The sequence below is a fragment of the Pteronotus mesoamericanus genome, unplaced genomic scaffold, assembly GCF_021234165.1.
Source record: "Pteronotus mesoamericanus isolate MK-2021 breed Mesoamerican mustached bat unplaced genomic scaffold, CSHL_Meso_final contig_25, whole genome shotgun sequence".
In the NCBI taxonomy this organism is placed as follows: Eukaryota; Metazoa; Chordata; class Mammalia; order Chiroptera; family Mormoopidae; genus Pteronotus; species Pteronotus mesoamericanus.
Window position 1 is genome coordinate 23850892 of NW_026555105.1, and position 51991 is coordinate 23902882.

A 51991-nucleotide genomic window follows, 5' to 3' on the forward strand; every position below is an offset into this window, starting at 1 on the left:
AGGTCCCCAGGTGCCTCACAGACATTCTGAGAAGCCCTGCTTTAGTGGACCTGTCAGGAGCCCCATCTTGATGGGGTGTCCACAGCAGGCGCTGGCCTCCTTCAGTGGGGACCTGACGGCCACAGGTGCTGGGGTCTCCACCAGAGCCTGCTGTAGTATCTCCCACTCCTGGGTGTATGAATCTGGGGCCTTGCCAACAGTAATGGAACTTGTATCTTTTGTTTGGGTCTGCTAGTGTCTTTTCATCAATACCTCTTTGTTCCATCAGGACAGTGATATCATAACCAAGGATGTTGGCTGAAGATCAGGGAGTCCTGTCTTGGTGGAGAAACCTAAGGACACCAGTCAGGATATGTGGAGAGGACAAGAGAAGTATACAGTGCAGCCTTGACTTTAGATTTGATCTTTATTTACTGCATGGCCATGCAGGCTTGATTTTGAGCCATGTATTCTCTTGTTTTCTAATTCTTTTTCCAATCAGATGGACTTGACATAACTTATGAAAAATCTGGGTGAGCAAAGATACTCTTCATTTGTGTTTCTCTATCAGTCAAATAGAGAAATTACATCCTCCAGCCAGGAAAAACACTCCCTTGGGCATATATGACCTATCCCTTCTAGAACTACATAAACTCCGTAATGGCAGAGACTGCTGTCTGTTATTCCCAAATCATTTCCTCACCCTTCCCAGGCTCACAGCTAGAAAGCTTCCCTTGTAGTAAGGTGTGACTATGCGACTGGTTTTAGCCAATGGTGTGTGAGTAGAAGTAAGGCCATTTTTCAAGGCTTTCAGCTTTGTTGTGGCTAATGATTGCTGGAGGCACAGGTTGGAATGAGCCTAGACTGCTGAATGTAGAGGAAAGCCATCGTGAAATGGGAACACCTCTTTATCGTGTAGGTAAGATGTGAATATATACTGTGTTTGAACCACTGTATTCTTGGGTCTCTTTGTTACAGCAGCCAGTACTACTGTAACTAACACTTCTTCTTTTTTAAGATTTTATTTATTTTCAGAGGAAGGGAAGGAGAAAGAGAGGGAGTGAAACATCAGTGTGTGGTTGCTTCTCACGTGCCCCCAAGTGGGGATGTGGCCCACAACTCAGGCATGTGCCCTGACTAGGAATCGAACTGGCAATTCTCTCGTTTGCAGGCAGGTGCTCAATCCACTGAGCCACACCAACCAGGGCCTAACACTTCTTAAAGCCATTCTTTGTAGCCCAGGGCCACCTGCTCCCTGTGATGGGGGTGTGGAAGTGCTTCCTAAACCATGAAGTGCTCTACACTGACTGTGATCAGTGCTTTACTAATGTTTCAACACAAACAGGGTCTAAGTCAGCTGTATCAATGTAGCAGAGACTGATGCTAATAGTTATGGATACCCGGAGGGGGCCTGATGGCTTAGACATTGCTTTTCACACCCTTATTCCTTTTAATCCTTACCATAATCCTGAGAGACAGGCTTTTATCTTTATGCTCATTTTAAGGATCACAGAAGGGAACACACTGAACTTGTTCAAGGCCTCACAGCTGATCAGGTGCCTGAGCCTGACCTTTTCCCCCTTGTGGTTCTGGGAGAAAACAATGAAGAACTGTTTTAGCTCTAATCCATTCTGTACCAGTTAGGCTCCTAAGGCCACCTTGAAGCAATAAGAAAACAGGTTATACCCAAGGCTGCAGATTTGGGTGATTTTAAGAGGTGTTTAAATTCCAGGCCCTGGGTGAAACTGCCTATCCCAGAAATCTGTTCTTAAAAATAAGAGAGAGGTATTATTTTTGGGTTTCTGCTCTGTGGTACATCATCTGCAAAGGTGACTACCAAGGAGTCCTTCCATTCCTGTATATGCATTTTTTTAATGGATTGAGTCATGTTCCACCCTCGTAGATAGGTTGAATGTGCTGGAGATAAGTTGGAGCGCTAACGTCCAGTACCTCATAATGTGACCTTATCTGAAGATTACTTTTACAAAGGTAATCAAGTTAACATGAAGTCTTTGGGGTGGGCCCTAATCCACAGGTGTCCACAGGTGTCCCTATCTCTGTATCTCTCTCTTTAGAGAGCTAGGGACAGGCACACAGGTATAAGTCAGGTGAAGGTGAAGGGATGAAGGCAGAGATCAGAGTGCTGCATCTACAAGCCAGTGAACCTAAAAGATTGCCAGGAAACCACTAGAGCTGGGAGAGAGGAGCGGAACAGATTCTTCCTCACAGAAGGAACTACCCTGGCTGACAGCTTGACCCTGGATTTCTAGCCTCTAGAAGTGTGAGTCAGTAAAGTTTTGTTGATTAAGCCATTCAGTGTGGGACTTTGTTGTAGCAGCCCTTGCAAACTAATGCAACATTCCATTCTTCCTAGCAAGAGGTGGAGTTAGTTTACTGTCTCCTTGAATCTGTGCTGGCTTTTTGACTTTCTGTTGCCAATAGAATGTCGCAGGAATCATGAATTGGCAGTTTTGGGCCTAGGTCTTAAGATGCTCAGCCGTTTTCATTTTTACCCTCTGAGAAGCCAGGCTGTCATGTTGTAAGAAAGTCTAGGCTATCCTGCTGGAGAGGTCATATGGAGAGAGAAGCCATTTACATTGTTCTAAGCCCAGCCAAGCTTCCAGCTGATGTCCCTAGTGACCTCACATGCAGCAGAAGAACTGTCTAGCTGAGCCCAGTCAACAGAAAGAGTTGTGAGAATTAAGAAATCATTGTTGTTTTAAGCCACTAACTTTTCAGGGTGGTTTGTTGGGTAGCAACGGACAACTGAAATGTATTTTGGCAAGCACTCCGGCACCTCAGCCACTGTTGTCCCTAAAGCCATCCTTGCTACCATGCTCCTCAATGGGTGACATCTTTCTCCTCACATTGCTTACTTCCACATAACAATCCTCAGTGGTGCGCCTGGCTTCAGGCCTGGGTGATGCCAGCACCCCATCTGCAATGGGGACTGGGAAAGAGAGTTTCTTGCTTTGTAGTAGGGGTTCAAGATTTGTGACATGGAAAGTTCTCTCAACATAGAAGGATGTTCAAAAGACACTATGCATTCTGGAAACATGATGAAGGCCTTCAACGATGGCATACATTTTTTGGGGGGAGGGGGAGGGGCTGTGAACTTACTGTGTACTTGACACACAGCTCTGGGTCAATTCACCTTCTAATTGTAAACAGTGCTGTGACATCACCCTTCCCAATTCTCCATCCCTGTGGTTTGGATGGGACTGATGCTGGGGTTGGGCATGTGATTCAGTCCCAAACAATGCTATGTGACCCAATAAGAGCTAAATTGATATAATTTTGAATTTTTGCTGGGACAGTGAAAGAAATGCAGACTTGAGCTGTGAGGACGGAGCCTAGAGCGGCTGGCAGCTATCTTGCTGCTGCAAGGAACAGAAATGAGAGATGAGGAGAGGAAGACTAAGTCCTGATAATATTTTTTAGTCTCTTGATACCTAGATAAGTCGCACCATTGACATCTCCTATTATGTAAGGATATAAATTTTCTATTTGCTTACATCAAGCCAATTTGAATAGATTTTTATTTTTTGTAATTTGTCAAGTCCATCTATATATTAATGTTCTTATTTAATATTCATAACAACTCTTGGGAATGAGTAGGTATTTTTTATTAACCCCATCTTACAAATGAGGAAACTGAAGCACAGAGAAGCCATATGGAGGCAGAATTCAAACCCAGGGAATCTAATCCTGAGAGCCCACTCATAAACATTCTGTTTTCCTTGGTGCTGGGAAAGGATTCACAGAAGAGTAAGTGACATTTAACACAACATGTAACTCCAAGGGGACATAAGGGTTTGTTAGGAGCAGGAAGAAAGGCTTCTCAGTGGAGGAACTAGCTTGGACAATGACAAGTTTTTTTGTTTTTTGTTTTTTTTGCTAAGAGGAAACCTCACCTGATATTCACCAGGCACATGCCCTGCAGCCTGTTGTGGAGGTTACAGTGTTCTGTAGTGAGACCACTGCCAGACCCGCCAGCCAGATCCCAGCCAGAACAGGGATCACTTCCGAAAATCCTCTCAAAGACTGTTGAATTCACCCCTCCCCAGTGCCCAAGGTGTGCTCGTTTATGTAACAGGCCCTTGTCCTAGCAAGCATGTAAGGTATTTTCCCACAATCTGGAGTGAGTCAAGAACCAGTACAGTTACCCATCCTGCTGGGTTCTATATAATTCTTTAGGGCCTGCTATGGACAGGAGGATATCCATGCCTTCTTGCTGCAGCCCAAGGTCAGCCTCGTAAGTTCCCTAACTCTTGTCTGGGAAAATTTCCCAACACCTCTACCCACTCAGGTTCTTCCTGCAGGGGAGCATGAAAATCCCTTGCTGCAGAAATACCTCTGTCCTGCTGGCCTCGGGACCCATGAGGGCCTTTGTTCTGCATTGGACCTGGTGGGCTCACGGTGGGGTCTGGGTTAGGAGGTGCACCCTCCTCGGTCGGAAAGGTAGTTCTGAGCAGGGGCCTGGGTTCCACCGAAGGCTTCCACCGCTTAGACCGGGTCTCCATCACCCGCGAAGGCCCTGAAGATGCTTACAGGGCTACATAGATTGAAATTCTCAGGGACCAAGGGCTCCTTTCCCCTCCTTAAACAAGAGCAAATGAAAAACTGTGCAAGGAACCAGAGTAGTGTTTGCAGAGTCTCAGAAAACAAATAAATAATTTCCAAATAATTCTGACTTTAAAAAAAAAAATAAGTGCCCCTCACATTTATATTAGCTTCAGTTTTTATTAAATCAAGATGAAGCAGTGGGTACCGGTATAGAATATTTTCTTAAAAAGGATACTTCCACTAACGGTCGTGGGCTGCGAACGGACAGGCTGTAGCGTTTTGAGTGCCCCACCATCCACTGCTGCTGCGAGTTGGAGACAGATTCTTGGAGGCTGGGGAAGGGGTGGAAGGTGCAGCAGCGATGTTGGGGAGAAAATGAGATGGAGGTTGGTCCTTGGGGACGAGCTGCCTGATCCCGGTGGAAGGTCTGCGGGAGTGAAGGTAGCTCCAGGAGGAAAGAGGGCTGCCTCTTCCTTTCGAAAGGGCGCTTCCGAACTCCGCGGGGATACTGAGGCCCGCGTCCTGGCTCTGCTGGTCGTCTGGCAGGCAGTCTCGGCCCCACGCTCTACCCAGCACAGGACCGGCAGGGCTGGCCTGGCTACTTTTCTTTCGGGAATGGGTGGGGGCGTTTGGCGCCTAGTTTGAGCGGGGGAGGAGGCGCGGGGTCCGGGTGGGGAGCGCGGGCCGGGGAGCTAAGGCAGAGGAACAGCGGTCCTAGTTCGCCGGCGAACGCCAGTTTCCCCGCCCCCCGCGGGGCGGGGCCGGGGAGGAGTTGGGCGCGTCCCCGCCCGCGGGCGGAGCGGGGGCCGGGCTGGAACCGACCGGGCGGGGTGGGCCGGGGACGCGAGGCGGAGCGGGGCCCCACACAGGCCGCGGCGGCTGGCTCGGGCCCCTACGGTCCCGGTGGCGGCTGGAGGAGGAAGCCAGGCGGCTGAAGAAGGAGGGGAGGCGGAGGAGGCCGAGGCTGGAGCGCCGTTCGCCGCAGACTCACTTCCCCGGCTCAGCAGGGAAAGGTATGGTGCGCTCGCTCTCCGGCCCCGGGCTCGCGGTCCTCGCTCCGGGGCTGGTAGGGGTTGCGGCCGCCGCGGGAGGGTGAGGGGCCCGGAGCAGCCCTGAAGCTCTGCCGGTCCGGGGCTCCAGCAGCCAGCGCGGCGCTTGAGCGCTCGGGCTGAGTGCGCGGCGTTCCCCGAGGATCGCGGAGAGCGGTGGGCGCCGCGCCCCCTTCGCCCGCGTTGGAGGAGGAGGTGGTCGGGCCCGGGGGTCTGGTCATTTCGAGAGGGGGCTGCGCCGGCCGGGCGAGAGCTCCGGGGAGGAGGGCCGGCCGGACCCCGCGGGCTGCGTGAAGCTGGGGAGCGCCCGGGGCTCCTGGCGGGCGCGCTCCGTGGGCGCAGACAAAGCCGGGCGCTGACGCCCCGCGAGGACTGAGGCCGCCCAGAGGGTGGTCGCTGGGGAGAGAAGGGAAAGCTCCCGGGCGACGGCCGGGACAAGGCGAGACGCTGGGCCGCCCTCCCTGCGGGCGTCCGGGTGGTCTCATCGAGGGACGCTGGACAGGGTGGGGAGCAGCTCTTTCCGATCGGCCGACTAGGAGCTCACCGGCTGCGCCGGGCTTGGCGAGAGCCAGGCTCCGAAAGGGGTAGAGTGTTGGAGGGTTCACTTTGGGGGAGGGGCTGAGGGAGGCCTCTGTCCTGGGGTGGGGGCTGGGGCTTCAGTGGCCTGTAAGGGGCCCGTGGACCCCCTCCGAGCTTGCACGGGGAAAGGACACGGCCTGATGAGGTAAGCCCTGTGGGTGACATGTATGGTAAGATGTCCACAGGTTGTTTGCAGAACCTGCTGGTGGTGGCACATCCCATGCCAGTCCACGGGAGTGCCGCTTGTCCAAGCAGCCAAACAGGGCAGGTGCCCCGTGGGTCATTGGAGTGGGCACGAATGGAGGGATGGGTAGGCGTGCCGTCTGAAAGTATGTGCAGTGAAGGTCCCCATTTGTATTCTGCGGCCTTCCCCCTCTTCCCTTCCCTTTCTGTCTTGCAAGGGGCATGAAGCATCCCAGTTCCTGCCACAGGCCTATGCCTCCACTTGGGCTCTAAGGTGCTCTGCTCCCTGACCCCCATTCTTCCATTACTTCCCTCTCTCCAATGTTAGAAGTGGCTTCTTTCCCCGATCATTCATACGGTGTTCATTCATGCTTTGGCACCTTCCTCCACCCCACCCCACATTTCACAGTTTCCCTTTTGCCTTCATCTCTCATTCTCCATCAGCAACAGACTCACTTCTTGCAGCAAAGCTTCTCCAGAGAGCTCTCTGTGCCTCCCTGCCCCTCTGGAGCACATTGCTTTGGTTCCTCAGCCCACCTGACCTGGCTGCTGTCCCACTACTTCACTAAAACTGCCCCTGTGCCCTTGCCCTCCCCCCTCCCCCAAATGTCTCCAGTGATTTCCACACCCCCACAAGTAGGTCTTCCTTGATGTCCCTTGGCCTCGTGGATCATTTTCTCCTTCTAGGACCAATTATCCCTCTTGGCTTCTCTTGGTTTTCTCCCCATTCCCTGGCTAGCCCTTCCTCAGTCATCTTTGGGGACAGCTTCACTCAGCTTTGAGTGTTGGAGGATCTTGGGGCTCTGTCCTCAGCCCCCTTTTCTCCCCTGACTCCCTTCTATTTATAAAACCCCCTTTCCCCAAAGCTCTTATTCTTTCTTAGGACTTTTAAAATCAAGCATTAACTTACAGACATGCGGATTTTAAATGTACATTGTTTTCATTCTCATGATTTTCAGTAGCACACTTTATCTCTAGGCGCCCATGTGATGAGTTACGGTGTCCTGGCTGTGTCAGAGCATGAAAAACTTCATATGGACGAGGCAGAACCCTGGCTGACTACAGTCCCCAAATCCTCCACAGACCTTGCCATCTAAACCCCCCCACCCCCCAAGCCTTAAAGACAGGAAGCCAGGTGGCATCAACTCCTCCCTTTGCTTCCCTCCCCACACCCAGTCCAACAGCAAATCCTTTTGGTTCTTTCTGCAAAATCTATCTCAGGATCTGCCTTCACCGCCACCACAGTAGCCTACTGCCCCAGGCCAAGCCATCTTTTCTATCTGGCCTGAGTGTTGCAGGAGTTGCTACCTGTTTCCCAAGTCCTCACTTGCTCTCCTCTAACATCTTTTAACAGAGAGTATTTAGAAACATATTGATCAGATAATCTCATTCTCCCATCCAAGTACTAACCCGGCCTGACCCTGCTTAGCTTCTGAGATCAGATGAGATCCCGGTGGGTGGGTTCAGGGTGGTTATGGCATTGGACAGATAATCTTGTTCTCTAAAACCCTCCAGAGTCCCCTGTTGCACTTGGAATAAAATTTCAAAGCTTCCCCCTTGGCTAACGAGACCCTTCCTGCTCTGGCCTCCTCTGACATTCCCCAGCCTTATCTTGTCCCTTTGTATTCTTTCTGTTAGCCACACCTGAATCACTTTGCCCTTGAACATCCCAAGGCTTTTTCTGCCCTAGAGTCTCTGCTTGTACAGTTCTCTCTGTCTGGAGTGTTCTTCCTGGGTTTTCTTCTGGGCTGGCTTGGCTCTTTCTTATTTTTTAGGTCTCGGTGTAAGTCTGCCTTTCTCAAATGCCTCCCCAGTCTTGGTTGAGGGCCCCTCCCCACGCCATAATTCATCATAGCTCCTGTTTCACTTTCCTCATTATATTTGTCACAGTCTGTAACCATTTGTTACAATTATCTTTTTACTTTGTCTGGCTGGAACCTTGACTGATACTGCTGTATCTGGGGCATCTCCACAGTGCCTGGCACACCATAGTTGCTGCTCAGGAAACCTTGAGCCAGATGGAAGGTCAGGGCTGGGCTAGGCAGAGAGAGGTGGGTTTTGCAGTTAGCACAGGAGCCCCCTTTAAACCTCAAGTAACTCCACAGATTTTGATTTTCTTTCCACAAAAGAAGCTGTGCAAATAAATGGCTGCAAGAATCTGAGGGGCCAGTGGGATGTGAAAAAGGGAAGTAGAGAAGGTACAAGTGTCTCGAAAGAAGGCCTATATGTTTATGGGGAGACTGGGGACTCTGAGGGATGTGGAGTCAGTGTGGGGCGCTGTAGGTTGGGGGTAAATTGACTTCCTTTGCCCTCTTTGTTGGAAATCCAGGCTGGGTTAGCAGAGGGGTGTGTGTGTTCTCTAACTCAGGAGACTGGAGTGGTCTGGGCGGCTGGGAATTTATTTCAGGCTACTGCCTTGGGTGATTGACGGGTGCCCATCCCTGGAGGGCAAGGAGTTGAAAGTATAGAACAAACTGGGGTTGCAGGGGTCTCTCTATTAGACCCTCTCCTTCCACCCACAGCTCTCCTCGTTGCACAGAGGAGCCAGTTGAGAATTGAGTTGTGTGACTGGTGCTCCCAGAATGGAGGGCCAAGAGCCAGAGGCCTCAGCCCCGGGAGGGAGGGGAGCTCGGGCCTGGACAGGCAGACTGGTGATGGGCCAAGGTGATACTGTGAGTGGGTGCTGGGCCCGGGGGCAGGGGTCCAGATCTAGAGTCGGGCTGGCATGCCTGAGAAAGGCCTTGCCTTGGGATGGGTGGGCAAGGAGGGCATCCTGGGTGGGAGATCAGGCAGAGGCCAAGAGGCTGGGCCAGGGCCCTGCTACCCTACCTATGTGTCAGGTAATGTTCTAACGACTTTGCAAATATTAACTCCTTTAGTCTTCTCAGCAGCTCTATAAGGTAGGTCTTATTCCATTTAACAGATGGGAAGGTTGAGGCACAGTCATATGACGCAATAGTGTCAGAATAAGGATTTGAACCCAGGCAACCTTGCTCCAGAATGTATGCTCTAAGCTACCCCCTCTGCTACTTCTCTCATGCATCTCAGGGAGTCACCAGCTGAAGGTCTTAGCAAACAAGTGGTTTTCCCAGACTTGCAGGTGACATGCAGGCTGCATGTCTTGGGGACTGGTGAGGTGGGAAAGAAATCATAACCGTGAAGGTAGAAGGGATCCTCGCTCAGTGAGGTTCTCTTCTCTGCTGCATGTCACGCCTTTTCTTCCAGGAGGAGCTCAGGCCCAGGCTGAATGGTTGGGCATCATACACACTGGGATTTTAGGGTGCTGGGGGTGTCAACTTTTTTTGGTGCAAAAACAGCTTCCTGCTTGCGATGCCACCATTAGACCGTCACCCCTCTGGGTTTAGCATTGCCCCAGTGCCCTCTTCATCCGTCTCTGGGGAGCCCGGGGAGGTCAGGTAGGGGCTCTGCGGTTAAATGCATCTGTTTTGGATTCCATCTAAAATGTTGTGAGGCAGAGCTTTGGACTTGGCCTTGGGAAACCGGGGTGGGGGTCTGAGTCGGGCTGGGTTGAACGCAGGCTCTGAGCTGCGTGAACAGAAATGGGAACAGAAAAGAGCTTAATGCACTTCATTGTTGGGCCTGACCTTAGCTCTTTTTGCCTGTCTGTAAAATGGGATTAGAGAGGCTTTTTTCCTTTCCTCCTCAGGGGTGGTAGAAGCTGGGAACTGCTTAAGGTTACAGGTTTGAGTGTCTTTGTGCAGAGCCGGTATGGAGGAGGACTTCCCACGGGACACCGGCCCTGAGGAACTGGGCCAGGAAGGAGGGAGCCGGCAGGAGGGTGTGGCAGCCCTGTCCTGTGTGGCTTTCCTGTTTGGTCATGAAAGGATGCCTCTGGGCAGGTGACTTGGCCTCCCAGGGGCTTGGCTGGCTGGCCGGCCAGGCAGGGATTTGCTGACCACCCAGGGATGGGGTCTCTTTGCTCCAGTGTCTGAGCCCCAGAGTTTAAGCTCTACCTCACAACAGTCTAGAGGCTCATCTATCTTGGCAGATTCTGCAAGGCCGCCAGGAAAAGAGGGAGGCGGGGTTGGTGACATTCTCTTCTGCATTTTGGGGCACTGAGGCACAGAGCAAGCACATTGCTGCTGCTTCGGGGGAGTGCCCTTTCTTTGGCAGGGAGTATGCGGGAGGCTTATCCATGCCGCCCAAGTCCATGTCTGCTAGATTGAGGTGAAAGTGGTGGTTAGAGCCAGAGGCTGGCAGGCAGGAGCTGAGGGCGGACTTCTTGACAACTGGATGTGGGGCTTTGTTACCTTCGGGCATCATTTGATGCCTCCCATGCCCGAGTCCAGTGCTTGCAGCCCGTGGGAACACAGGACGGCATTCCCACTCTCCAGGCAATGAGAGTGAGCCATGCCAGGTCTGATAAAGTGAGTTGCACTTCAGACCAGCTTCCTTGGGGATGCAATGTGTTTATAGGGTCCTGAAGTCCTGAGTGGCTTTGGCCAACAGAGAATGGATGGCATTTCTAATGTGGAAGGAGAGCCCAAGCCTGGAGAAGTGGGACGAAGGCAGGTTGAAGAAGGTCTTGAGCGCCAAGCTGCTGAGTCTGGACTTGTTCACTAGGCACCCTGGGGAGCCACTGAAGGTTATAGGTCCCGAGTGCAATGACTTGATTAGAACAGTGGTCTGTAAAAGCGCATCTGAAACTCCAACAGACAGTGGATCACCTGGGAAGTGTAGTAAAACGTAGGTTCTAATTCAGCAGGTCTACGGTGGGGCCTGAGATTCTGCCTTTCTAACAGTCCCCTGGGTGGTGTGATGCAGCAGGTCCATGGGCCATTGTTGTGTAGCTAGGGGTTGAGATTGAGGACTTGGGCCAGGCAGGTGGAGGGGTGGGTGCAGGTCAGGTGAGACTTGGAACAGGTAAAGGGGAAACGTCCAGGTTCCTGTGGACTGTGCTGGGAGGTGTGGGGACTGCCTGTGTGGGGGCTGAGGTGGAGGCAGGGCAGAGGGGAGAGTGCAAAGGTACGAGATGCAGGGCATCGACAGGTGGGGCTGGGTGAGGGGTCTTTAGGGTCTTGGGTGTCAGGCCAGGAAGCAGGCCTGATTGCCAGGGTGTCTGGCAGTGAGGAGCTCCCAAGACCACAAGAGGGTGTCTTAGGTGACGGCCCTAGGGCAGGGTGACGCGCAGGCAGCGTGTAGGCATCTTATCTTTACCCACAGACGAACCCTGTGGGTAGCCAATCTGGGGTGAACATTCTTCCTTCATCCAGAGTTGGCCCAAGGAGATTGGGGAAACAGATGACTTCAGCCGCAGACAACATCTTCTAAAGGCCCCCAGAATCTTCCCAGCTGCTGAGCCATCCCCCGCAGGAGGTGCAGCGTCCCTTACCCTGCCTGCGTGAGTCCTTGTAGGCACCACCGATGGTTACATGAGCCACTGCTATCCGAGGTCTTCTGTCACGGGGTCCCCTTCCGGGTGCACCTGGAAGTGGGGAGGCCTAGATGCTTCTCTCTGCTGTGCCCCTGGCTGGGCCACTACAGGCAAGTGTCTGCTCCCCTCTTGAGGCCTTAGTTTCCTGTAAATTGAGGGATTCTGTTCTCTCCCTGGGAGGCAGGGGAGAGGATCGCAGGGTTTGTTGGGTGGGGCACGGCTTCTTCCAAGAATGGCAGCTGAATACATTTTAATTTTGGTTTAATATTAAAACTTGCATGCTAATCATAGAGTAGAATGAGCAGTTTGCATAGCAGAACTGTCCAGTGTGCTTTGGGGGTCCCTCAAGGCCCTTTGTTTTCTGGACTCAGCGTGGCATGGGATGCGATATCTGAGGACGCTGGTCAGGTGAGGTTCTTCAGACCCTGGCAGGAGGGTAGTCAGTCACCTCACTCGAAGGAAGGGGGGAAGGTTCTGTGGCCCTGGGCAATGCCAAGAGTGGCTCTCAGGCTGAATTCTCCAAATGTCCCCACACCTCCTGAAAGGACTGTAGGGCCCAGTGCCTGCCTGTGTGCCCTCTGCTTTGCTAGGCTGTTCTGAGGGGGTGGCAGGGGGTGGCATTTCTCAAAGACTGTTCTGAGAAACTTCAGGAGTTCAGCGGACAAGTAAGGGTAGAAACTGGCAACTTTAGTCCACCACCATGTGGGAGGTTCAGAATGCTTTTTAAGGGAATTAAAGGTTCTGACAAGTCCTGCAGAAAAGAAATCGTTTGGTGTTTCCCAAAATAATTTGACCATGGAAATCTTTTTTTGGAGGACTTCCTAATAATACCCCGTTGACTGGGAAAACTGACCAGGTGGGAAGGGCTGATGTGGAAATGTGCTGCTGCTCATGAAAGACTACAGACGTGGGTAGTGCCCGAGTCCAGAAGTGCCGGAGAGGGATGGAAGGATGGAAGGGTAACTGCCTGGGGGAGGTGGACTCGGTGGGACGGGAGCCATTTGACAGTCAGTGGAAGAAACGGGGCACTGCGGAGGGAGGGTCGGCCTGGAGGGGACCGGGGCCCAGGGCCAGCTCTGGGTTCCCATGGCAACAGCTCTGCTTCCCTGGGCGGCAGACAAAGAGGCCTGGATGACCTGTCTGGTGCCTAGGACCCCATGATAGCCAGGCCTGGGTCTTTGGGGTTCTGGGAGTGCCTCCCACCCCACCTCCCCTGCTATCTCCTCGCTCTAGAAGTTTCCTTCCTGCGGTTCATCTCAGAGGTGGGGTTGGGACCTCTGGGCAAGTGGCTGAACCTCTTGGTGCCTCAGTTTTCTCATTTGTGCTGTGGGAATAACAAGATTTCCCTCATCGAGTTGTTGTGATAATTGAATACAAGTTTGCTGCTCTTAGTGCGATTGGCATGGCTGCAGTGAGCGTCTCCAGGAGGGACCCAGGGAAGGGGACAGCGGTCAGGGAAGTGAGAGGCACAAAGGGCAGCAGCGAGCATGGCGAGGCTTGGCCTGAGGTCCTGATTAGACCAGAGGAGCGATCGTCCGTAGCCTAGAAGAAAGAATGAGGGCGAGGGCAGCTGGGACTGACTTCCAAAAGGAGTGGCCAGCAGGATGGGTAGATTGGGGCAGGATGAGGAGATTTCACAGGCCACTTCGGTTTCTGGGAACTAGTCTGAGTGGGAGTCAGGATCGGTGGCTTGGCACAGGAGAGAGAGCTGAGGGCAGGGAGGAGGTGCCATACACGCGCCTTCATTCATTAGGCCATGGGGAGCTGTTGAAGGTTGTTGAGCCGGACAGTGGTTTGGTCAGAGCAGAGTTTTAGTGAGAAACGTGGCAGGGGTGTGATGGCAGGTTGAAAGGGCAGGACACTTCCCCCTCCCAACATTTGGCTTCTCCACTGAATAGCTATGCCCCTTCACAATGCAGAGCATGGGGAAGGGTCACGTTGCTTATAAGACCTTTATCGTCAGATTCTCAGAGCTCTGAGTCATTTTTCCCAAAAGTTTGAGAATCTCATCCTGTTGCCATCCTGGAAGGGGTGTTGCAAGTGCAGGAAGGGAGGATGGGGAGTTCCAGGGCCCTTGCTCCCTTCTCCTCCTCCCCGCCTGTGGTTAGTGGGGGTGGTCAGTGAGGCCTCTCTGCCTTGCCCCTTTGCCACAACTCATTTCCTCTGAACTGTGAGGAGTCTTTGTTCAGCAGCTCAGGTGGGGGTGATGGGGTGTGGCATTTCAAACAGTGACCCGGGAGGAGCTGCTTTAATGGTGCAAAGTTCGGCAGACAGGAGGGCCCTGGCAGAGGATGCTCGGTGAGCTTGCTTGCCCAGCCCAGCTACACCTCCTGTCCTGCTTTGCCCTTCTCTTTCTCCCTCAAACAGGCAGCCCCGGGGGCTTTTCCTGCTCTCGCTAAACATGCTGGGAGGAGAGGGGAGGAAGAAAAGCATTTGGGTTCAGCCAGAGCAGGGCGGCTTGCCGGGGGGAGCGCAGCACCGCCGACACCCCAGTCCAGGTCCCTTGATGCCCTAGCTACTTCTCGGAGCGGGCTGTGGAGGGGGGTGTGATTGAAGCCCAGGAAAAGGAGTACTTGGAAATGAGTGGTAATTTATTAGAAAACAGAACAAAGAACCTAGCCACCCTCTGCCAACTTTGTGCCAGGCCCTGGCACACCCACAGTGCCTGTCCTCCCCTCACGGCTTCATGAGACCGGAGCTCTTAGCCCATTGCACAGAGAGAGGGAGATGGAAACAGTCCCAGCAGATGATACGCCTGGGTCTCCAACCCAGGTTCTTGGACATCGGGTCTGCTGCCCGTTCTTCACCTCAGACCCCTCGGAGCCTGTCCCCAAAACTTCAGCCACGCCTCCCAACCACAACCAGACCCCCTCCCCCCACCCCAAGCCAGGCCACCTTCCTGAATTCCTGACCCCAGGGAGCAGCGCCTGATGGGTGCTTTTGGACTAGCAAAAAACTAGACCTAGAGTCAGCTAGATTTTAAGATGACTTAAGCAGAGACACTCAGGACCACTAGTGACAAACATTTTTTGAGAAAGATTTTTAAATGAGGCCTTCAAATGTTAAGCATACAGATCCCTTTTACTCTCTCTTTTTTATTGAAAACTAATTTAAAAAATCATACACAATTAACAGAAAACTTTTGGCTTAATTTGAAAAACTAACTCAAGACAATAAACTTGACTCATTCCTTGGTTTTAAAGAAGAGTAAAGCCCAAGCCTTAGTATTTTACTAGTGAATTTTGTTTGCTTTTCTTTCCCTCCCTCCCTCCCTCCTTCTTTCTTTCTTTCTTTCTTTCTTTCTTTCTTTCTTTCTTTCTTTCTTTCTTTCTTTCTTTCTTTCTAAAATTTATTGATTTGAGTGGAGGAGAGAGAGGAAGATTGGAGGGGAGAGACAGAGAGAAAGAGAAAGATTGATTTGTTGGTCCACTTATTTATGCATTCATTGGTTGAGTCTTGTATGTGCCCTGACCAGGGATTGAACCTGCTATCTTGGTGTATCAGGTCAACACTCTTGCCACCTGAGCTATCCAGCCAGGGCCTAAGTGAATTTTGGAGTGCCTTATGTCAGATGGCAGGTGTGGAGCCTCCCTGGACCTCAGTTTCCACCTCTGTAGAATGGGGATATTGACTTGAGACTTCACTGCTACATTCCACGTGACATGCTTAGCACTGCGCTCTGTACCTCAGACGTGCTCAGTGAAAAGTAGTGATAAGGATGATGTTAGGATTGTAAGAAAAAGCATTTCTTGATTTCAAAAGCTGGTGAATTATTAAGTCTCTCTTTGAACACAACAAAAGGACTTGAAGAATATCTTTATTGTCCAGGCTCACTGTCTTAAGTCCGTAGGTGTTTTATTGATTAAATCATGGGCTCAGGGCCCATGTGTGCATTTTGAAACAAAGATCATTGGCTTTTCAGACTGGTTTCAGTTCTTGCTGGGATCCTGCTTTGGGGTCAAACTTAGGGAGAGCCCTTTATTGGGCTCTTGTGGTCCTGTGTTAGGACTTGTTAGAAGAGCAGTTACACTACCCTCTAGCTACCAGGTAGCAAACATCTTGGGCCATTGAGAGAGGAGGTGACTGTCTATAAGAGAAGTATAAGTTAGTTGCTCTTCGAACTTTGTGGTTTCACACACACACACACATACACACACAGGCACATCTATTAGACCAGCATCCCTGTCCCTGTTTTTGGAGGATGAAAATTAGGACAAAGGGCTGTGGCCTGGCATAACGCGGTACCTGGCAAGCCTTGAGCCAGTCCCTCTGGGGCAGGGAGGCTCGAATGGCCCGAAGCCCACCCCACCATCGCCCTGGGCAGGAGGCAGGTGGCCTCCCCCTGGTAGTCCTAAGTGTTGGCACTGCAGCCAGGTTGAGCTGCCAGGCTCGGGGACGACTCCTGCCGGGCAGCCCCAAGGGCCTGGCACAACGTGTACAGTGTCAGTCTGTGGGGAGGGGTGAGACAGGAGAAGGGCCAGGCTGGGGGCTGTCCTCAGGCCTGCGACCTGGCGGGCGGTGCTGACGAGGGCCTGAGAACCGAGCAGGCAATGGGCAGAGGTGAGCTCAGTGTTGTCAAGCCCTGCTCTGCCCTCACTTTATCTGGGTGGCCTCCATCACATCTGCGAACCTCTCTGAGCCTGCTCCCCCATCTGAAAAACAGGCACCCAGGCGTTGGGGAGCATTAAATGATGCCGTGAATGGAGAGTGCCCTTCACGGGGCCTGGCCCACGAAGGATTCCATAAATAGGGGTTTGCTTGTGTGGTTCATCTGCTGGTTGGATTTTGGGGGGATGTTTTTCTTTCACTTTGTGATCATGCATGCCACCTTCATTGTGTGATTAACTGTGCTGAGTGGGGACCATAGGAAAGGGAGCTTTGTGGGAAAAGAGTTCACAGTGAAGGGGGACCCCCTCCCCACAAATGCTGCCTGGACCCAGCAAGCCTTGAACACTCTGTTCTGCCAATGGGGCTGCAGTGTCTCTTTGGAGGCAGAGAGCACAGGTCCCAGGCTGGGCAGAGTGGGGACCCTGTGGCTTTGGACAGAGGATGGGCTTGCTGGAGAACCCCTTTTTAGACCCCCCTCCTCCTGGGGGCTGGCGCTGAAGCACAGTCAGGCTTTGTGCAGAGTCACGAGGGGCCAGACAGGGGGAACTACGCCCGGGCTTGCGCTTGTCTCACAAGCCTCAGTTTTTGTCAGTGGTTTTGAAAGAGTCAGTGGAAAGTGCTGACTGGGCAGTCTTCCTTCACCCCAGAACCATGGGGCTGCAGCTCCTGGCAGGAGAAACCTGGCAGGGAAGCCACCTCTTCATCTGCCAGCTCACACCTCTCAGGCTTCAAGTGCCCCTGGTGCAGATTGGGTGGGTCTCTGTGTGGGGCCGCTAACCCAGGGGCTGGTCAGCGTGGTGCCTGCAGGGGGTGCCCGATGAAGCGGGGCTGGGAGAGGGGCTCGGGGCTGTGTGTTCGGGGATGAGGTGGGCCCTGCAGTGGGAGGTCGCGGCGGCCTGGACAAGCATTCTCAACGCTGGTGAGACCCTTGAGGAGAGAATTGGGTTCTGGAATTAAACCATACGGGCCTTCCTCCCACCTGTAGGTCTTGCAGCAAGTTATTTGGCCACAGTTTCTCATCTTTCTTACCCCACGGGCTTGTTGTCAAGCAGGGAGGGGGTAACCAGTGGACCCAGAACATGTCAGTGTTTGTCCCTGCAGAGTCATGACTGGTCACCCAAGTCATCCTGACCCAGCCCTTGCCCTCATCCCCACATCCTGTCATTCAGCAAGTTCCCAGGAGGTCACCATAGCACTTTTACCCTCTAATCCCGTCCTGCCTGTCACTTCCTTTGCTCCATTGTCCCCTCACCAGAGAGGCTCCCTGACCTCCCCACACAGAGCAGCTATCTCTCCCTTCACCTTGATTTTCCTTTCTTGTGGCACCTGTTACCCCTGTTCTGTTAGATCCTCGAAGGGGAGGCTTCTGGCTGTTGCTATATCCCAAGTGCCTGGCACAAAGTAGTGCTCGCTAAACTTGTTCTCGTTGTTTTTATTGTGGTAAAATATACGTAACATACAACTTACCATTTTAACTATTTTTAAGTGTGCAATAGTCCCCCCTTTTCCACAGGGATATGTTCCAAGACCCCCCCGGTGTTTGCCTGAAACTGTGGATAGTACCAAACCCTATATACACTGTTTTTTTGTACATATACATACTATGGTAGCGATTAATTTATAAATTAGGCAGAGTAAGCTTAACAATAACTTATAATAAAAGAGAATAATGATAACAATGCACTGTAATAGAAGTTACGTGAATGCGGTCTTTCTCCCTGTCAAGTATCTTATTGTACTGCATGTGGACCGGCCGGACAAAGGGATGATTCACACCCAGGCCGGGTGGGGTGGGATGGAGTGAGGTTTCCATCATGCTACTCAGAACGACACACACTTTAAAACCTAGGAATTGTTTATTTCTGGAAATTTTTGTTTAATATTTTTGGATCCTAGTGGACCGTGGGTAACTGAAACCTGGGAAAGGAAAAACTGTGGCTAAGGGGAGACCCCCAGGATGCGCGCACCCAGACTCCTCGCCAATGGCGCTGCAGTGCCTGTGCTGTCGCCGAGTGACTGTGTGACCATTCTGCCCACCTCCTCCCACTTTCCCTGGACGGTGGGGGCTGCAGGTGATGCCTGATAAGGTGGGGCTGGGGGAGGGGCTGCTCTCCATACTCTAGGGCCTGTGGGGTCTTGTGCCACCTGGGGAGCTGGGGCCACTCTGCCCTTTCTCTTGGGTGCCCCCACGGGGGTCAGCTTATGTGTGTCTGACTGACTTGGTGAGGCTCAGGGAAAGCCCCCCACGCCTGCATGTGGCTTGGGTGGGGGCTGCTGCAGCTGCAGAGGAAGGTCAGGCGAGTGGCCACCTGAAGAAAGTGCGGCTGGGGTTTGCACGGTGATCCCCGGACGGAGGGAGAAGCAGCGCTGAGAACGGATCTGACAAGCAGTGCGGTGCCCACCTCGGAGCCTCTGCACGGACAAGGCCCCTGCCTGGAGCGCCTTCTGTCTCGCCTAGAAATCTTCCCCGGGCTCTCTCCCTGCCGCTGTTGGGTTATTGGGTGCCTCTCCCACCTTCTTCGTTACAATCCTTATCAAATTCTTATCACTGCCTGCTGACCTGGTGAGTTAACTGTGTACCTGTTTGTTTAATCCATTGCCGTGTTCTCCCCAGGGCTGTGCCTTGGGAGAGACAAAGCACATAAATCTTTCTGAAGATGTCTAAGCAGGAGCCTAGGACCCCTTAGAGAGCAGAGCAAGTGTGGTGGTGATTCTCGCTTTTCGGTTGAAGGAACAGAATCTTCCCCCAGATCACTCAGAGCTAGACCCCATCCTGCACCATGGGTCCTCTTGAAGGGAGCAGTCCCCAGGAGCAGAGGTGGGCCCTGTCTAGCTTGAGGTGCATTATGGACTTGGAATAAACAGGGCTTAGGGAGCTGAGCAGCTGCAATGTGGAGTGGGAATACAGGGAGGCTGTCAGCTTAAGCTGGGGGCAGGGGGGTGGATCTTGGGCACTGCCTGGCTTGCTGTTCTTTCTGCCTCCTCCTGTTCTGCACAGGCAGACGTGGTGTCTCTGGGCTGGCCTGGAGGCTGCTGTAGAGCAGTGATTCTCAACCTTGGCTATGCGTTAGCATCATGTAGGCCCCTTAAAAATATATATATATGCTGGGACCCCAACCCCAAACAGTCTGATCTGGATGACCCAGCGTGGTGGCTGGGTATCAGTCTCTTATACAAATCTCTATATTAGTCCAATGCACTGGCTGGGAAGGAGCTCCTATCTCCTGGGCCTTCTAAGTGGTAGGGCCTAGGCCAGGCTCTCTGCTCACTCCACCCTAGCCCTGAATTTCAGAAAATAGGGAGCTGTGGCCCTGAGTGGAATGGGGAGTTTGCCTAGGGTCCCTACCCTGGGGGGTTCCCTGGGAGAAACAATGGATGACTCTGTCATTTACCTCTTGCTGTGTAACAAACCACCCCCAAATGTAGTAGCGTAAAACAGCAGTAAACATTGTCCTCCTACTTTCTGTGGGTAAGAAACTTGGGAGTGGTTTTGTTGGGTGTTGCTGGCTCAAGGCCTCTGAGAAGGCAGCGGTCATGACGTGCCTGGGGCTGCAGTCATCTGAAGGCTTGACTGGGGCTGGAGGCTTCGCTTCTACGGTGGTTTACCCACGTGCTTGGCAACATGGTTTGGCTGTTGGTAGGGGGACTCAGTTCCTGGACTCAGGGGCCTTTCCATACGGTTGCTTTCCTGGCCTCAGGACGTGGTGACTGGCTTCTTGAGGAAGCAGTCCAAGGAGCAAGGTGGAAGCCACAATGTGTTTTTATTTATTTATTTAATTTATTGACTGTATTGGGGTGACATTGGTTAATAAAATTAAACAGGTTTCAGGTGTACAATTCTATAATATTTTATCTGTATGTTGTATTGTATGTTTACCACCCCAAGTCAAGTCTTCTTCTTTCGTCACATCCTCTCTTAACCCTCTTTTCCCTCCCCCATCCCTCTCTCCCTGTGGTAGTCAGCATACTGTTGTCTGTGTCTGAGTTTTTTTCCCTTAATCCCTTCACTTTTCCACCCAGCCCTTTCAGCCCCACTTCCCTTTGACAGCTGTCTGTCACTTTGTATCTACGAGTCTTTTCCTGTTTTGTTTGTTAGTGCATTTTGTGCATTAGATTCCACATATAAGTGAAATCATATGGTACTTGCACGATGTGTTTATGACCTAGTTTCAGAAGCCACACTCTGTCATTTCTACAATATCCTGTTGGTCACACAGGTAAGTTTGGGAGGAGGCTAGATTAGGGCACAAGTACTAGGAGGCAAGGATCCTTGAGGGCCATCTTCGAGGCTGATGACATGACCACACAGATGGTTCTGTCATTACACGTGCAGCCTCACAGACCTTGCCTGGGAGGGCCAAATGTCCCCAGTAAGTTGGGGGTGGGGTGGGAGGGTGGTTCTCTTTTGATCCTCTGTGCTTCCCCTGTCATCAGATCATAGCAGCGCCAATGCAGGGTAGGGTGGTTTTCTCTGAGGCCTGGAGGTCATGGAACCATCACGCAGTAGGGCCTGTGACCTCTCTGTTGGCCGGACTTCGCCCTGCCCCCACCACATCTGGTGTCCTGGCCCAGGCCTGCCTGTGGCCGCCCCCTTGGTGTGCAGACTTGGCCCTGTGGGAATACGAATGTAAGAACCATTGGTGCTTCATGCCTGGCTGTGGGCTAAGCACTTTGCATTGTCAAGCTCAACCCTGTGAGGCAAGTACCCTTTTATCCCCACTCTCCTGATGAGGAGACTAAAGCTCAGGTCACTCGTCTGATACGTGTTGAGATGCGAACCACTGGTATTCAACAAGGGATCAGACCCCAGAGCTTGTATGAAAACCGTGGCTTGAGAAGGTGTCCCCAAAGGAGGGGACTATTTATTAAGTTGTGTCATCAAGTGAAACATAGCAAAGCATGTTTTCATGATTATGTTTGTGTATGTCTGAGATTCCTCAAGGGCCATGGTGACTTGGGTGCTTCAGAACATGGTGCCTTGGTTTTGAGGCTGGTTTTCTCTCTAGGTTCAGCTCTTTTAGAACTTCCTTCCAGGGAAGTGAGTGACTGAGCACCCTCTCCCATCTGCCCTTTCCTGCCCACGGCCTGGTATGCCGTGCCCAAGGGCAATTTTGCAATAACATAGGCAACTAAGATAGTGACCAGCTCTGTGGTCTCTTGCAATTCTGTGGTTGCTGACTTTCTGGAGAGGGATCTTGCGTTGGAGTGTCAGGTTCTGCTTACAGGGAGGGAAACCAGACTGCGGGGCCTCATCCTAAGCGTTGCTTAAGGGAGCCACGGTGAAACCTGTGCCTTTCGGACTGTTTTGTGGGACATAGGAGGCTGACTAATAGGGTCTGGGGTCAGTGCTGGCCTTGCTCAGGGTAGGATTACTCCCACTTTACAGATGGGGAAACCGAGGTTCAAACCAATGAACTCCCCAGAGGCCACAGTGGTTAGGAGCAGAAGTGATTGGGCAATTTCATTTCCTCTAGGCCTGCCCAGGGACGGCATAGTCATCATATAAGACCCTGACTTCTCTCTGGGCTAAGGGAGAATGGGGTTTGCCGGCGTCTCTTAAAATCTGGGATCTGAGTAGAAGACTGTGGGCCCTGCTGCCAGAAAGGTGACTCCCTACCTTGCCAGACACGACGTCTGCAGGTAGACACCCATGAAGGTGGGAAGCGAGGGCATAAGGTGTGAAGAGCTGGGGTTGGAGATGGAAGCTGAGCTACGGGGCTGGCCCAGATTTTGAGAGCTTCACAGATGTTCAGAAGCCTTCAAGGTCAGCACTTGATCTGATCTATTGTCAGAGCGTGATCCACTTGTTTTTGCTGGAGGTGGGATCTCTAGGACGGAGTTTGCGGTAAAGATGTTTGGGGATAGGTACGGGGATAGAAATTCAGTCCCAGGCTCCGTCCTGGCGCATCTCCGCCTGTTTTTCTTTCCGGCTGCGCAGTCTTCGAGGCTGCCGGCTGAGCGTTGTGCCTGTCAGAAACTCCCTACCCTTTCTTGGGCTTCTTTCTGTGTCCGCTTCCCCTGCATCCGCAACAAGGCTTCTAGCCAGAGACAGGTGGTCTTTAGGGTCTGTTCCTGCAGGCGGCTATAAGCTGGGGTCCCTTGAACAATCCACCTGAGTCTCTCTCGCCTTGCAGAACATCATGGGAGATAGAGGCTGACCTAGAGTGCTCACCTCTCCAAGAATGGCACCACCCCTGCCGCCAGTGCTTGTCCGGGCCATGACGTTGGCTCTGACCCCTTGAACACCCAGACTAGGGCTGCCTCTCTCCCTGTAGTGCCGGCTCCCCGCTTCTGAAAAGGCTTTCAAAGGCTTTTAAAGTTGTGCTTTTAGGGACTTTCACATCTGGTTGTGGGGAAGAGATCCTTGTGCTAGGAGAGAAGTTTAAGTGCCATGGAGGATGACGGGTGACCCCCCCAGAGCCCTTCCTCACCTCGGCCTGTGAGGGAGGGCTGCCGGTAGGAGGGCTCTGGGGAATGAGGCACCCACGCCTTCTCCCCTTTATGAGCTTGGAGTTGGCTAATGGTCCCTGTCTCTGATACCTGCCCCTACCCCCTGAGCTGGGTGGGTTGAGACAGTATTGGAGGTTGAGACAGTATTGAGACTGATTGAGGTCAGGCTCAAGGTCCAGTCTGGTCTTAGGGTCAGGGCCGAGGCTGAGGCAGGGTCCGAGCTCATGTGAAGGCTGGGGTTTCTCAACTGAAATGAAGCTCTGGGGCCAAGGAGAGGTGGCTCCCACCTCTGTATTAGTCTCTTTGGGACCTTCCCCCACCTCCTTCTCTCTCTAAGGTGGCCCTTGCAGTCCCACCAGGTAGCTGTACCTGTCCGCATTTTACAGACGGGAAAACATGAAGACTAAAGGAGGCAGTTAAACATCTGATGGGACTTAGACCAGTGTGTCCAGGAGGCGGGGTACAGATGTGCGGGATCCATGGGTGAGTTCAGATGTGTTGGCCAGGTGGGAACCAGAAAAGGGGTTACCTGGCCACGGAGAGACTGAGCTGGGACCTGAGCCTCTGGGCTTCCAGGCCAGTGTTTCCTCCCTTCCCTCGAGTCTCCTGGGCTCACAGGCTGTCCCTGTCCTGTATCTGACCCTCCCCCGGCCCTGCCATCAGTCACTGGCCAAGCCAGGCCCAGCTCTCCTGGCTGTTTCACTTCCTGGCTGGCCGGCCTGGGTGAGGAGGACCGGGGAGGGTCTGGCTGGGAGGAGTTCAGGCCCAGCCCCTTCCTGGGGCTGAGGGGTGGGAGGAGCCTTGCAGGCAGACACAGAGCCCCTTTGTCCGGGCCGCTGTGCAAAGCAGCTGGTCTGGGATTTCTGGGTGTTTTTACATCTGAAGAATAATTGCATTGTCTGGGGGGCCCCTTGAGAATCCAAATCCCTCCCAAGACCTGCCAGGCAGTCCAAAGAGATTTCCCTTGAAAGCCCCCTGCCCCTCCCCTACTGTTGGAAGCCTGGGTCCCTCCAGGGAAACTGAGGTAGGGCTGCTGCCCTTAAGCACTGGGAGTATTGGTTGGGAGGAGAGACTCGGAATTCCCCAAGGTTGGTTGGGGAGGGGTGCAGGTGGCCCCCAGAGCTCTGGGAGGGCCCACAGGAGCAATCACGGGGCTTAGAGGAGAGGAGGAGCCTGCTGGTTGGAAGGGCAAGGCTTGTTTTGGAGGGCTTCAGCTGGTGGAGGCTAGGCCCTAAGGGGCGAGCATGTGGGCCACCTGCCTTGGCCATGCTCTTTTCTGGGTCTTTCACTTGGGTGACCGTGAGGAAAGGACAGGAAGAAGACACATTTGGGAGGAGCCTGTGTCCAGAGGGGAGCCAAGGAAGTATAGACATCTTTTGTTTCTTGCGAGGGGGGAATTTGGAAGGGCACCTGGGAAACTGGCCCTTTGTTGTAGCGGCCACTGCTGGGGGAGGGAGAAGTGGACTCCAACACCGAGAAGGAAGGGGCACCCTGTGCTGAGCTGGGCTACTGACCCTCCTTGCAGTTGACTCCGAGGCTTGGGGAGGGGTCGTCAGGCTAGCCTGGGACCGTGGCCCTGCTCAGTGAGTGTGGGGCTGCAGTCTCACCCTGGAATCACGGGCAGCAGGATTTCCTGGGGAGGAGATGCCCATGCTTTGAGAATAGGCCGGGGCCAGGTGGTGGTGGTCGCAGTGCAGAACCTGTGTAAGAAACTCACATTTCCAGGATGTCTGTTGCTTTAGGAAACATCAGTGAACTAGGCCTTGCTGGTGGTTCAAGTAACAGACAACCATGCAGCCACACAGCTGCACAACCACAGCGCCCTGCCCAAGAGAGATGTGTGCATATGAGAGAACCGAGAGCCAGCTTCGCTGATGTGAGAGGCAGGGATGTTTCCCACAGGACTTCGGAAGCTGGACTGCACTGAGGATGCTCAAGGCTTTGGTGAAGGTGGGGTATGTGTATATGTTTGAGGGGTGTGAGTGAAAACTAAAGCCCAGAAAGGTCTGCTCGGACCAGAGGGTCAAGGGCTATGGCCTTCCTCACGCCTGGTACATTGTCGGTGCTCAATGAGTGGCTAGGTTTTGTTCCTCATCCATGAGAGGCCTGGCCATGCTTGTCTTTGAGGGGGTGGCTGAGCAATTCTGCAAGAATGTGGTTCAGGTGGAGGAGGCAGGCGGCTGCTGGGGAAGTTGAAGGTAGACGCAACAGTTATTTGGGCTGTGGGGTTGACATGGGTTGACCCGATGGATAGGGCAGGTCTTCCATGAAGGACGCCTTCAGTTTTGAGCCTGAGAGCGCTTGGTGCTCCAGTGGTTTTAACCGCCATGGGGAACGTGTAAGGAGATGTGCAGTGTCCCCAGCTCAGTTCTGGGCATTTCCAAAAGAGGACGGGTAGGGTCAGATGTGGGAGGCTAGGACTAAAACACGTCTCTAGTATTTGACAATTAGGAGGCAGTTCTTGGAGGGTAAATCTCAGGGAGACAAATGAAACTGGTGAGGATATTGAGAGAAGGGGGTGGCATGGGGAAGTGGACACATGCTTGGCGGCTAGTGCCTGTTCCTATCCATCCTTGTTTGGTGACCCTGCCATGGGACAGGGTTTTTCTTCCCTGTCTCCTCCTGCTGCCTTCTTTCCAGTTTGGCCTCTTGGGCAGGTCAGTCAGGGCACTGTTGGCTCTGGGTGGCAGGGGGCGTGGTGGCCCGCAGGCCAGAATGGGAAGAAGGACGGGGGGAGGGGGAGCACTGGGGCATCTTGAATGGCAGTGAGACTTTCGTGCAGAATCTGGCCTGATTTCTTGAAGCTTACCAGGCTTGGCCTGCCTGGGGACATGGGGTCCCCAGGCTCCCACCCTATTTTGCCGTGGAAGCAGGAACAAGAAGGCAAGTGCTGTTGCCCTGTGCCTCCTGCCTCTCTCCTCCCCACCACTCCTCCTCCTCCTCCTCCTCCTCCTCCTCCTCCTCCTCCCTGCCTGGCTGAGCCAGCACTTTTTTCCTCTCTCCTTTATCTGCTCGAAAAGTACAGGGTGTCCTGTTTCTCCTGTGCATACAGATCGTGGAGCGGATGCTATTTATTTATTTATTTATTTATTCCTCCAAGCCTGCAGAAGGGCAGGCAGGCACCGAGGAGGATTGAGTGGTTCGTCTTCCTCAATAAGGCATTTTCTCATAAAACTAAAACATAATTTGAAAGGGAAAGATGACAGAAGCCAGTGGAAAACAAGTTGCTTCCCCTACCCCCAATCAGATAACAGAGCACCTGCAGGTCCAGTTCAGCATTTAGCTGAAGGCCCAGCACACAGTAGGTGTCCACTGCACATGGTTTTCTCTCTCCCTTTCAGTTTGGACCCTGGGGTGTGTTGGCATCAAAGACCGATATGGGCAATGGGGCATTGACTCCCTATCTCTCTGCCCTCTGCGGGCTGTGTGAGTGGCCTCTCTGACTCCTTGGGGTCCCAGGGGTTGACAGGCCCATTGGGAATTAGCTGTGAGAGTCAGGGGTGCAGGGGACCTATATGGCACCACTTACCTGTTTCTACTGTGCACCCCATATATGATGCCTGTCAGAATTCAAGGTCTTTGATACTCGGGAACTCAGGATTCTTTCTGTGTTCATTTTAAACATTTATTTGTTTATGTATTTATTATCCTCACCCAAGGACATTTTTTTCATTGCTTTTGTTTTGGTTGGGGAGAAAAAGAGAACCATCGAAACTATCGATTGGCTGCTTCTGGTAGTCTGCCCTAATGGGGATCGAACCTGCAACCTAGGCATGCACCCTGACCGGGAATTGAACCCTCATTCTTTTGGTATACTGGATGACGGTCCAACAAACTGAGCCACGCCAGCCAGGGCTCTTTCTGTGTTCAGCTTAAAGGCCAGCTGCCTGCCTGCATTTCCCACAATCCATTCCCGAACCTGGTCCCAAAGACAGTGTGCTCATAATTTAGCTACAGAGCTTTACAAGTGATTTTCACACAGGAGAAAATCATGAAAATGATGTCCATCTTGTGACATCCACTAGGACCTTCTTTGGCAGTCACAACAATGTAGTGAGGACAAGCCTGGCACTTCAGAGGGAAGGAATTTCAGGTAACTGGCTGGAAAGGTGCTGCTGCCCCAAGCATTCTTTCCCTAGACCTGCGTCCCAAGGTAGCTACTCATTTAGACCTGGGATTTTAGGTGTAGTGCCCTAGGGAGTCTGAGGGGGGGGTCCTGTGATGAGACTTCGGGGGAGCAGGTCCCCCAGTTTTATCCCAACCACGCTCTGGACCCCATAGGAGCCTTTAGAGAAGAGGTTCCATCAATAAGATCTGAGAACCTCTGCATTGATCCCACCCCTTTATTGTATAAAAGAGGTTTTTTTTTTATCTTTTGTGGGGGGCGGGGTGGCCTAGGGCTGGAGCTGGGGACGGAGGCCCAGAAACAAGCAAGTAGGAAGAACCGTGCCCCCGCCCCCAGCCCTGGGGAGCTGGGATGTGGGAGCAGGGAAGGCAGCAGAGCCACATCCTATCTTGTCATCACTGGGTGCCCCACAGTGGTGGCATCAGCAGCAGCTGAGCACTCCCCCGCTGTGTGTTTACAGACCTGCCGGCTGTCCTGGAGGGGGTGCAGGCAGCCACACCCTCACCTCTAAGATTTACTTCCCTTCAGGAGAACCTGGGGGAGGGAAGAGGGAGTGGAGGAAAGGACTCCAGCCAGCCCTGACCCCCTCCTGGCTGGATGGAGGGAACATCAGGAGAGGGTGGCGGGAAGTAGGGGGTGGTGGAGGAATAGAAGGACTGAGGGAGGAGGGAGGGGGACTGGGAAAGCCGAGATACCGGCAGCCCTGGCGTGGGTGGGCGGTGGGGGGGTGGGGGGGAGCTGGCACGAGTCTGAGTTGCTGAGCCCCTCCTTGGAGCTCTGGGCCTTGGGCACCACCTTCTGGCCTTCTGGGGGATCATTTCTGCACTGAGTTGACCTGGGCCTGGGGCCTTTGGAGGGCATTTGGGGACAGCCCATGCCCAGGTGTGGCGTGGGCTGGTGGAGTGGATGGGGGAGGCGTAAGGAGCAGCTTCTCAGCCTGAGCATTTTGAGAAAAAGACCCCTTTACTAGACCTTGAGGTGTGTGGAGAAGGAAGTCCGTGTGCCAGCTTTTATTTTTTATAGGGAGCCAGGAATGAGTATCTGAATGGTTACTGAGATATATATATATACACACAATGCAGTGAATGGCATGAATGCTAAATGTCCAACTCTGTCGATCCTTATATGTACATTGTAACCACCATCCAGACCAAGATATATATTCTTCCACCCCAGAAAGTTCCCTCCTGATCCATTTCAGTCTCCCCCATCTGTCTTCTGTCATCACAGATTGATTTGACCTCTTCCTGAACTTCAAGTGAATGGAATCATAGAGTATGAACTCTTTTATCTCTCATTTATTTTGCTCAATGTAATGTTGACATTATTGCTGAGAATTATTCACATGCATGGATGTTATACATAGCACAATAAATTTCTCCATTGTCCTGTGGATTGACCTCTGGGCTGTTTCTGGGCTTTGGCTATTGTGAATAAACCTGCTACGAACATTCTTTAGCATCGCTCTTTGGTGGAATATGCCATATTATGTATGGGAGAGAGTGTTTCCGATACCCCCCCTCCTCCATCTGCCACCCAGCAAGCACCTTCAACCCATGTTTGCTCCCTGTTGTTAGGTCCTGGGTGCTGTTAGAACCTGCAGCTTCTGCTCCTGAAATCTCAGCCAAGGCAACTGGAATCAAGTTGCTTGGGTCAGGAAAGGAACAGGGACAGAATCAGAGCTGAGTGGCCTCCTGGGGAGACCCAGGGACACCTTCAGAGCTTTGTGGTCACTCTGAGAACAGAAGGGTGGCCTCTCCCAGCCCTTGGGCCAAATTCAGGGACCCCCTTGGCCTCCTTGCCATCAGCTCCCTAGCCTGGCGTCTCTGAGCAAGCTGGCTTAGTGTAACTGTCAATTTGATGTCTGGCCTCTGGTGCCACGGGTCCTCACGGTCCACTGTTTCCTGGGCTCTTTGCTGCTTTGCGGTGGCTAAGGGGCTGGATGGCTGGGGAAAACAACCAGAGGTCTACCCGGAATAGCAGAGGCTCATCCAATACTGGCCTTGTGGCATTTCTGGGGGGGAGGGCAATACTATGTCCTGCCCACCAAATTGCCACCTCATTGAGGCTGTGAAAGACCAACAGAAAGCCAGAGGAGAAGAGAAGGGGCAAGGAAGAGAGAGTGCCAGGGAAGAGCTACGCAAGGAAGGGAGAGTAGAGGGTCCAGTGCCGTGTGTGTAAGTATCTGGGGTTGATGTGAGCATCCGCGGGCTGGTGAGAGCTGAACCGCAGCAGCTGTGCTGGGCCCAGCCGGTCCAGGGTCAGCAGTGCCAGAGTCAGTTTTTCTTGACTTTGGCCTTCTTGGTCATCCCCTTCCTGGCTGGCTCTTGTCTCTCAGCCTTGGGGAAAGAGTAATGCCTGACAGGTTTTGGACGGGATTGATGGCTTTCAGGGGCTCAAACTGGGCCCCCAGCTCTGCGGCTTGCTGGTGGGGGCCCATAATGCATCCGTTTCTCCCTTTCTCCTTCTGTGTTTCTCCTCTTCCCTCCTCCATCCTTTGGAGATGGCTCTTATTTCCAGGGCCTCGAGGAGGACAGGGAGGGTTCAAGGTCTCCCCTTGAGGGCAGAGCCCATGCGTGCCCCTTAGGGCAGGAGGGGAGTGAAGGCATCAGAGATGAGCTGTGACACCCCCTCTCCCTGCAGGTTTCTAGGAGGCGAGTGCGGACGGTATGCAAAGTTGTGAATCCAGTGGCGACAGTGCGGATGACCCTCTCAGTCGTGGCCTACGGAGAAGGGGACAGCCTCGTGTGGTGGTGATCGGCGCCGGCTTGGCTGGCCTGGCTGCAGCCAAAGCACTTCTGGAACAGGGCTTCACGGATGTCACTGTGCTTGAGGCTTCTAGCCGCATCGGAGGCCGCGTGGAGAGCGTGAAACTCGGTGAGTGCCACCCCGTGTCCCCAGTGCCTCGACCCTGCATGAAACCTCATTACTTGAGCTTCTTCTCTGAAGTACGTTTTCCATCATGCATGTTCCCTGGATGCTTTCCATAAGCTTCCTTTGCCCCGCTCAGTAACCCTCTGAGGTAGGCAGGGTAGGGCTCTGGCCTCCATTTTTGGGACATGACCAGGGATTCACAGTGCTTAGGAGGGAGAGGATAGCCAGAATGAAGCTCTCTTGGTAGTGGATGAACCAGTATCTATTTCACAAGAAGGGGACTTCTCTAGGCTTCTATTAGTCATTATCTTTTGAGTGTGAATTAGTATATCATGACTGAAAGTTAACTGGGACAATAGAAGCTCAGGGCAGTAGAGGTGGGAGGGGATCCTCCCTGTGGGGGATGGGCAGGTCTTAGGATTGTCTGGGAAGAGGGTTTGTCCGGTTGCAGAGTAATGAAGACTCTGGAGAAAGGAGCCAGGATGAGACTTACTGCAAGAGTGGGAGACATGCCAGGGGTCCTAGAAGATGGGGAATTGCCTGAAATGCAGCTGGAGGCCAGGGTTTCCCAGCCAGGGGCTCTGACCATTGAGAGGTTGAGCAGGGAGGAACCATGCACTGTGGGCTGCATCGACCATAGGATTTTGTGTCTGTTCCCTCATGGGCAGCAAGGCCACCCAGATCCCGTGTGTCTATTTTTGATGGATGGGGCGAGAGAAATAGGTGGTCAGGCTTAGAATAAGCAGAAGTTGAAGATAGATGGGGGCCTTCTCTCTTCTTTCAGACACTGATCATGCTAGGAGTCTCCCCCTACAGCATTTACGGGATGGTGCACGTGAAGTTGTGCCCATCTTCGCCTGGCACGCATAACACACACAGGAGAGTGTCAGCAGTAAGGATGAAGGTGCCATCCAAGGGACTTGGAAACCTGGGGACAGCCAGCAGGGAATCATGGGATTCTTTGCTTTACACCTGATTGGCTGGCCTGGAATCTTAGAGAAGGAGCTGCTGCCTTTGCGGTTTTTGAGTTTTGAGAAGACATTTGGGTCTCACAGAGAAGCAGAACACGTGAGGACAAATAGCCCAGTTTCAGTGGTAGCTGACCACGGAGACGTGCTATTTAGTGAAATGATGGTATAGGTGTCGAGGAGGAAGAGGATGGACAATTCAGCAGGAAGCCTTACCCAGGGGAGGGAGGTGAGTGGGTCTCAAGGGATGGGGGAGTTGGGTAGTCGTGAGAAGGCTGAGGCAGTACTTGTGCAATGAGACATGTGAGGAACACTAAGGCAGACTTGCCAGGAGAGGGACGGACATGTCTAGGCAAGGTCATACATGCGTGTGTTGTGTACACAGACACCAGGGCTGAAAGCCCAGGCTGCAGTTGGACTTGTTGCAGTGTGAGATGGTAGCTGTGAATCTCAGCAGTAAGAGGAGGGGTCAAGAGTGAGAGGCCCTAAGGACACTGGGGGACGGCGTATGCAGATCTGGAGATAGTAACTAGTATCCTTTGGATGCAGGGTTGTAGCAAGGATGACACAGGCAGAGGAGCACGTGGGAGAGGGCAGGAAATATCCTCAGGTTGGGGCCTGCTCTGGGCTGCCCCACCTCCTGGCAGACCCTGGGGAGAGGTGTGGGACTCTCACTAACCTTGCTGTGCTCTCCTTGCTGCGCTCTCCTTGCTCCTGCTTTGCTGAGTGTTTGGAGCCAGGAAGGCTATCTCATGCCTGGACATCACTTCCCAGTGACTGTGTGACTTGGAGCTCCCTACTGTGCCCTGGGGTTTACTGGGGTCTCCAGCATGCTGGCCCTCTTCTGCTCCTGTTGGAAGCTCAAACCAGGGAAGATTCTTTGGAGAGCCCCAAGCCTGAGGCTCTAAAGAAGGATTAGTAATAAATGCCCCGAAAGCCCACCAGGAACCCACTAGAGACAGGGCACTGGGTTCTCAGCTTTTGGTGCCCTCTGGTTTGCCCACTTCTAATTATTCTGGTGCATTGACTCTGGGGCAAATCACCGAGTCATTCAGGGTGGAAGTTATCTCAGCTATAAAGTGTAATCCATTCACTAAAACTTTGGTTTGTTGCTAGAGGGGTACCTTAACCCTCGTCCTGCTCTATTGTGGGAATGGAATGTTCCTCCTGGAGGAAGGAGGCTGAGGCAGTGTTCTAGCCCTCTCTGAAGAAGTTTCTGCCCCCCTAAGAGCCTATTGTTGTCATCATCAGGACACACCACCTTTGAGCTGGGAGCCACCTGGATCCATGGCTCCCAGGGGAATCCCATCTATCATCTAGCAGAAGCCAATGGCCTTCTGGAAGAGACAACTGATGGGGAGCGCAGTGTGGGCCGCATCAGCCTCTACTCCAAGAATGGCGTGGCTTGCTACCTTACCAACCGTGGCCGCAGGATCCCCAAGGACGTGGTTGAGGAATTCAGCGATTTATACAACGAGGTGAGGTGTTAGCAGGGCAGCTAGGCATAGAGTATGGGCGCAGGGAGCACCTTGGCAGTGTGGAGGGAGTCAAGTGACCTGCTGGGGCCTTCTAAGATCTTGGTCATGTCCTTGCACACTCTCTGGGCCCTGCATTTGAAACATCAGGACAATTTGTGGATAGAATGATGATGAGTGGGGAACTACTAGATAAGAGATTATTGGTACACATGATTAAAAATTTCTCCAGAAAGACCATAAACATCTTTTATTAGATTTATTGCTAGATATTTAGGTGATGCTTGTTATTGCTGTGGGTACTTTTCTAAGTGGTAATTTAAAAAAACTTTTCTAGTTGTTCCTTGTATATAGAACTATAACTGATTTTTATATATTGGCTTTAGCCTCCTTGGTAAATTATTATTTTAAACCTAATAGTATATCTATTAATATGTTATATTAATTTATATTCTAATAATGTTTTGGAATGTTATGTGTATAATTCTATACAAAAAATGAGAATTTTGTTTTTTTTCCTTTCTAATCCTCAGACCAGCATTGTCTAATAGAACGTTCCACAATAACGGAGATGTTTTATACCTGTACTATCCAGTATTGTAGTCACTAGCCACATGTGGCTCTTGAAATGTAGCTAGTAAACTGAGTAAGTAAACATTTAATTTAATTTAATTTAATTTAAATTGCTGCAGGTGTCTAGTGGCTACGGTTTGGACAGCACAGCCTGACTATTTATTTTCCTTGCCTTATTGCATTGGCCAGTATTGCCAGTACAGTGTTGGATAGACGTGGCATATACCCTTGTTTTATTCAGATTTTAAAAAATATATTAATATTTTTAGTATCTTTCAGTGGTGCTATGAACTGCACTGGATGAGCAAGGTAACATGTAGGCCCTGCCCTCTAATACCTTGCCATTTACAGTATAAAGATCTTTTACTCCAGGTCTACAAGTTGTCCAGAAAACACCAGTTTTACATTTTCTATGTCTCTTGGGTGTAGGAATGGAGAAATGGCCCTGGTTTTGGGGTAAGCTCTGCTTACTGGGACTGGCTTAGTGTGTGTGCACCTGCAAGGTATGTTGTGTACAATCCCATGGAATTGTGTGTTTTCACCCATGTGCAAAGAGACTGAATTATTAACGAGTAGAGAAGGACTAGTATTCTTCAATATGGAACTTCTTCGTCTACTGGGAATCAATAATGCTTTGATTCTCAGGTTATTGTGAGTGTTTCGAGCTTGGATATCTCTTGAGAATGACCTTCAGGGTCCATGACTTACTTGTTCTTTTAAATGTAGATCATCGTAGACTTCTGCCTGTGGGTTTGATTTTTGAAATACAAGAGTGTGAGTTGTAGAAAGTAAGATGGATCAGTCTGGGTGGTGATGCCTTGGGTCTGAGGGAAAAGGTGTTAACCATTAAGTCCAGAGATAGATTTCCTTGTGTGACCGTTCACCAGTGCTGGAGGCCATTCTTAAGAAGTGTGCTCTAAGCATGTGAAGCCCTGCCCGAGGGTGGTTTCATAACAAATAGGCAGCCTTCCTCCAAAGGTGATGACTTTGAAGGGCTTCTCATTTGAATGCATTGTATTTGTGAACAAATAAATGAGCTGCAATACTATCATAGGGCTTACTCTCTGGAGCAAGACTACCTTGATTCAAATACCAGTTCTACCGTTTATTAGCTGTATAATCTTGGGCAAGTTACTTAGCCTCTCTGAGCCTTACTTTCCTCATCTGTAAAATGGACAGAGTTATAGTTACTACACAGTGTCATGAGGATTAAATGAGATTCTGATGAAAAGTGTGTAATAAGAATTGGGGTATTAGCTGTAAATAGGCTCTTCCCATTTCCTTTGGGTCATGTTGGGAAGATATTGTTTAACCCAGGTCTGGAGACTGTACCCATATGAAAAACCCATGTCTAGTTAAGTCTGTTTTTGTTGGTGATTGACCCAGAGAGTCATGTAGGTGAACTCAATTTCTTACTCCTCAGCTAGGCATTTTGGTGTCTAGTCAACATAAGCATCTTGTGACTAAAAGGAGGAAAAATAAACAATTTAACTCATTTCCTTCTTTATATTTTATGCTTCAGAGACATGGTTAATTCACTTTTCTATCTCATATGGTGGACTTTCTCTTGAGTGGAATGGTTGGGGGTGGTCAATGCCACCTTCCTTCCTCCACTCTGCAGCTCCACGGTTTATGCCAGGACTGGGTTAGAGGGCGGACGTCATTCCCATGACTGTATGCTGTAGGAAGGGAAACACACCATTAATCGGCACCGGCCACAGATGTTTGGCCAAGGAGCCTGCATTTGCCAGTGTTCTGGGAGGGAGAGTGGGCATGTGGTCATGCTCACAACCCTTCAGTAATACCAGGGCCTTGGATAAAGCCCAGAGTCCTTGACAAGACCTTAGTCCTTCATGCTCCGGTTCTTGCCTGCCTTTCCAAAGTCATCTCCTGCAACTTTCCCTTCCCTCGCTGCTCACATCAGCAACACTGAACCACTCTGAATACAGTGCATCTTACATTCTCTCTCTCCCCTCTCCCTCTCTTTCATTTCTGAGTATGCTGTTCTTTTGGCCTGAAGCACTTTTCCACTCCTTCCCACTGCCAACCTGGCTCTCTCCTGACAGTCCAAGGCTGTCTGGGTCAGTCTCACAACCCCTGGGCTCTTTCCAGTCATAGCACGTTTTATGATGTCTCTCCAACATGAGTGAGGGCAGAGGTTCAGGACTATGTCTAGCTGGTTCACTGTGACAACTTGTCTGGCAAAGAGCCCAGTAGACATTGGTCAATGAATGTTGGAGCTTGGACCTTGCCTTTTGGGGAATCCCGTGTCTGATCCTGGGCTCTTTTCTCAGGAAGATCTGCCCAGTGTTTGGTGGGGGTGATATACCAGGCAGGAGGGAAGGCAGTGGGACCTACCTAAAGGGGCATTCATTTTTTTTCTGTTAATGAGATGTGGGCTGAAGTTCTTGACAACATGTGCCTATGGAATGCATTTCCGTTCTCTGGCACACCGCGGCCTCCCTGCCCTCCGCATGCCCTGCCCCTCCACAGCCGCCTTTTTTACCTGAGTCTGAGTCCTACAGTAAAGGGAGCACCTTGTGTGGATCTGAGCAGGGCCAGGCAGCATCTGCTGGGAGATCAGTCTTCGGAGCCCCTTCTGCTCCCTCTTTCTCAAAACACTGGCCAGGCCCTGGCCGGTGTGGCTCAGTTGGTTGGAGTGTTGTCCTGTAGACTGAAACGTTGCAGGTTCGATTTCTGGTCAGAGCACATACCCTGGTTGCGGGTTCAGTCATCGGTGGGGGTGTGTATGAGACGCAGCTGATCAATCTTCTCTCACGTCAATGTTTCTCTCCGCCAACCCCCTTTTCTCTCTCCCTAAAAGCAATGAAAAAATGTCCTCAGTGAGGATTAAAAAGAACAAAAACAAAACCAAACACACTGGCCAGGCCACCACTCCAGACTGCCCTCTTGGGAGAGAGCAGAGCCGATATGCTTGGGCACACGTGGCAGGGAAGGGGTTTGTGCATTTGGTTCTTGGAAAAGGGAAATATGTGCAGATCTGAATTCTAAAGTGGTAGTCCCCTTGGCCACGTAAAGCCCATGAGGGGTGGTTCCTTTTCTACGAACTGTACAGGCACCAGGCATTTCACTTTGCTAAGCGAGGTCCCAGCAACAGAGTCTCCAGGGCCCATCCTCCCTCCCTCATAGACCCAGGTGGCCTTCGAGGGTGGCGCCTGGAGGAAGCCGGTTGCCAAGGGAGCTTGCCATCCTTAAACTATGACCCCGCTGAATCTCAGTGCAGCATTGAGCACCACAGTGATGCACCAAGGGAGGGGGGGACGTGGGCTTGGTGTATCTGGGTGCATCTGAGAAGCACTGGGGCCCTTGGGTCTGAGATGGAGGTGAGATGGAGGAGTATGTTTTCAGTCTCCTCGGGTCTTCCTGGCAGGTCTATAACTTGACCCAGGAGTTCTTCCGGCATGGTAAACCAGTCAATGCTGAGAGTCAGAACAGCGTGGGGGTGTTCACCCGGGATGAGGTGCGCAACCGCATCAGGGACGACCCTGACGACACGGAGGACACCAAGCGCCTGAAGCTCGCCATGATCCAGCAGTACCTGAAGGTATCTTTATCCGCGTGGGAGCTTATTTGAGTATAGGTGCCAGAGTGAGGAAGACCATACCAGGGAATCTGGGTCCGAGGAGGGTGCACTCTTCTGAGGTCAAGCTCTGACAGCTGCCCAGCCCTGGGAGTCATCTGGCTTCTCTCTGACTCTTTCCACAGGTGGAGAGCTGTGAGAGTAGTTCGCACAGCATGGACGAGGTGTCCCTGAGCGCCTTTGGGGAGTGGACGGAGATCCCTGGCGCCCACCACATCATCCCCTCAGGCTTCATGCGGGTTGTGGAGCTGCTGGCCGAGGGCATCCCGGCCCACGTCATCCAGCTGGGGAAACCCGTCCGCTGCGTGCACTGGGACCAGGCCTCGGGCCGCCCCCGGGGTCCTGAGATTGAGCCCCGGAGCCAGGGTGACCACAATCACAACGCCGGGGAGGGTGGCCAGGGTGGAGGGGAGCCCCGGGGAGATGGGCGGGATGAGGACGAGCAGTGGCCCGTGCTAGTGGAGTGCGAGGACTGCGAGGTGATCCCGGCGGACCATGTGATCGTGACCGTGTCGCTGGGCGTGCTCAAGAAGCAGCACGCCAGCTTCTTCCGGCCGGGCCTGCCCACTGAGAAGGTGGCTGCCATCCACCGCCTGGGCATCGGCACCACCGACAAGATCTTTCTGGAATTTGAGGAGCCCTTTTGGGGCCCCGAGTGCAATAGCCTACAATTTGTGTGGGAGGATGAGGCGGAGAGCCGCCCCCTCACCTACCCTCCCGAGCTGTGGTACCGCAAGATCTGTGGCTTCGACGTCCTGTACCCGCCGGAGCGCTACGGCCACGTGCTGAGTGGCTGGATCTGCGGGGAGGAGGCCCTTGTCATGGAGAAGTGCGACGATGAGGCGGTGGCCGAGATATGCACGGAGATGCTGCGGCAGTTCACAGGTGCGGCCCTGCGCCACCGCTGCGCCTTTCCACCCGCCTCCCTCCAGCCACCCGCCATCCTCTGCCAGACCCTCTGAATCCCCTGAACCGGGTGGTAGCTCTCCTCTGCACAGATTATGAAACTGGGGTGGCATGGCTGCTGGGAGAGCTGCCACCGGGTGCCACGACTCCCCCTCAGGCTCCTAAATTGTGGCCTCTCGCCTGTCTGGAGCTCGAGACACTCAAAACCATGGGCTCTGTGTTTCTTCTCCCTAAGGGCTGATGGTAATGACTGAGATGTCACCACAAAACCTCAGATTGCCCATATCTACTCATTGCCTTGCCAAGAGATGGATTTTTGTTTTATTGTTGGATTCTTTTGGTTGAACAGCTTTCATCCACTCTCCCGGGAAAGCCCCACAAGAACCCCTGAAGCTGGAAGGAAACATGATTATCTAGAATGTTTTTCAGATAGGAAAATTGAGGCCCAGGGAGATGAGGTGTTTTGTTGGGGTCACCAGGAGACGTGAGGGGCACACAGCCTGAAGCTCAGCCTCCCTCCTCCCCACCCTGCCTGCCTCCTGACGGCAGCCTGGCCCTCTTGGGAGCATGGGTGGGCGTGCTCTGTCCTGGGCCTCTTCTGTGTGTGGCCCTTTCTTATCCTCTTCCACCTTGACTCTTCTGATTCTCCAACAGGGAACCCCAACATTCCCAAACCTCGGCGAATCCTGCGCTCGGCCTGGGGCAGCAACCCCTATTTCCGAGGCTCCTATTCGTACACGCAGGTGGGCTCGACAGGGGCAGATGTGGAGAAGCTGGCCAAGCCCCTGCCATACACAGAGAGCTCCAAGACAGCGGTGAGTGTGGGCGAGCTCCGTCGGTGGGGGTTTGGGTGAGGGAGGGTCCAGGAGGGGTGGGAGTGCATATCTGCAGCATGTTTGCCCTGGGGGTGGAGGGAGAATGGTCGTATTCACCGAGGGGTACGAAGATGAGACAGCGATGGAGTATCTCCTATAATGGAAGAGGAAAAAGGAAATTGTGCACTTAACATCTGGAAGAAAAAATGGAATCCGATTGAGATGTTAAACACTACCTTGAGGTTATAAAAACTGAGCCACTTAGTGCTGTGCTGTCCAATTAATAGCCATTAGTCACATTTCATTTAAGTGAATTAATTAAAATAGAAATTAATAAATCAAAATTATAGTTCCTTGGTTGCGCCACCACATTTCGGATTCAATAGCCACATGTGGCTGGTGGCTACCATGTGAGGTTATGGAGCCCTAGAACATTCCTCTCATCATGGAAAGCTCTACTGGACAGCATCAATTCAGTGGAAGTACGTTTTCCCAGTGTGTTTTCACTTTTTGCCCTCATGGTTTGTTTTAGAATATAAAATTGAGAGTACTTATCCTCCCCAAATTATATCAACTATATAGTAAATAATATGGGAGAGAAACATATTTCTGCCCCCATAAAGTGGATTTTGAGTCCCTCCCTGCAAGCATGTACATACAATAAATGTTAAAACCCCAACAAAATTTCATTTAAAACTTTTGTGTGTGTGTGGAATTGGTGCTTCCAACAACCTCTCTCCACCTGCCAATATGGAGCCAACAGCCAGCAGGGTGCATTGCGCCTGCCCGGCTGTGCTCAGGCGGAGAGCGGGAAAGTCCCTCTCTGTTGCTACAGCCATCCTCCTAAAAAGCAAAACAAAACGAGAACAACCGTGGCTTAAACAGGACAGAGTTACTTGTATCACACCACGGAAAATCCAGAGTAGGTAGCAGGACCTCTTTTCATTAGCACCCTGCCTCCTTGTGGTCGGAGAGGGATGCAGAGCCGGGCGCTCACACTCGCATTTTATGCTGGAAGGAAGGGGACCCCTGGGGCTGAATCAGTGTCTCTAAGCAGCAATACGCTGGAAGCTGATTGGCCAGAACTCAGTCACATAACTATTCCAGCTGTGGGAGGGGCTGGGATACATCGTTTTTATTCTGGATGGCAGTGGACCCCATTAAAAATCAGGGCTTTGTTACTGAGGAGAAAGGAAAATGGACGTGGGAGTAGGCAGCTTGCTCTCTTGTCATAATGCGAGTTCCCTCTTTCGGTTTTACTGCCTCTGTGTGCTCCTTTTTGGTGGGTTAAAGCCTCACTACTCAAAGTGGGTGGTCCGTGGACCAGCAGCTCCAGCATCACGTGGGAGCGTGTTAGAAATGCAGACTCTCAGCCCACTCCAGTCCTGCCAGGGCCCCCCGATGGTGCCTTCGCACATCCAGTTTGAGATGCCTTGAGATAAAGTCCAAACTCAAGCTCGAAATGCGAGCACTTGTGCTTTGCCTGGACTCCAGCTAGACAGCCTGCGTTCTTGAGGTTGAGACCTGGCTGTACCAAAATTGTCACTGTCCCCTGAGCAAGGCCTGCTTTGGTGCATTTTTGCCCCTACTTCTTTCTGAAACGTCCTTTGCCTATTTATCTAGTGTCTTCCAAGAAGCAGCCCAAGGTCCTGTCCTCTGGGAAGCTTTGTGTGTTCCCCCCCCACCATGAACCTCTTTTCTGGGCTCTCAGCATCTCACCCAAACACCCATCACGTCACATATGACACCGTTAATAATTGGGTTTCGTGTCTGGCTTCCCCACCAGCAAGGAAGCTCCTCAGAGCAGCAGCCTGGTCACCTTTTATCTTCCAAGTGCCCAGAACAGTCCCTGGATCCTAACAGGGGCTCCATAAAGGTTTGTTAAATTACCGCCTAACTTTATCGAGTGCTTATGTTCTTCCAGGTTCTAAGTGCTTTAGATACGTTATTTCACTTAATCCTCCAACCACCCTCGGAAGCAGGTGGTATAAAGCCATTTTGCAGATGAGAACACCAAGGCTTAGGGAGGTTAAACTGCTTTCCCTGAGTTCACTGCTAAAGAGGCAAAATGAGCCTCTAAGACTGCAGAGCCAGGACTCCTAAAAGCCTCAGAGCAGACAGAACTGAGGCCTGGTGTTGGGGCAGAAGCAGGGGAAGATGGCTAGGTGGGGTGGGCAACTCTTCATCCTGTGGAAGCAGCAATACCTGCATCTCAGATGCCTGCTCAGTCCTCTGACTTGTAGTCTGGATAGGGGTTTCTGGGGCAGACAGGTAGCCTCTTGGCCTCTCTTGCTCCTCCACCCTCACTTCCCCATCCCCTGCCCAGCCCATGCAGGTGCTGTTCTCGGGCGAGGCCACCCACCGCAAGTACTACTCTACCACGCATGGTGCTCTACTCTCTGGACAGCGTGAAGCTGCTCGTCTCATCGAGATGTACAGAGACCTCTTCCAGCAGGGGACCTGAGGGCCTTCGTTCCTGCTGAGCGTGTTCCATAAAGAACCACTAACTCGTGACTGCCAACCCTGCCCCTTGATGCCATGTGTTCCTAATTTCCTAATCCTCTGTAGAATGGATTTGTATCTTTTGTAGAGCTAGACACCCTGACTGGCTTTAGACCTGGCCCTGTAGCTTTTCCTTTCCTCCATGCCGGGTGGTGACTAAGGTGGGCCTATTGATTTACCTCTGTGCTCTGACCTCTGACCTCCCATGCCTCCCTTCCCCTCCTCTTCCCTCCCCTCCTGCCTTGTTATTGTAAGTGCCTTCAATACTTTGCATTTTGGGATAATAAAAGAGGCTTGTCCTTCCCGTGCTCCTCAGCTTCTCTCTTCTGTTTTTCTCAGTTTCACGTGTATGTGTGTTTTCATTATAGTCCCTTTGAGAGGGTGGTAGGGGGAGCTGTGGCCTGGCTGTGTCCCCAGAAAGGCAGGTGCTTGCCTTGCCTGGAAGAGATGTCTCCTCACCCCCTTCTGTTTGTGGGGGGTTGCCTTCCTGCTGCAGAGGCCCCTCAAGGATAAGGGCCCCCACTGCCCAGCACCAGCTCCTTCAGGACAGGCCTGGGGCTGCCTGCTGGCCTGTTGCTGGACTTTTAATAGCCTAATTGAGTGACGTGGCCACATGGAGTGAAAGGTGAATTCCAGAGGAGGGGACACCTGTTGTGGATCCAAGCCAAACTCCCGGTGTTAATTATTAATCATTATCACCTGGCCTTCGGGCCCTGGGTCAGACCCTTGCCGTGGCTGCTGTTGACTTTGGGAAAGTGGATAGTCTGACCATTTTTTGAGCAAGGGGTTATCCCTAAGTGTCCCTCTGCTGTGTTTCAAGAGCTTACCCCTTTTTGGAGGGTTGTCTCTTCTGCTCTTTTTGCTGAATGAAAACATACACGTACACACACACAAGCACACCCCTTACATATATTTACCCACATACACACATATACACTCCTACACAGGTACATTATCTCAAACCCTTCCACCTACACACAATCACATTGACACACACATGCGTTGAGCCTGAAAGGACATTTAATCATTCTTTCTTAAACTCAAGATTTCTACTGATGGAGTTGGAATTCTTTAGAGTTGAGGGGGTGGGTGGTAGAGGAAGTTTTGAAAAGCCAGGTGGGCCCCCTAGTCTAACTGTATGAGCTTAGGTTGGGTCTCCTGCTTGGGAATTTAGGGCACTGCATCTGATATGACTCTACATCCTCTCCCCCCTTGCCTCAGGTTATGATGGGACCACCCAGCATGCAAATGCGCCTATACACATGCCTGCCTGCACCCGCCTGCATGCGTACTCACCTGCGTGCACACACCTAACAGGCGTCTTGCTTCACCAGGGTTGATCCACCAGAGAGCTTTGTGGGGTTTATGTTGGGAATTTATACTCACTTGATGCATATCTTGAAGATATATAAGTATATACTTAAAAAAATTTTGAATAGAGGATCTACCGATGTGGTTATTTAAGCTCAAAATTCATAAAAGGCTGCACCAAAACACCTCCCCAGAGACGGGTCTGCAGGACCATTGCCGCTCCTGCAGCCCCATGGTGGGAGTCTTGTGTATCCATTTCTAGATATGAGTCAATAAAAATATATCCTTCTCTGTCCTTTTCATACAAAAGTGACAAACTATCCATCTTGTCCTCATTTTGCTTGTTTTAGTTAAGATAACGTATCTTGGAGCTCTTTCCATAATTACTTAAACAGACAATGTAAATTTGGACCTGTCTCCTTATTGGCCCCAAGTTACTTTGTGGGAAGCACCATTAACTTCACCTTGGGAGGCACTGATCTGGCGTGAACTCTCCCCACACCCTGGATTTCCCCCACTAACTGTGAAGGGATGGACGGAAGCGGCCCATCCCATAAGTAATGGGGAAGAAAGTCATTAGTAGTCTCAGGATCACAGGCGGGGGATTTTCAAGGACTCCATGAGGAGGAAAAGGCCTGAACTGTTTATCAGGGGACTGCGGGTCAGAAGCTTCAGGTGTGGGCCAGAGGAAAGGAGAATATTTGCTTTGTGCTGACCACCTGCCAGGCAAGATGTCAGTTGTAAATGCTGGCACTTCGCACTTTTGACTGGATGTGGATGACAACTCAGGCTGGGGAAGGCGGCTTATCCCCTTGGGGGAACAAAACCTCCCAGAGTTAAGTAACCCAGGGTTAGGTGACACCCAATGTTGCTCAGGTATGTGGTGATGCTGAGACTTGAACTGCAGTCTCTCTGACTCCACAGTGCAGGCTCATTGTATTGCACAATAAAAAGAAGAGGTTTGTGCCACCCCCAAAACAAAAAAATCCCCCAAACTGGGTCATTGCTGGAAAGAATGGAATGGGCACAGTGATACTGAGAGACCAGGTGGCAGATTCCACTAAAGCTGGTCACATGCCCACCAGCATTTCCACTCCTGTGTATACTCACCCCAGGGAAATGAGTGCATGTGCCCACCAAAAATACGTACTAGAGTGTTCATAACAGCACAGTTTGTAATAGCTAAAAACTGGAAACAGCTCAGATGTCCATCAGTAGAATGGATAAACCAGTACATCCATACAGTGGAATACTAACATACCAATAAAACAAAATGAGTTAATATTTGCGACATCTATTAATCTCAAAAATATTATGTGGAGTGAAAGAAGGCTATAGGCATAACCTTGTATTGAGCTCCACTTCATTGTGCTTTATGTTAAGTTTTCACAAATTGAAGGCAAGCCCTCCACCAGCAAAAAGATTATGACTCGTTTTATTGCACTGTTCGCTTTATTGTGGTGGTTTGGAATCAAACTTCAGTATCTCCTATGAGGTATGCATGGTTATACCATATATTTTCTCTTATATGAAGTTCAGGAACGTGCAAAATTAATGTATGGTGTTAGAGATGAGGGGATAGGGTAGTGCCTGGGAGGGAGTGTGGCGGTAATTTCTGGGTTAAAGAAATGGTTCATATCTTGACCCAGGTTGTGCTTACATGGATAGCATGGATATATACATTGGTATAAATGCAGTGGGTTATATGCTGAAGATAACTTTTTATCTGAAGGTAATTTTCTGTGTGTATGATATACTCAGTTTAAAAAGTTTAAAAAAGATCCTGAGGGTGCCTTTCCCCTGACCTTCCCATCCCAAAATATAGGGTTGTGTTGGCCCAGTGAGTTTATTCCTTGCAACAGAGATGATGAGTGTCACGAGAGTAGGTAAAGGGAGGAACGACCTACTTATTATGCCTTGCTGCCTCTCCAGTGATACGGATTGGCCTGCATTTACATAGGATGCCACCATTTACCAGACCCCCCGCCTGCATCCCCTCATCTGGGCATCTGCAGTGCATAAAGGAGGTGGGGTTTGTTTCACAGCTGAGGAAATCCGGGTTCCCAGGACATGTGTGCAGCTGTGCCCCCTCAAGGGGAAGGGAGCAACCCTGGGATGGGGGTGGGCAGACCTTCGGGGACCCAGGTGGGGACAGGTGCAGGAAGGGTGGCCCTGGAGAGTTTGCTAAAGCAGCCAGCCCTTCAATGCACTGCCACCATGCCAAGTAATTGCGTAATGTGGGTAGCACTTAGGAGTTTCAGCTTCAAAAGCAGATTGAAAGCAGATAAAGAAAAGCAAGCGTCATTCAGAAGCAAGGAGAGACTACATGTACCAGGAACACAGCATGAGTTGCTTGCTGGGACTATTTTTGAAGTAGCCTTGACATTGATTGAAGCCCAAAGGACTCGATCAGGGGTGGAAAATGTGGCATGCTCAGTCTGACACCCACACCAACAACTGCTATCCAATTCCTATCACCTGCAGAAGGTCACTTGAGAGGAAAGTTTTTTCCTGGCACTGGATTCTAGGTAGAATTGTTTGCATTGTTTCTTGTGCTGTTGGCATCAGTGACTCCTCGGGCAAGGCGTTCAGTTGTGGTTTTGTGGAAGCCTCAGAAATGTCCCCTCAAGAGGCCTGGAGTACTTGGCAGGTACTATCTCTTTTTACCTTTGCTGCTACTGGACAGGTAAGCAGTATGTTAGCTCCCACTTCTTGGGAGACACTCGGAATGTCTGTCTTGCCCACAAATGTAGGAGTAAGCGTCTCTGGTTTGAGTCACTCTGCATTCACTTGGGCCTGTCAGGATGAGTTCATGGGTAACCCCAAGGCGCAGAGCGAGGTAGGCTGCTGGTTCAGTTCTAGAGACATGCCTGTCTAATGAATGGTCTGCTAGACATAATAGTGGTGTTTACATGAGGCCATGCTTTCTCATAATGACTGGCTGGGCTGTTCGTGGAGGCTACTTGTGATTTGTGTAGGATAATCAAATGTCAACAAACAGAAAGATCTGTGGCCCTACCAAGGTGGCATCTGGGACAGCTAAACTCATAGTAGCTATTTCATATAAGAAAGAAAGGGCCGGTCACAGCCCTGCTTCACTGGAGATGATGGGTACAAAGGCCGTTCTCACATCCCATGGTTCTAGGGGTGGTTGTTGAACACCGATTTTGCAGGAGTGTTCAAAACCTGGATCTCTGTCAGGGAATCATGTCAGGCATATTTTATTTCAGTGAGCTCAGTATTTGAGTGATTTTGATCTGTTGGATTGGGTGTTTCCTTGCATTTCACTGCAGAGCTCATTACTACTTTTTGTCTTGGTTCTGTTACCTTCCTCCTCTTATATGTGGGGCACATGGGGTCACACAGTCATCTGCCCATGCCTTGTTCAAGTCCATGATTGACACCAGACATCTTATAGCTTTTCCTTCCCATTTCTGGGCTACTCAGTGCCCTTTCTAGGTATACGAGTCATTAGTTCCCCTTTTGCTTAATTAGCTTGGGTTAGGCTTTTATAACTAGTGTTAGGTTAATTTCATTAGTCCTGACTAAAATTGGTTCTAGGGTTTCAATTATGTATCATTTAATTTTATCTCTTTCCAATATCCTAACTTTGTGCCATTTGGGCTGTTGAAGCCCAGTCATGGATCCATTGTCTGCTTTCTCCACAGTTATGGCTGAGTCACCATCAGAAACAGCTGGAGAAAAACACGAAGCCACACCTGCTGGCCCAAAACACAGCTAAGCAGAGCAAACACAACACCACCTACAGGAACTTCCCATGGACTTAAGATCTCCAAATCAGAACTCTGGATCTACTCCTTCCCTAATCTACTCTACTCGATTTGAGTAAGCGGCCCCAGCACTGGCTCAGGACAAACACCTGAGACATTGACCCTTCCTCTCCTTTCATACTCTATATCTGATCACCAGATCTGCCATCAGCAAATGCTGCCTCTGCCTATAAGACACATCCTGAATCTGATCACTTGAAACGTTCTCCCCCGTTGCTTTCATCTCTGCCATCGATGCCTGCTGTAGCCTCCTGCATGGTGTTCTTCTCCCACATTCGCCCCTTAGCCTGGTCTCCACACAGCAGCCAGTGTGATCCTTTAAAAATATGAACCCAGTCATGTGCTTCCCTGGTTTCCAATGACTCTCACCACATGGAGCATAAAAGGTGATTTCCAATGCCCTATGTGATCTGTCCCTTGGCTCCCACTTCCTGCCCCCTTCCCTTGGCCCTGGTTGTCCCCTTTATCTGGAATGCTTGTTCCCAGATATTTGCAAGTCTTTTTCCCTCACTGTGTTCAGATATCTACGCAGCTATCGCTTCTATGGGAAGACTTCTCTAATCACCCCATTTTTACGGCATGTCCCGTACTCTGTCCCTCCCCTTGCCTGTTTCTTCATAGCTCTTTTCCTTTTGTCATTGTTTATTTATATGTTTACTTACTTGTCTGTACCTCACACCCCTGAAAATGTAAGATGCAGTGTCCAAAATAGTACCTGGTATAGTAGTAGGTTATCAAATATTTGCAGAATGAATGAACAAGTGAAGAAAGAAGTCAAACCAAATGGTGCCAACTCCTGTACCCATGCCCGGTGCTGGCTGGCAGCCTGCCTGGGTTTCCCTGGTCCACCTCTGACTCTCCTGCCTCTTCACTGTCAACAGGCAACCTGGACTCCTGTGTCACAGACGTTTTACAGAAACCAACTGGAGGCAACTTCCTCGCCAAGTCTACAAACAGCTGGCCTTCACACCAGTCCTTTTAGTCTCCCCTCAAGCCCACACAAACGAAGTGTGTGGCCCTCCATGTGTGCATCCCATGTCCCAAACTCAGGGACTTGTCTCATCCATTCCTCTCCCCTTCTCTCTAGGACATCCTTTCCATCCTCATTTCAATGTGTTCATGTCTTTCCCATGACTCACCCCCCTCTTGTTACCTCTTTCCCTTGCCTCATAGTCAAGCTTCACACTGGCATTTTCTACACGTTCTCTGGCATTCTCTGCATCCTCACCCTCCTCATCCTCGCTGTTGTTGGGGGGCAGTCTTAGGTTGCAGAGGGAGACACGGGAAGGGCTGGGCTGGCTCCCCCTTTCACCATGCCTGGGACAGGTTGGGAGAAGCTGCCCTGACTCCAGGGTCTCTGAGCAAGAATAACCTCATGGGCTGAACCACGTCTTCTGGCGCCATCTGTTGGCCATATTGAACTACAGCTCTCTTGCTTCAGGGAGAACGTTTTCAGGATTCTGTGAACTTTTCTGAATTAAGAAAAAAAGGACAATAAAACAGTAAATCACAGGAAGTACCTTTAATTAATATTAAGTAAATGAATAAAATAAGGTGGTATATTATTTTAGAGTATCATTTTTTTTTCATTTTTAATGATACAAGCAGGCTTTGGCCCCCAAGGTAAGATAGTTTGCTCATTCATTCATTTATTCATTCACCAGACTTTTAGTGATTTCCTTTTGCATGCCAGCTTCTGTGCTATAAAAGTTTCATTATGCTTTAATAAATAAGTTCACTAAATAAATAAATAAATAAATAAGGATTGTGAACTTATTTTGTTTCCCAAATGAAATTTGAATGTATGATTTCAATTCTTTTAAATTTGTTGATGTTTATTTTACACAATGGAATACTGTGCAGCAGAAAGAAAGAAAGAGCTACTGCCCTTTGCAACAGCATGGATGAAACTAGAGAGTATTATGCTAAGTGAAATAAGCCAGGGGGTGAAAGACAAATACCGTATGATCTCACCTATAAGTGGAACCTAACCAATAAAACAAACAAGCAAGGAAAATATAACCAGCAACACTGAAACAAAAAAGAAACCAACAGAATCAAGAGGGAAGGTGGGGCGGGGAAAGGGAAGGGAAGGGTCAAATCAAGGAACATGTATAAAGGACCCCTGGACAAAGCCAAAGTGGGGAAGGACTGAGCGAGGGAGGTGGGGGAGCGGGGCAGGGGGAAGTGGTGGGGGAAAGGTGGAGACACATGTATTTGAACAATAAAAAAATAAAATAATAATAAAAGAAAAATAAATAAATTTGTTGATGTTTCTTTTGTGGCCCGGATATGGTCTATCTTGGCATATGAATGATGGTGCTCGCACAAGGTGTGTATTCTGCTGTTGTTGAGTAGAGTGTTGTGTAGATAGTGATTAGATCCTGTTGGTTGATGGTGTTACTGATTTCTTCTATATCCATGCTGATTTTCTGTCTAGTAATACCAACTCGTAAGAGAATAGTGTTGAAGTGTCCATCTATAATTGTGTACTTGTTTATTTATTCTTTCAGTTCTATCAGTTTTTTTTTTTTTGCACCAACAGACTTTAGACATACAGGAAAAATAAGTATATAGAGTCCCTCTCATTTTCCCTATTATTAACATCTTAATACAGTACATTTGTTACAACTAATGAACCAATATTGGAAAATTATTATTAACTAAAGTCCATAGTTTATTCATATTTCCTTAGTTTTTACCTAATGTCCTTTTTCTGTTTCAGAATTCCACCCAGGATACCATGTTACATATAGTTATCATGTTTCCTTAGGTTTGTTCCTTCTTGGTTGTAACATTTTCTCAGGTTCTCCTTGTTTTTCATCCCAAGTAATAAAGATGGTATTCTATGTTCTAAACTAATTCTTAAAGTTTTATTTTATCTATTCAGAGCCATCGTAGACTTGTGGTAGGAGGCAGGGATCCAGGTGTATGCTATTCCGCATTGTTGGCTGGTCATCCTAATGTTGCTTGTTGGTTGATCTGACCTTTCCCCACTGACTTAGCATGGCATTTAGTGATAATTGCTAGGGAATAGAATAATTAAGTTTTTGATTTAGATGTGGCTAACTCGCAAACTCTTTTATTAGTTTGGATTATTTATCATTAATTTTTCTTGGGTCTTCTAGGTAGATCACATTACCTGCAAAGTTTTATAGTAAAGTTTCCTTAGTGTTAATATGCCTGTTGTTTCTTTTTTTCTTTTTCTTATTGCCTTAAGTATGACTATGGTACAATGCTGAATAAAAGAATGATATGAGGATTATAGCCTTATTCCTGATTTAATGGAAATGTTTATAACATTTTTCTAGTAAGTATCCTGTTTGCACTGTTTCTGGATACCTTTCATCAGGTTAAAGAAATTTCCTTCTGTATTAGTTTGTGAATGTTTTATTATCAATGAATATAGAATGTTATCAAGTGTGTTTTATGCATCTATTAGATGATCATAGGATTTTTCTCCTCTTGTCAATGTGTTAATTACACTGATAAAATTTCTCATGTTTTTCTTGTATTTTGGGGACAGTCTTTGCCTTGTTGTATCAGTCAGCTTAGGCTAAGTTCTGCTGTGTTAACAGACAACCCCCAAATCTTAGCAAATTACAACAGAAGTTTATTTCTTGTTCATCTCACATGAACCCAGAGAACTGATTTTATGTTCTCTTAATTCTAGGGCCCACATTGATGGAGCATCTTATGGTAGATGGAAAAGAGAGATTTGGAACATCTTCATGGTCCTAATCAGACGTAGCATGTGTCACTTCCAGCCACATTTCATTTGCCAAGTCAAGCCAGTGCCTGAGCTTGACACCAGTGAATAGGCATATAATCTTCTTTCAAAAAGTATCCAGCGGGTTGGGGCAGTGAATGTTTTGTTGATACTAATCTACTACACTGGTCTTGCTGCTGGATTTCATGTGCGTATGCTTACTTAGGCTTTTGCATCTATGTTCACAAGTGACCTAAGATTTTTCCCCCCCCTGGACTTTCCAGGGCTTTTACCCCTCCCTCTTGGGCTTTTAAAAACAGTTTGGGTAGTTTTATATATTTTTACTATATACATTGAGAAAGTATGTACAAAATGTTAATTATCTGTTTCCTGGAGATTTAAAGAACTTATTTTTAAAACTCGCTGGACTTAAGCAATTTTTTGGAAGTACACCTTTGATTATTGTTTTAATTTCTTTTATGGTTAATGCTCTGTTAAGATTTTCTACTTTTGGGGGTGAGATGCAATTTTGGCAATTTATATTTTATTAGAAAATTGGCTTTTTTGGTGTGTTGATTTAAACATTTACTGGCCTAAAATTGTTCAAGTGCATATTCTCTTTTGTGACTTTAGTTATATCCCCTTTTTGTTTCAGATTTGTTGTTTTTCATTGTATTTGCATTGACTGGGCTCTGTCAGGGGGTCCTTTTTCAAAGAAGAGTTCATGCATGTTTGCAAACATCTGTGTATTGCCTCTATATGTATGAATGACACCCTTATTTAGCTTAGAAAACCATAGTCTCTTCTTAGAGCTCCCTCTAATCTTCACAGACAGAATCTCATTTGATTCTTACAAAACAGGTGTAAGCACAGCCCCAGTGACAGAGGAGGAAACCTGAGGCTTGGCAGGGTAGGGGGCCCTTGTTCCGGGCCATAGGAGTGGGTAGTCCAGTCTGGACCAGTACTTGGTCTAGCTCAGGGCAAGAGCTAGGTTATTGTTGCCCCTTATGGTAGGTGATGGCAAAAGTGACCTCGGTTCTTCCCTCCTTCCTGTGACCTCATCCTTTGCCTTGTGACCTTGCATCTCCTCCCATTAAAAGGGTTGTTATGAGCTGAATTATGCCCCCTCCCCCAATTCATATGTTGAAGTCCTAACCCAGTTTTCCGAGCTAGACTAAAAGATTACTCAGCAAATATTCAGTAACTTCCCTCTCCTTCTCGGAGCGGAGTATAGTATCCTAGCCCACTGACTTTGAGCTTGGTCGTCTCACTTGTTTTGGCCAGTGGAATGTGAAAAGTCGTGATGCAGTATGAACAGAAACTTTAAACATGCTTAACATCTCGTGTACTTGCTATTTTTCACGATAATAACACGCCTTTGATAGCTGACGTTTCAGGGAGAATATAGAGAGAAGGGGAATAGATCTGATTGAGCCTATAGAAGCCTGAAACTAAACCTAGGACCTGCAGACAGGCACATAAGCAAGGGAACAAATGCTTGCTCCTGTAACCTGTGAATTTGGGGGTGGCTTGTTTTGAGGCATTATCACGACAATGGCTGACTGATACACCTCTGCTTGGGGGAGTCATCCAGCCCAAAAGGGACATTTCTAGACATTAGTGATAGAGTGAACAATGGACCCATAGACAAGGAAGCCACCCAGAATTCAAGGGTGGCTCATTCCCTGCAAAGGGGCCTTGCCGGAATGGGCCATGGAATTCAGGTCCCTGGAGGATACATGTCATGGCTTGACTCTCACTCAAGGAGCTGAAGGAGGCAGAAACCAGTGGGCATTCTTTTAGTTCTGTCCTCCCAGACTGAGGAAAAATCTTCTACTCCCTACTGCCCAGTTCTCAGCTAATGAGGAAAAATTTTATTCTAAAAATTCAGAGCTGCTGTCTATTCTTTTTCCATCAAATGGAGCACCTGAGAACTATCCTGATACGCCCTGCTCTCAAGGTCCCTTCTGACCTCAGACCCACAAGCCTGGACAGTCCAGCGAGCAGGTAGAAAGTTCCTGCAGGGACCTGGGAGGGTGGGGGATGATTACTGTGTCCTCAGCTACTCAGAGAGCAGCTGTTGGGCAGTAGGACAGTGGCTAGTGATCAGATGACTGGGAAGGCTCTTCTTGGAGTTAGGGGTGGAGAGTGGGGGATATGCGGGGGAAAGGGTAGAGCTTTTAATGTGGAGGCAAAGCTCTGGCAGGGCCCCTGAGTCTGTCTTTCATGCAGCTTCCTCAGTTCTGGAGACCCCACTGTTTGTAAACGGTTAACCGACATCCTTATTTTTCTGACCTCTTTTGAATTTCTATCCTCTTTTTAGGTCTTCATTGCTGTTTTAAAGGGGAAGGGTCTTCTAACGGGCTTGGTAGGATGTCACCTTAAGGCAGGAAGTATCTATCTGCGATTTAAATCAAATCTTTCCTATACCAACAGTGTGTACAAGCTTCAATATTGGAGTCAGGAGAAAATTTGTGTAGAGACAATGAGAGTCAACCTTATAGGTTCTACCACAGTAAATATGAAATAGT

At 50.4% G+C, this 51991-nt stretch overlaps 1 protein-coding gene across 4 annotated transcripts; it reads left to right on the forward strand.

Annotated features, from left to right (window-relative positions):
- The first annotated feature begins 5391 nt into the window (after nt 1-5391).
- SMOX (spermine oxidase) lies at nt 5392-41020 on the forward strand. Of its 4 annotated transcripts, none has more exons than XM_054573991.1 (8): nt 5392-5558; nt 29579-29812; nt 32029-32255; nt 36217-36390; nt 36552-37311; nt 37987-38147; nt 39934-40023; nt 40474-41017. In XM_054573991.1, exons 2-8 carry the CDS (start codon nt 29605-29607, stop codon nt 40609-40611), a joined length of 1758 nt encoding a protein of 585 aa, XP_054429966.1. In that variant the 5' UTR covers nt 5392-5558; nt 29579-29604; the 3' UTR covers nt 40612-41017. The 4 variants fall into 4 exon arrangements, with proteins under 4 accessions (XP_054429966.1, XP_054429969.1, XP_054429970.1 ...); XM_054573994.1 differs by having other exon boundaries at nt 39938-40023; nt 40474-40604; XM_054573995.1 differs by lacking the exon at nt 36217-36390 and having other exon boundaries at nt 40474-41020.
- Nucleotides 41021-51991: the final 10971 nt, after the last annotated feature.

What these genes read in the sequence shown, in the direction of transcription:
- SMOX (XM_054573991.1), top strand. Translation starts at nt 29,605, where the DNA reads ATGCAAAGTTGTGAATCCAGTGGCGACAGTGCGGATGACCCTCTCAGT. An exon ending in TGATCCAGCAGTACCTGAAG is followed by an intron (nt 36,391 to 36,551) that starts GTATCTTTATCC and finishes CTCTTTCCACAG; the next exon opens with GTGGAGAGCTGTGAGAGTAG. An exon ending in CTAACAGGGGCTCCATAAAG is followed by an intron (nt 40,024 to 40,473) that starts GTTTGTTAAATT and finishes TCCCCTGCCCAG; the next exon opens with CCCATGCAGGTGCTGTTCTC.